General features: G+C 42.5%; 1 long non-coding RNA gene across 2 annotated transcripts; it reads right to left on the bottom strand.

The window, feature by feature from the left end:
• Positions 1 to 14151: 14151 nt before the first annotated feature.
• Positions 14152 to 36215, bottom strand: LOC118571385. Of its 2 annotated transcripts, none has more exons than XR_004943358.1 (3): positions 36079 to 36215; positions 32346 to 32488; positions 14152 to 14263 (listed from the first exon to the last, which is right to left on the bottom strand). It is a non-coding gene; the product is annotated as an uncharacterized LOC118571385 (long non-coding RNA). The 2 variants fall into 2 exon arrangements; XR_004943359.1 differs by lacking the exon at positions 14152 to 14263 and adding an exon at positions 25754 to 25891.
• Positions 36216 to 72089: the final 35874 nt, after the last annotated feature.

Genomic DNA, 72089 nt, shown 5'->3' with positions numbered 1-72089 from the left:
GCCTGGACTTCCTACTGTCACAATCTCTCTCTAAATATGAAGCTGGGCAGTGGTGGCGCACGCCTTTAATCCCAGCACTGGGGAGGCAGAGCCAGGCAGATCTCTGTGAGTTCGAGGCCAGCCTGGGCTACTAAGTGAGTTCCAGGAAAGGTGCAAAGCTACACAGGGAAACCCTGTCCTGAAAAACAAAAACAACAAAACAAAACAAAAAAAAGTGAAAATTACATTTTTAAACCAATTTATGATCATGAACATTAGTTAGCAAAAGGACATCCATCCCCTTGCTGCCGTAAAAATTCTCTTGCCCCTCCCCCCAACCACACTAGTCCGTGTGGAGCTCCAGAACATCTTGCTCCTCTGCTGCCCCGCATCAGTCAGGAAGGCCATACTCCTCCATATGGTCTTGGTTTCCCGGCACACATGTTTGTACATCAGTCAGGGCACTGTTCCTGTGTATCTGTAGTTCTACACATTTAAAGACCGCTCAGAAGGCCATTGAAGATGGATAAAAGCTTGGATACAGCTCTGCCCAGAGACCTTCTCTGGCATGCAGAGGACACTTAACGCTTCTCTAGGATGAGTCTGGAGGAGCCTGTACCCACTCAGCATCTTCATGAAGCCACCATGCTCTCCCTCTGCATGCATCAGCTGTAGGGCAGCCCGTGAAGCCTTTCATCCCACGCCTATGTTTGTCAAGCCACGTAATTTCCGTTGCGATCAGAAACGACGTTCGTAGTAATTTTCTTTAAAACAACGGTATCTGGACAAACCACTTTTAAGTTTCCCTTTCTTTTATGTAAAAAAAAAAAAAAATGAAATGAGAATTTCTTTTCCCTTGTAAAGAATTTTAAATCCATTGGAAATTGACTCCCCGCTTTCATTTAAAAGTGACTGTAAGTGCTAGCACGGGGGAGCCTGACAAGTGAGAGAGCATCTGTTCAGGAGGTGGTCACTCACCCCCACCCCGCCACTCCTCCACCCCACCCTCCCACCCCATGTCGTGGGGACAGACCCCAGGTTGTCTGTAAGCAGCTGTGCAGAGGCTGCAGGCTCCCTCAGATTCAATCACACAGCATTTTTTTTTTTTTTAGGAGCAGTTGCTGACCCTTGACCCTCCCTGCAGGGGGCCTGACCGGATTAGGAGGACTGTGCTCATTTCACTCCAGCTACCGTAAACCAACAAGAGAGGACACACTTTTTAATTATCTAAACATGTTCATCTGCTCAACTGAGTCCTCAGTCAGGACAGAGGGACATAACAAGTTATCGAGAATGGTTGTTCATGAATGTTCTCGCTCTCTTCTCCCTTCCCTTCCTCTTGCTCACTTCATCGGAGGGTAAGTAGGTATGAGTCAGGTTGCCTGCATTTCATTTCATTTTAGTTATGTGTACTGTGTTTCTGCATTCCCGCATAGCTGGCAGGTACTATTTGAATAGTCTAACGGGTTTTAGGTGATGCCTAAAATATTCAGTTCTGGAATCCTCTTCTATGACAAGACAATGAATCTCCAGCTTACAGAAAACAAAGACCGGCAAAGTCAAACTATAGAGATACAGACATGGAAGGCAATGGGATTGTCACACGCACCTGTCCTGGGAGGGTCCTTCCACAGAATGATCTAATGAAGCAAATCCCCACCATGAGGACGACTTGCTAAGTTATACTAGGTTGCCAGTGGACTGAGCCCACATGGGGGCCAACAATATTTTGCCTTCTGAATACGGTCATTTATCAGATTCAGACCACTCTCTCACTCCTCCCTTTCACAACAGTGTGTTTCAGCCTACCGATGGAAAGACAGGCGAATGTGGACACATGACATGGAGCCATGTGTTCTCCAGGGGGAGGCAAGACACTCACACATAGACAGACACACAGACAGACAGTTAGACAGACAGGCTTCTCCTATAACTCTCTTGGCCTTGTTGACAGAGATGAGCAAAGTCCCTCAGGGTACAGCGTGGTGTGATGATTTCCCATATCTCTTTGTAACTATTTTCAAATTTCTTTTTATTGTGAGCCTGCTGATAGAAGAGCCAGGCAGAGGAGATGTAGGCCTAAATTCTTTCCGGAGTTTAGCAGGAGGCTGCATGGCTGGTGTTCTCCAGTTGCTTTTTGTCTTTTCTGTCTTCTGTATTTTTTGAGTCAGTTTCTCTCCCCTCCAGTGGTGCCCTGCTAACATTGTTTAGAGCTGCAGGCATTTGGTTTCCTGCTGAAAGGCAAATGTGCTGTTTAGTCCATTAGCACCTTTGTTCAAAATAAATAGCGCTCAGAAGTATGTGTCTGGGGGTCATTTTTGAAATCTTAAGCCAGAAAGTGACTTATCTGGAATTTCCTGTTTAGTAACAGAATGGAGAGATCCTGTGCAGGTGGAACCGGAGTCAAAGGGGTTTGTTTCCCTTCCAAGCTTAAAGCAGGTCCTCGGCCTGGCTACCATGCAGGCCATGCACTGTGTGTCTTGTGAGTTTGGGAGATGATTCTGTAACCAGGCAGGGATCGAAGGCGTGCAGCTCTCCTGACTTGAGGATCTCAGAGGACGCCTAGCTGGAAGCACTGTGCTACGGATTGCACACCGCACTCTACAAACTGTTACAGATGAGAGTGCCCAGGACAGAAACTAACTCTCCCCATGGGGTTAGGGTAGCCTCACAGAAGACTTTCTATTTGCACTACCCCTTGAAAAGCAAACAGACTCCAGGCAGGCAGAGACACTTGTGTCTAAAGGGTGGCAGGGCATTTCATACAGGCTCTTAGAATGACGGCAAGCCTGTGTGGACAGGGATCAGGGTACAGCAGGGTGCAGAAGGAAGAAATGTTGAGGCTACTGCAGATAACAAATGAGCACCTGCTTCACGGATGCTTCTTCTCTCTAAACACTGATGCCCTGTGAGCAATGGAAATGTTCCCTGATGCAAAGCACATAAACTAACAAATAAACAAGTAGCGGAGAAGCCAATGGGGGTTGCATAAGGAGGCTCTGTGGCTGTCTCAGGCTGTCCCTGGGTACCAGGGATGGGAGGCTACCTTTGACTGGCTTTGGTGTTTGAAGGATAATTTTGAAGGTGTCCCCTGCTACTCTCAGGCACAGGGAGTTAAGACTGAAGTTCAGCTCTCCAGTGGTGAAACCAGGTAAGGACGCATGCCTCCCAGTAACCTGCAGCAGGAAGGGTACACTGTGTAGTCGGCATTGCTACTCCAAAATAAACCTCTTCCATCATGACAGGGAGAGGGAAGGCAAAGTCAGATTGTGTATGACTCTATAAATAGTTTGCCTGCACTCTTCAGCTGGTGAAACCAAGTTGAGGTCTCTTGACCGGGTAACAGAATTACCCCGTTATTACTCTAGTTCTGCTATCTAAGCAGTACGTGCGACAAAGAACGCTTTATGTTTTACAGAGTCACGTGATTGGAACAAGGCTTTATAGATAAAAAAAAAAGTGTTCTCTGAAACTTACCTTTAAAAGGCTCATGAGGTGTGTGTGCGTGTGTGCGTGTGTGTGTGTGTGTGTGTGTGTGTGTGTGTGTGTGGTGTGAAGAAAGACAGAGACAAACAGATGGAGTGATGTTAAAACAACAGAGCAAAGGTTGGACAACCATTGTTAAATAATATCTAGCAACTCTTTTTTCTGCAAACATTTTTAAGGCCCCAAACAAAGCCACAGTAACATGGAAAAAGAAAAACAAGGGGCAGGTGAGATGACTGGGTAGGTAAAATGCCTGCCATGCACGCAGGACTCCAGATCCCTAGCACTCACATAAAAGCCAGGTGAGGTGGCAGGCGTCTGTAATCCTAGTACTGGGGGAGGGTGGTAGAGGCACAAGAATCCCCTGGCATGCCAGCCTAGACAATTGGCCAGTTAGTGAGCTCCAGGTTCACTGAGAGTTCGTCTCAAAAGATAAGGTGGAGAGTGATGGAGGAAAGAGACCTGGTGTTGACTTTTGGTCTCCAAATGTGCATGCGTATACATAAGCATGTAAGCACACACACACACACACACACACACACACACGCATACATACATATATATTAAACATAATTAAACACACACACACACACACACACACGCATACATACATATATATTAAACATAATTACACACACACACACACACACACACACACACACACGTGCACGAAATTATCTTAGTTAGGGTCACTATTGCTGTGATGAAACACCATGGCCAAATCAACTTAGGAAGGAAAGGGTTTATTTGGCTTACCCTTCCACAGCACTGTTCATCACCAAAAGAAGCCAGGGAAGGAACTCAAACAAGTCAGGAGCTAATGCAGAGGCCATGGCAGGGTGGGTGTTGAATACGGGCTTGTTCCTCATCCCTTCCGCAACCTGCTTTCTTATAGAGCCCAGAACCACCAGCCCCAGGATGGCACCACTCACAATGGGCTGGGCCCTTTCATATCAATCACTAATGAAGAGAATGCTCTACAGGCTTGCCTGCTGCCCAGTATTATGGAGGCATGTTCTCAGTTAAGGTTCCCTCCTCTCAATGACTACAGCTTGTGTCAAGTTGACAGAGAACTATTCAGCACAAAATTTAATGGTGGAAAAACAAAACAAAACAAACCTGCAAAGTCGGATTGAAGAGACAATGACCAGAGTGAAAGGTGGGGTCAGTTAATTAGAAATTAGGGTAAGAGCCAGGGGGTAAGAGAAAGAGCTCTAAGTGCATGCATGGCATGCATGGGTGGGTTCAGGGAAGGACAGATGAGAGACTGGGAAGTCACTGGACCTGAGGGAAACTTGGAAACCCCAGCTGCCTTTGTATCACATGTTCTGGGAGCCAGGACAACCCTGGGTCTACCCAGTAACAGGATGCTACAGCTACAGCATGAGGTGGGGCCAGGCCTCTGCACGGGAAGGCAGAGGAGCAGCCCTTTTAGAGAAGATCACATGCTGTCCTCCCTAGCCCAGTGCTTCCCGGGAAATAAGTGGCCCCTGAAGATTTCCTGCATCACTTGTCCTGCCTCCCTATCGCCTTTATGTAAGACAGATGCACTCTGGATGATTGGTTTTCTATCCAGAGGCAGCCCCTGTGCCCTCTGCTATCAACACACCACTAATGCCAGAGCCAGCGTGCTCATCCATGGTCGTGATGGGCACAACCCTCTTAGGAGTTCCAATGACTGTGAAGGAGGCCAGACACAAGACAGCAATTCCTGGCTATGGCCTCGGGAACCCTTCTGCAGACCCCCTCCTTCCCTAGAATATATGGCATGCCAACACCAGTGTGGCTGTTCGACTCTCAAGGGCTGGGCTGGTGATCAATATTTCTTTGTCTAGCAAGCATCATGTGTAAGACAGCAAGAGCAGGCAACAGCTTGAAGCTCCATCTGGCTAATGGAGAACACGCTCTTGGGGTGAATTTGGTACCTCACCCCAGTCTTCCTGGGCTGACAGCTGTGGTGAGATGCTCTGCACAGCCTGCTGAGAAACCAGCAATCTGGATGAGTTCTCTCTGACCTGAGGAGGCTGAATTCCCCACTGAGAGCTTCTGTGAGGTGCACCATTGTGACAGGAACCACATCTACCAGCAAAGGTCTGCTGGATCTTTCCCATCAAGGAGTAAAATCTCCCATTTCAGGAAAAAGAGAGCAAGCCCCCCATTACCAGGACACTCTAGGAGGAATGGATATGTGACTCCAGGAACCATTTCCCCATAGGCTCAAGTACCATAGACTGGGAAGTACTTAGCAGATGACTGGAAGTTTCCCTCTCTGGTATATAGAGAAACAGTGTAAGGCAGCAAACTGAGCTCTGTCTGATGGCTTTGGCTGAGTCACTGGGCTACTTATCTGAGCTAACAACTTCACTTTATGGCTGGGGAAATAGTTCAGTGGGTAAAGTGTTGGCCCTACAAACACCAAGACCTGAGTTCGATCCCCAGAGCAGATGTTTGAAATCTCAGCTCTGAAGAGATGGAGTCAGGCAGATTGCTATCTGGGGCTCACGGGCCAGTTAGCCTAGCCTACTTGGTGAGAACCAGGCCAGAGAGAGACTCTACTTAAAAAAATAAATAAATAATAAAGAGGTCAACAAACTTAAACTCTGAGCAGTAAGACCCAAGGTTGTCTTCTATCTTTCACAGACATGGATATAGTGCACAAGAATCCCCCCAACCAACACACATGCACAGATACACACATGTCCCTACCAAACACACACACACACACACACACACACACACACACACACACACACACACACACACACACTGTGTCTCAGTGCTTATAAAATCCAGCCTAAGCTTCCCAGTCTAGAGAATTCAGACACCCTGAGTATGTGGTCCAGGCATCTATGTTGATGGCTTTTCCATCCACAAAGGGAACTTTCCACAGAAATTGAGGATATATCTGCATACAAATCCAAATACTAACCCTTGTTAGGGAAATCATGACAGAATTTGTATTTAAACCACACACACACCCCCAAGCTTTATTTCCTGTAAAATGTTACTTGTTTCTTAGGATGTTTTATGAAAAAAAGTGTTCAGTTAGCATGTACACATATTGTCTGGCACAACACTTGGCCCAGAAACAGCTCAAGGACAGAGTTTCATGCTTCTCTCACCATGAAGGGTCTTGAAGACTGTCTACCTGCCAACCTTACCTAAACACCCATGCCATAGACCTGCCCCTTGAGATTCAGCAGCCAGCTCTCTAGAACATTCTCCCAGGTTTCTCATGGACACATGCCTGATGGTGATCTCAGCAGAACACTCAACAATTCATTCTCATTCTGCTTCAACAGACTTTATTTCATGACTAAAATTTCCCATATCAAAGTTTGAAGCAGGAGCTCCATGTGGACTGTGATCTAAATAACTCATGCTCCTAGTACAGAAGGGCACAGTCCTTTCAGTTTCTGATAAATGTGCAAATGTACCAATTTAAAGTCATTAATAGAGTGTGCCGGCTAATCCTATGTCAACTTGACACACAAGCTGGAGTTTTCTGGAAAGAAACTTAATTGAGAAAATGCCTCCCTCCATAAGATCCAGTTGTAAGGCATTAAAAAAAAAAATTACTTATTGATGGGGGAGGACCCAGACCATTATGAGTGGTTCTGTCCCCAGGCTGCTTTTCCTGGGTTCTATAAGAAAGCAGGCTGAGCAATCTGTGGGGAGCCCCATGGCCTCTGCATCAGCCCCTCCCTCCAGGTTCCTGCCCTGCTTGAGTCCCTGTCCTGACTTCCTTCAGTGATGAACAGCAATGCTGAAGTGTAAGCCAAATAAACCCTTTCTTCCCAACTTGCTCTTCGGTCATGACGTTTTGTCACAGCAATAGAAACCCTAAGTAAGATACAGCGTGCCCCCCATACAGTAGGCCATCAGTAACATTGTTAATGTACCAGTGAGGAGAGATGGACAGTTTCCATAGTCCACTGATCTCCTGTTTTTTCTCTCTTTCAATTACGATGGATACCAACATGCCCAGACTCTCAAATGGAAACAATGCCATAGCTTTTACACCTTACCCCATCCAAGGACAGCCTTGTATCCCTGAGCATGTGTATTTGGTTCTAAAGGTACAGAAACCAAGCACTCACCATCATCTTTATTTATTTATCTATGTACATGCTTGAGTTGGACAAGGTGGTGTTTTGAAACAGAGAGAAATCACTAGGACAAGAAAGCATCGGGGCTGCCTGTACTATCCCTTAGTCTCCTGTTGGGCCTTCATGTCACAGTAAGGCACAAGTTTTGGTGCTGTCATCAGCCACAGTTCATATACTAGAAGCTGTCGCTCTAGATCGGGCCATCTGATACAATGGCATCCTCCTGTCTTCTCCAGCTCCCAGCCCTGTAGCCGCCATGCTCTCCATGGTAACATATTCAGTGATGGATGTGGCTATTCCACATGTATCTTGAGCTAGTCTTTTTCATTTTTGTGTGGCTCATTGCACTTAATAAAAAAAAAATTCTCTGTGCCGATCCACATTGCTGCAGATGGCAGATTTTCCATTTTCTTAAATGGTGACTAATACTTAACCGCATGGATTCACTCCATGACCTTGCCACTCCTCCTGGATGGGAGTTGTTTTCATATATTAGCTGTTATGAGCAGTTTTCAGCATTGTGAATAAAGGTGAAATAATACTTTGTATTTATTAAAGCCCATATTTCTCCATAATTCCTCCTCCAACTACTTTTCCTAAATAATATTTTCCTTAAGCCACATTCTTCTACCCAATTGAACCTGGACAAGACTTCAATATTTGCAAATATCTTTCCAATTTTGTTTTCAATTATGAAATTCTGTTAGGGGAATGGCTATCCCTAGCAATCCATTAGTTCAACACATATTAACCCCTATTCCATGCAGGCTTGGGGTGTTGAGCCTGAGTCTTTATAAAGCTATTGTGGAAGACACACACAGCAGATGGTGGCACAGTGAGAAGTTGGGAAGGACTCAGAACAAAGGGGATTCATGCTAGTGGCCTTCTTTTTCCTTTGTTTCTCTTCAAGAAAGTTCTAAGAATATGAGTTACCCTGGGTATTTGTATAAATGCAAAACAAGCATTATGAGGGCCTACTCAAAAAAGTTGTGTTTTTATACTTTCATAGCAAAAAGCTGTACGATACCGACCACAGTGTTCTCAGATGTTCATGCACGATTCAGTGGTTTTTCTGAAGATATGCCATCTCCCTGTCTCTGCCTTTTGTTCTCACCTATTTCCATTTAGAGGATGAAGACCCATTCTGTCTGCCCCCAAGGTTCCTCCTTCAGCTGTCCTATTTATACCTTTGAGCCAATTGCAATGGAAGACAGGGTAGAGGGTATTTTTTCCACCTGTTCCAGGAACATGTGTTTGCAGAACATTTTTTTTTTCCCTCATTAAATCACTTTGGCAATTTCCCAGGAATTCTTATTTTAATATCAACTAAGGAAGTACATGGTTTCTATCTGAACATAATGAATTCAATAAGGTTTTCAAATACTTTTAATTTTATTATTTAAAATTACATATATTGGAAATTTAGTTTGCACAGCACTGTGAAACATGACTCAGTCTAGAGTGTTTCATCTCCGCATGTAGCTCACCGACATAGGCACACTCCATATGCTGGAAACTCTCAGAGCAGACCTCTCCTCCCATGGCTTGTCCAAAACTCCCATTTGTCTCTTAGTTTTGGCCCCTCCTGGAAGAGGTGTGATGCAGGGTATGACTCCAGTGAAGGATTCACTTTCAGGCAATCCCAGGAGACGTCAGCAAAGGAGGAAGGGCTGTGGAATAGAGAAAGAACAAGTCCATCGGCCCGGAGGACACGAGCCCTTGGGGAAGTGTGGTGAAATATCCAGGGCCGCCTTGGTCTCCACTACCCTCCCTTCTTATTTCAGGGAGGCATTTGATCTTTGTGGAGCCTGTAGCCCAGGCCTCTCCAGAAGGAGTGAAAGTCTCCAGCCGAGGGTTTGGGTAACACCTTCTGAGTGTGAGGAATTCTGTTCGCAAAGACACAGAGGTGGACTAGAGCCCACAGGACAGTGTGGCACAGTCCTGGGCCCCTGAGCCTTCCCGTACAGTTATGGGAACGTATGGGAGAGGCTCCAAGGAAGGGTGTGCTGTCCCAGGAGAGTGGGCATACTGATCTAGACGTGTGGAATGGAGCTCAGGACGACGGAGTAGGAGATGGAGTAAGTGATGATACGTGCAATAGTTGGGTCTCAGTTGTCACCTGAACAAGTCAGAGAGCTGCTCAGCCAGGAGGGCTCATCCCTTCTCTGAGTCTTCCCCGGAGTTTTCATAATCCTCCCAAGGAAAGTGTTTGTTAAAGGAACAGCAGAATCTAGTGGAAGAGAGAGCCCTGGACTCAGCACCATGAAACCATGGGGATACAGGCAGAGACAAGAGGAGAGTGTGAAATAAGTAAGTTCAGAAACTGGCAGAGGAAAAGAGCAAGCAGAAGCCATGGGTCAGAACCACACACCGGTGCCATTCTGAGACACACTGCCACTCCCAGGGCAGCTGCAGATCCATCACAGAGCTTCATTCTTTTGACTAAGATACTGTTGTCCTTAGAGGACCAACAAGCTGTTATCCTAGATGATGATGACTTTCATAATCATTGATTTATCTTCACTAGAATATCTTTTGACCTGAGAAATTCTTATATAGATGCAGTGTCCCAAACTGATACTGAGATTTGGAGTTAATAGAGTTCTGAGAGAAAAATCAGCAAGGGGTAGTAGAGAAACTGTGAAGAGTCAGGGAAGGGAAGGGGGTGCATGGCCTGTAATTGGCCGGTGTTCGAGGCTCCCTCAGGCTCAGTGTCCTTCTGTTGTATCTGGGCGATCCCCGAGGTCTACCCTGATGAACCCCTGGAGGTTGACGTTAAAGTGGGGTTGGTGGGACCCTGCTGAGGCCATAGCTAAGACAAAATTTTGGTTGTGGTGAGGAGCCAATGTGTATGCACCACCATCACTGACCCAGGAGAGAGGCAAAGAACCCTTGGGAGAAGATAGCTCATTGATGGTGGCATTTGAAGAGGGTCCCTGATGATGGGTGGCTCAGATCTTGCTCCTCGAGGTGTGTGCCTATATATTCTGCTCAATGCAGCTCCCTCTTCGCTGTCTGTCTCTCAGTGTCCTCTCATCAGTATGTCATAAGTGAGACAGCAAGTGGTTGGTAGCATTAGCCATCAGTGGCCCAATACAGCTTACTGCAGAGAAGTCTCTGAGACCTTGTGCACATGAGGTGATGGAGAAGGCTTTTGAAAGAGGCATCAATACAACGAACCCATGGCAAAGACACAAGCCCCTCCCAGCCCTCCAGTGTCACCCTCTTCCCTTTCCATAAGGAACATCTTCAGAGACGAAAAAGAGGATACCAAGTGGCTGAGTAGAAGTCTGAGCCTCTTGGACACTTCGGAATCACACATCTCCATGTTATAGTGCCTCTCGTCACCCACCTCTTCTCATCCTTCCCACAGTTCCACAGTTGGGTCATCCAGCCCAAGAAAGGCTGTAAAGTCAGTTGCTGAAAAGGCTGTTGGAAGTCTACAGGTTCCATGTGTCGGCACTGGGGAGTATCACAGGAGTGTGATAGTCTTGGTGATACCCACAGACTTATGACACACATTTAAACAAGTTGTGCTCCAAGAAGATGTTTGAAGTATGTGTCTGTGTTGTCTTAGTCTGTTTTTATTGTTGTAAGAGGAAAAAAATGAATGAAAGCATCTTGGGAAGAAAGGTTTGCTAATGACTTTTAGTTTCGGGTAGGAGAGGCAAATCGAGGCAGCTGACCAAGTCGCATTCACGTTCTAGAAGCCGAGAGAGGGGGATGCTGGTACTCTTTCTCCCTTTTGTTTTGTCCTGGATCCCAGCCCAGGGGATGATGTTTACATGGATTGGGATGTTCAACCCCCACTCACCCATCCTAGAAATTCAACCAGCACGTATGTATTTGGAAATTCACACAAAAAGAATTATTTTAAATATTAAGTCAAATTCTTCAAGGCGTCCTGGAACGGTTTTCCAGGTGACTACTTTTGGAATGTGGACTGTGTAGCAAAGAAAACAAGCAAACAAAAATCACAAACAACTTCATAGATCCAGAGTCCCCAAACCCAGTTTTCTGACAGATAACTACACATGGCTTGGCTGTGATTGGGAAAAAGTATAAGCACTTCAGATCTCTGTTAAGTGTGGGGACCTTCCTGTCTTCGGTTGTCCCAGGAGACTGATAAAAGTATATACATGTGAGTCTGTGTGGACTTATGTCCTTAATATTTGATCTATTCTAGAGATACAAACAAGTAGTTAAGATATTCCAGATCTTTCTGTTAGACTTGTCACTTCGAGTGCGGTTTGAGGTATGCATGTTGGTCCCGGGAAGGATATTAAATGGAGTCTCTGCAAGTATGCATTCCCTGCAAGCACATGGCTGCTCTGTCTGCTCTTGAGTTTAGAGACATAATTCCCAGATCTTTGCTGCTTCATTCCAAGAAATCTAATCAAATCCAGTACCAGGAAGAACCAATATGGTTAGGGTCTGCTAAGAAAGAATATATATTCAGAATTTTGCCTCCAGGACCAAATAAATAGATTTCCTTATTATTGCTACAATCTGATCTCCAACGTATAAAATGAGGATAAAATAATAAAAATAAAAGACATAAAGTACAAAACGGCAGAGTAAAAACATGAAACAATCCAGAGGGGCTGCAGTGCCTCGGTGACATCTCCTCAGAAAATAATAAGGAAAAGTGGTCCAATGTTTACCCAGCTCAGCATCCTGCCAGCTTCCCCGGGGAATGAAATCTCTCTCTCCCCCAGTGGTACTTACTCTCCTGCATATGTATTGACATGAAATTGCCTACAGAGGGATCACAGCTTGGGGCAAGCTTTGTGGAGGATGAAGGTGAGTAAGAATTTCTCTGTGCTAAACTGTATTTTTTTTCTAGCCAAGTTCCTGATTCAAAATGTGTTCTGACCAGCCAGGCAAGTCAAGTAAAAACAACCCCCACCCTCCCTTCAGCTTTGATTTCTAGTTTCCATTTCTCATTGGGCAACATTCACCCAGCTCTCTCCTTGCCGAACAGTTTAATGCAAAAACAAGATTTTAGTCTGCGCCTATTTCCTCCCAAGGAGAGTCAAGATGTGTGCTTACACCAGAAGGAGACATGAAGATGTGGGGAACTGAGGTTCATTAAATATGTCTCTCTACAGGAGGCAGGAATCACATGCAAATGCATTTTTCTTCTTTCAGGAAGTCTGAAAGCAGAGAGAGGTAATGGTTTGATGGTGTACTCCCAAAGGTGATGTGCTGTAATCACGCCTCAAAATCAAATGTTCATGTTTTTTAGAGAGGGGCCAAATATGGGAGGAAATATGGATTAGATGAGGTCTTGGGGATGGGGATCTTGACAGCATCTGTGGCTTTTAAGAAGAGCAGAGGAGTTGTGGGTGTGGCTCAGTTGGTAGAGTATTCACTTACCATGTAGGAAACCCCAAATTTGAGCCCCAGTTAACCCATAATCCCAGAACCCAGGAAAAGAGAGCAGGAAGGATTAAAAAAAAAAAAGCAGTCCTTGGCTACATAGACCAACTTAGGATGCAGGAGACCCTGTTTCAAAATAAAAGTAGTATGGCTAAGGAGACCTCTATGCTATGCTCTTAAACTTCTTAAACTCCAGATTTATGAGGTAAGTCCCCCTCATTATAAATTGCCTACACCCAGGTATACAAATATAATAACAGAAAAGTGGACTCAGACTGGTACCTATTAAATAGGAGCCTTCTGAAAAGGTCCAGCTAGGATGTTGAAGGGCTGAGATGTGTAAATAAAGGTAACAAAGGTAGGGGTGGTGGGGGATCCATGGCTGGAGCAAGGGGCTCTGGAAACAAAAGGAAGGGTAATCTGGACAGATGGCTTTACAAGTTCCTTGGTGGGTGTATGACCCACGGAAGGGAGCAAGCAGAAAAATGCTGTCATTGGAGCTGTACTCCTAGGGGCCAGGAGTACAGCTCTGCCTCTTGATTGGTTGACTCTCTTCCCAACACCAGTACAGGTGCGTAATCTCTTTGAAGAACCAAACCAGAGACTTTGATTATGTTCCAAAGACTGAAAACTGACACTCCATAAAGGTAGGATTAGAATTCAGGTCTTTCCCCTCCTCCCTTCCCCTCTTCTCTTCTCCTTTCTCCCCTTCACCTTCTCTTCTCTTCTTCCTTCCTTCCTTCATTTCTAGACAGAGTTCTGTGTAACCCAGCCTAGCCTCGAACTTGCTATACATCAGGGATGACCTTTAACTCCTGATACGCCTGCTCCCACCTCTTCAGCACTGGGATCACAGGTGTGTACCACAATATCCAGTCTATGTATGCTAGGAAAGGAACCCAGGGCAGTGCACATGCTAGGCAGGAAGTCTACCAACTGAGCTACAGACAGCCCACCTGCCTGCCAGCCTTCCTTCCTTTCTTGACACTATGGTATCAACTCCAAAGAGTAATCTAATAACATTTAAGATGTTGAGCACAAGTATGGTCCTTGGTAAGCATCCAGGAGAAACAACATGAAAACAGAAAAGCAGAAACTAGGCTGTTAAAATGCTTTACTCACTTCGTTGTATAAATAACAGCTAATCATGAGCATGCTGATGTCAATTCAGTGTATACATCCATACATTTATTCCTTCCTCCTCAGACTGCTTTCCCAGTTTTCTTCTTTCTGTCTTTTCGTCATCCTCCTTACTATGAAGTGGAGGCTGGCCCGGAATTTGAGGTCTTCCTGATTCCTTCTGCTTCCTGAGGACAAGGACCACAGGGGAACATCATATCAGGCGTGAATTATCAAAAGAAAGTTTTGTGAAATTCACTACTGTGTGATTTCCATTTTACAGAGGAAGCAAAGCTTAAAGAGAGGGCCTGGGACACTTGCTGACCTCCACACAGTGAGTGATAAAGGCTAATCTGCTTCTTTGGAAAAGTAGACTGGCTTTACTCCAAACACCAGGCTTAGATGCCCGTTAAGATCCTTGAAAGTGAGGGTGGACACACCCTGCCTGAAGGTCTAAAGTGGAGATTTTCAAGGTACTGCTTAAGACTCCAAATTAACCCCAGTCCTGGGTTCTACTTCAGTGTCCTTCCTACCTCCCAGGATCCTTTTTTTCCTTCATCGGAGGGCTGTATGTTTGGACAGCAGAAAATGCAGTAGATGCCCTCACATCCCTGCTGTGGGCAGATCAGCCAGTAAGCATCTCTGTGGCTTAAAGTAACAGCACTACTATCCGTAAACATGGAGTGCTGTGGATGTAAGTAAGGGATGGACAGTGGGCATCCTTCTGGAAGGGGCGTTGGGGAAATATACTTCTAAGCAGAAGACATCTATACAGAGGCTTGGGGAAGTTAAAACAGGGGCCTACATGGCTTAAGAATTGTTACATGTCAGTGCAGCTGGAGCGAAGTGGAAGTGAAGTCCATCAGGGAGGAGGCTAGCGGGATTAGCAGGCAGTCAAAGGCATCACGTGGCAGGCTAAGCGGCTTTGTCTTAACGCGGTGCCCTGGTAGCCCTTCATTGAGGACTGGAGGTTCTCTGACAATTGGTACTTAGTATCAGTGACATATATTTCAATAAGAGAGCTATAAGACTAATTAAAAGCATTTATCAGGGCTCTGGCCAACAGGAAGAGTCAAAGCACTACTTCCCTAAGCTATAAGCCACTTTATGGTTTTGTTCCCCAGGGGCTAATTAATACCTTGTGAAGAAAGGAACCAAGAAGCAATCATGTGTACCTTTGGAAAGTGTCAACATTTCTGCCAAGAGCAAAGTTCTGCAGTGGTGACATCTTTTTGCTGTGAACAGACATGTATGCTGCCAAAAGGCATGCCCAGGTATATGATTGCTATCCAAAGGCATGCACAGGTCTATATGATTGTTATCCAAAGGCATGCCTAGTTCTGTATGGTTGCTATCCAAAGGCATGCCAAGGTCTATATGGTTGCTATCCAAAAGCATACACAGATCTATATGACTGCTGCCCAAAGGCACGCCCAGGTCCATATGATTGCTATCCAAAAACATACACAGGTCTATATGCATGTTATCTAAAAGCATGCACAGGTCTGTAATGATTGCTACTCAAAGACATTCCCAGGTGTGTATGATTGTTATCCAAAGGCATGTACATACATGGGTCTACATTCACACTATATAAAGGCATGTAAGAGTCTACATGTGTGGTATATAAAGGCACACAGAGGTCTATATGCTTGCTACACAAAGGCATGTGTGAATCTATATATGTGCTATAAAAAGGTATCCACAGGTCTATATGCATGCTATATAAAGACATATAGGGGTCCATATGTGTGTGTATAATAGCTGAAGAGATATAAAGTGTCCTGTGATATTTCACCAGTGCTGGTGGCTACAGCACACAACTCTGGCTTGCCAATGATTCAAGCAAGACTCATGCCTAGCTAGATTACATACAACTCATAACCCAGTGCCACCTGAATACCCACTTAGATTCTTTCTAGCCTATTCCCTGCTTGTCCTGGGACAGGTGTCCTGTGTTTCAAAGCTCTGAGATTGTTGTGGGCTCCCCAATGGTCCCTCTGTTCATTTACCCCTGTGAAAGTGCTAATGTGGAAGGCACTGGAGGCTTGACTGTGTAGATTAGAAGGGGCCTTTAGTTGATTTGGTCTTTCAAAATATCTTCTGGAATGTGTTAATGTGAGATACAGGACCTTCTCCCTGTTGCCCATTCTCATGTTCTTTCAAACACCTCTATCCGGAGTACTCTGTTCCCAATCTCCAATCAGATAGTTAATGAGGGGACAGATTATTATGTTCAACTTAAATCCTTAGTGTTCATGGGATTGGGTATGCTTGCATTCAAGCCATTTTAAGAATCACTGAGGGCTGGAGAGATGGCTCAGAGGTTAAGAGCACTGACTGCTCTTCCAGAGGCCCTGAGTTCAATTCCCAGCAACCACATGGTGGCTCACAACCATCTGTAGTGAGATCTGGCGCCCTCTTCTGGCCTGCAGGGACACATGCAGGCAGAATACTGTATACATAATAAATAAATTGAAAAAAAAAAAAAGAAGAATCACTGAAGGTAGGCTGACATAATTTAATGAGTAGAGTGCTTGCCCTGGTTCATTCTCCTGCACTGCAGACACTAGGCAGCTGTCACCTATCACCCCAGCACTTGTAAGAAGCTGGAGCACCAGAAGTTGTTGTTTGAAGCTAGCCTGAGCTACAGGAGACCCGTCTCAAAAAATAAAGGCTACTCAATATCCTTTCTGTATGTTTGTAAGAGTCAGTTTTACGTATCAGCCTAGGTAATGGCTGTCTAGATCTCTGAATGTTACTCTGGATGTGTTATTCCTGGAAGAGATTAGTGCTTCAATCTGTAAGCCTAGTAAAGTGCACACAAACGTTATCCGAGATGCTGAGGGCCAACAGAAGGGGGCAGAGAAAGGGATGATCAGGCCTCTGTCTCATGGCTGGAGCTGAGATACTGGTCAGCCTTGAGTACTGCTGTTTCTCAGGCCTTCAGAGTAGCACTGCAGTCCTCGACATCAGCCTTGACAATCCAAGGCCTCAGAGGAACCCTCCACTGTTACGGCCTCCAGTCTCCAGAGCCAAGGGATCATCGGTCTCCACCATCCAGTGAGTGAACCTGTCTCTCCTGCTGATTGCCTCACTATAGATTTCTTGCTAGTTCCACAGAAAAGCGGGTAGAAATCATCACAAGGCCGTTTTTCTCTTACTCCGTTTAGTCTGTCCTTACAAACCAGCTTTCCTCCTTGGGTTTACCTGTTTTCTGTACATCTTCCTAAGTCTACCCTAAGAGAAGGGGAAAAAATCACAAACTTTTGGGTGATATGCGTAAGGTGAAGACATGAGTGGCAGGTTTCAACATGGAGGGAAGATTTTCTATGATTTCAGTTGACAAAAAATAATTCAGAACTTGTATGAGAAATTCTACAAACCAGTAAGAACACTATAAGCTCAACAGAAGAAGATGCAAAGACCTGGTAGAGCGGAAAGGGAGCTATTGAACAAGTCTCCAGTGGTCAAGAAGCCTAAGTCAAGAATCATGGAGACCTCATGCCCCTTCTTCTGTGATTAAAGGGATTGTACAAGGATATTGGCACCAGAACTCTAACAAAGCAAAAATTTTGAAAGAATTCTTTTTTGTCTTCCTGGAGACTGAGCTCTCTACCACCAAGCTATATTCTAGCAACAAGACAAGTAACTCACTATACATTTTGTACCACTAGAAATGAGTTAATATCACAGAGACACAGAGATGGGGCTCAACCTCAGTAATATAATTTTTGAATACAGTAATCCTGGAAAGCTGTGTATGACACATATTGTGAAGTTAAGGGCACTAAGATAAAAACACACGGAAGTATTTATGCATTAAAACCATGCCAGCAAGTCTGCCCAAGACTAGTGAGCTTGAGTGTCACCTCCCGTGGGGGTCTCAAAAGCATGGGATACAAGAGACAGAATGGTGAGACCCAGGTTGTGTTCCAGGTCCTGACATCTGTTTTTCGTGACAGTCTTATGCATACTTATGAGAAGACACTAAATAAGTAATTTGGAAAAAAAACAAAAAAACAAAAAAACGATGTGGTCTGTGTATGGACTCCTGTGTTCTTGGGAACCTCAATGATTAATCTACAATTTAGTTACATGCACTTGACATCCAGAAAAGAAGCAAGAACAGGAGGAAGGAGGGAGGCAAGGAGGCAAGAAAATTATTTTAGTGCTCTGAGCAGGAAACTCCAGCTCTCTAAGAGTGGTGAAATTAGTCTTGCCTCACGTTTGTTCCTAGCAACGCGCCTGGATGCCAGCAGTCTGCTGATGGAGTCATTTCTACTCATTTTTTTAGAGGAAGAAAGAGTGAGCCAGGAATACTACATGCCCAAATGGGGAATGAGGGGGATGGCCTTACTGTAAAAAAACAAAACAAAACAACAAAAAAAAACCTGTTTAATAAAAATAACTAACTTCTCCAAAAAGACAGTGGCCCACTGAACACCCATGAGCACTGTGAGAACAATGTATATTTTCTCTGAGATTCTGGGGGAAAGAGACCCAGTCTTCTCCCCTAGACCAAGTGTGGCATCCACGTGTGAGAGCACCATATGGGTAAGGAATGTCCACACAGAATAAAGATGGAAATCAACAACAAAATTGCTGGAATGAGGCGCTTTGGGGGAAAAAAAGGAACTGAATGTAACTTTGATGGAGGGCAAACTAAATATAACTTCAACCTCAGGCATCAAGGAAGGGGAGTGCTAATGCCATTTCCTTCATTAGGTTCACCACATGGGAAACCCACCCTGTGTAAAATTGAGACAAACAAAGGATTTAAATTGAAATGTGAGGGTGGCAACTGCTGGCTGTCCTACATAATCACGTTCAGAACATTGAAAGTCTGTTCTGTAGGCACATATTAGAGCAAAAACTGCAAGAGAGTAGCCCATGCCATGAATTGCCTTTGGGCTGTTAGTTATAGATCGAATTTAATCATTTTTATAAAAATAATGTACTGTGATCCTATTTTTAGAAAAATACCTTAGCCTGCCTGTTTATCCACTCTTCGGTCATTATAGATAATCAGTCTGCTTGCATAATGCAAATAGAGATGAAAATGTTAAAATGGTATGCATTGGTACAGATGTAGACAAGGACCTGTGGCCTCAGTGGGCTTGTCCACACCCATCTGCAGAGGTATGTTTGGGGATGTGCCACACTGAACAGTGCTTTTTTTCCCCACGTAAGTATTAAGGAAAGTAGAGATGGCTGGGTGAGTAAAGAGCTTGCTTTGCAATCATCTTGTAATCCTTAGAAAACATGTTAAAAGAAAAAGGAAACCCAGATGTGCTATTGCTCACATATCATCCCAGAACTGAGGAAGTGAAAACAGATATATTCTTGTGGATCATTCATTGGCCTGCCAGTCATTAAAACCTGTGAGTTTCAGGCTACTGAGAGACTCTGTCTTAAAAGAAAATAGAACAGAGCCTGAGGATTGATACTGAAAGTTGTCCTCTAGCCTTTGTAGTCATACTCACCCCCGTGGGCTTGTGTATCCTGTCCTCAACTACTAGAAATTTGTGCATGGAGCTGGTGTGATTTATTTGAAAACTGAAACAGCAATGTACAGGTAATCAGTGTGCATAATCAATTAGGCAGAAAGGCTTGTAACATGTTTGTTTACATGGTGGCTGGTATGCAAAATGACTGATAATAAAGTGTTTTCCACAACAGTTGTGGCACCATTTTATCTGAAGCAGATTCTATAACCAATATGTCAGATGCCAATATTTACAAAATAAGTAATACACGCACCTAATTATGTCTCAGAACATTAGGAAAACAAGGGTATGTGGAGTGTTTCAAACAACTTGGGAGAATATGGGATTTTCTTCTCTGATGGCGACCTGTCCCAGTTAGACCCATTGTCTGGGAGCTGTTCAATAAATTTTCAGGAAACATTCATGACAACACATATCTGCTGGCACTGGCAGATTCTAAAAGCCAATGCAAGCCTACATAAGAAATTCCTGCAAAATAAAATTGGTATTGTTCATCATCTTTTTACTTTTAGGAGTCAACCTATTCAGCTCTCAGACTAGGGTGGAGGTCTTTTCATCCATTTATAGAACAGGCTTTGGATTCCATCATATCCCTATCTTCCCCAGCTTCCAAAGCAATCTTTGTTATGGGTAAAAAAGCTATTCTGTTCCCCTAAAAGCCACAGGTTCCTACACCAGTGAGTCTTCATTTGCTGCCCACTCCAACAGAGTCTCTTGTCTTCCTGGTTTTTCTAAAATTACTAAATCTATTTTCAATTCCAAGGCAAACTCACTGTCATCTCCTTGAAAGACCCTTTGCCATCCCTCTGGGGGACCAACCAAATACCCATCAGTGAATCTCTAAGGTGTTCTGTGGTACATGTACTGAGAAGCTCCAGGTGATGTCACCACTCCCTGCTTCCTGTCTGATCCCTGATGTGCTGATACAGTCAGTGGATGAATGCCTTATGTGCATGCTGGGCTAAAGCACACTGTGCTACAAAGAAATCATCATCATGTTTACAGTCAGGTACAGTGGACATTTTAGAAAGAAATGGCCTAAGAAAAAGTCCTAATGATTCTCACAGAAGTACACTGGTATCCCATTGGCTGGGGGACAATCCATACAAACATCCTGTGTCTCCAAGGGGGTTTTACTTCCTTGAGTCATTGCTGTGTGGGCAAGTGGTGATTTTCTTAAGGAGCACAAATATTTTTTTTTTCTTCGAGACAGGGTTTCTCTGTGTAGCTTTGCTCCTTTCCTGGATCTCGCTCTGTAGACCAGGCTGGCCTTGAACTCACAAAGATCCCCCTGCCTCTGCCTCCCGAGTGCTGGGATTAAAGGCATGCACCACCACCGCCTGGCCAGGAGCATGAATATTAACAGGCCACTGACTTCACTTCATATTTGTGGCAGGACTGAATGGCATCATGAAAGTCTCAGAGCTGCTAAAACACACACTCTGACTCTGACGTGGTCTCTTGGAAATTGCATGAGCCTTATTGTCAAAGCAAGCCCTAACATTCCCTGTCTCTGATGCACCACTGAACCTGACAGTGTTATCAAAAGCAGACACATGTGGCTGGAGCCTGAGTGCTGAGCACCAGGCTGGAATGAGGCCAAAGGGGAGGAATCCATGAAGCGCTAGATGAGAGAACGCTGTATAGCTCCACTATAGCCAACCCCCCATAAGCAGTAGTTGGCAGTGTGGTTGCCGAGAGCTTCAGTCTCAGCGGGCACCAGATCTCTCCAATCCATGGAGCCAGGTAGCTGCCTGGGAATCTGTAGTGGAGATCATGACAATGAGAAAGGCCTGCTTCTTCTGTCCTTGTGTAGCCATTTCTGAGCTAATTCCTACATTCTACCTAACTCCTACCCCTGCACACCCCAGAAGGCAAACCCAAAAAGGACTGTAACTCTTCAGTTAGGTGTTAACTAAATCTTCTGGAGGTTAAGACAGTGGGACTGCAGTTAAGTATGAGACTGGTCTCCATGTCAGAGTAACCCCCACCATACGTGCCCCCCTCCATCACAAACAAATATAATTGGGAGGGAACCTCCTTTATTAACTCCTCATGAGCAATTCTTCACAGCTTCTATACAAGTAAGGAACAAAACACGAAGAAATGCTTATTTCAGAGTCTTTCTGTAAATTCCCCGTTCAAAGGATTTGACATTGAGTGTTACTTGTGTGGTAATACTTATGAAGGACACGTAGAAAAGCATTCCTATGGACCTGAAACTACAGTCTTACTGAGAGATAGGCACCAGACATGAGAACAGCAGTGTGTACTCCCATGAGACACAAACTACAGAGCTTTGGAAGGTCAGGGCAGTGCTGAGGGATGTGGCTAGTTAGTTTACATAAACTAGGCAGAATCTTGCTTCCCAACCTAGGGCCTTGAATTCCGTGTAACCCAACCAGCTTATGGCAAAGGGCTGCCTGCTTCATTCAGAAGAGTCTTAATCTGAAAATGTTTAGAGTCCAACTTTTGTGTCTACCTCTACGAAAAACAATAGCAGTGATGACAAGAATATTGATAATTGATTAATGGATGAATCTGTTTCCAAGAAGGGAGGAGACATCAGGTCAATTATAGACACCTCCGTTTTATACACAAGAATCAAAGTCAAGTCAATGATTCAAGCACACACACACACACACACACACACACACACACACACACACACACACACAGCTGTGTTGTCTCATAGCATGGCCTCAAGATGAGCAGGAGTGTGTGTGTGTGTGTGTGTGTGTGTGTGTGTGTGTGTGTGTGTGTGTGTATGTATGTAGAAGACACAAAATACCAGGTATAGACTCTCGTCCTGACAATCCACATTTGATAACTCATCCAGTCCAGCAAGAATGAGGACTCATTGGCTTCCTCGAGATTGAACTGACTTTCTGAGAGCACCATTAACTCCATTGCGACACTGAAACGCTCAGGACTCTTGAGCTTTTCAACATTCTCCCACCTTCTCACCCCATTCAAGTGAGTTTCCAAGGCCACGGTCACATCTGACGCATAGTAAGTATGTCCAGAAGATGTCCAGCACAGACCGGCTGAAAAACTGACCACTGCTCACTTTAGTTCTATTTTACACCGATTTCTTCTATTGTATCATCCTGCTAGCTTTTATTTTATAGGAGTGAGGGCTTCTTTCTCCTCTGAGCCTTTGACAAGCCTCCAGCTGGCAACCTCTGCCTATTCTTCTGCCAAGGTGCCTTTGCCTAAGAAGGATGGAGTTTCCCTCATGGATCTCGGTGAGGACCTAGAGGGATGAGGTACATGGTCAGGTGTAGGGGTGGTTGTCTGTGCTTTACCCCTGAAGCACTGGTAGGCAGCAGGTAACTGTTCTAGGTACCTGTCCCTCCCATGGGACATGGCCGAGGGGGGACCCCTTAAGACCTGAAATGTGTACATGCTCACGCTCTTGACTACCTCGTGGTCTTGGGTGCTGGATGCTGGTACGGCAGATCAAGGCAGAATTCTCCAGAGAACCACGTTGGACTGCACCTCACATCCCTTTTGCTTGTTGTAAGTTAAATCAAAATAAACCCCTTTGACTATCAGACAGACTTTGTGGAATTGTCCCGAATTGCCACTTTAGTCAGGCCTCAGTACAAAGGGCAACATGTGTGCACACATGCATGTATGAATGCTTGTGTGTGTGTGTGTGTGTGTGTGTGTGTGTGTGTGTGTGTGTGTGTTGCTTGTGTCTGTGTCTGTGTAGATCAGAAGACAGCTTGCAGAACTTGGGTGTCTCCTATTTTGTGAGTCCCTAGTATAGAACTCACGTCATCAGGCTTGACAGCTAGTGTTTTTACCCTACTGGGCCACCTTCATAGATGTCTCTAACAATTCCATGCGCTCCTGATTTTGCAAGCTCATACTTGCTGTGTGTTATTTCTTTGTGGTCAGGCATCAGGATTGTGAACAGGTATGACCCCTGCAGGACCAACGCCCCTTGTGCTGGGGCTCAGCGTCTGATTCACTTTGACCAAGAGAACATTAGAAAATATGATGCAGGTGATTAAGAAGTTCTTGTTTCTGGCTCTTGCCTGATTTTGCTACATTTGGATCCTAAAAAGGACCTTGGGAAGATGTTCAGTCTAGTATAAGAAGGCTAGAGATGGCATGGAACAGTCCTTTCTCCCCATGAAACTGTTTTCAGATAAGCACACTGATGGAGCCTTCTAAAACTACTTTGCTGGTGTTAGAGGTGGGCTTCTACAGGTCCAGGTGGAACATTCTTCCCATAGTCTCTAGAGCATCTAGAAAGGTGTTATCAACCTCTGAATGGAAAAGTCAGTCTTGTGACCCAGGTGGAACTGATCACATGAGAATGGGTGTCAGGAAGACTCAGGTTAGCTTTCAGAAACAACACTGTGGGCTGGTTAGGTAAAATCAGTCAGATACGAAAATTGACACATGGACCCTTTTCTCTAGCCTTCAGTTCTCATGATATGCCTGACCTCTGTTCAGACACATGGCGACCTCAAAGATGAAGGTGGTGCTGAGAATAGTTCCTGTTAAAGCCAAGAATCACATGGGTAGTCATTCCTGAAAGACCACCGTTCCCAGTTGGTCCCATTTGGCACTAATGCAATCCTAGGGGAAGCTGAAAACTAAACACTATTATTAGCAATGACAGAAAGCTTTTAGCCAGGCTCCCCAATGCAATGATGGATGCTGTTTATCATATTTTACCTGTTGCTTTTAAACTTTCCTTGTCAGAATGAATCATGGCTGAGGGAAAGGGGACCAGATTATAGACAATGCGATTTGTCTAATCAGTTGCCCCTCGTCAAGAGCCGTGAGCAAATGTAAGCAGAAGCAACCGCCAAGCTGGAAATCACTCTCCCTGCCAAACCTGTCAGGGGTGCACCTGGCTCTGTAAGAAAGCTCTGTGAAGGAGGCGGTTCCTTTCCTGCGCCAGGGGAGTGGTGGTGTAGGCTTGACTCCTGCTATCTGATTGGTTGATAATGAAGATTAATTTATTTATTCCTTATCTATGTAAATTAGAGCACAGAGAAGATGTCTTACAGCTGTGTGGAGCCTGCCCCTAGAGATGCCTCCCTGCACTCCCTTGTCAGCCTTGAAGTGTGTGGAAACCCATCATGATGGACTCCCGAGTGCCTTCTTCCAGCATTGTTGGTTCCCTGATAATTCCACAAGAGCAACAAACACATACAGAGCTGCTTAGTAGCAATCTCAATGTTTATCCTACTCCCTTCCCGCTTCTATTGTATATTCAACTTGTTTCCTATTCCTGGAAGGAATACAATAGTTAGAGGGTCACAAAAATCAATACTTTCACAAACTCTGAACTTGCAAATTTTGAAACTGAGCTCAAGATTGATTTCATAAAACAAATAATACCCCAAAATATAAGGCAGTTGCTTGTATCTCACAGAAGTAACTTTGGCCAAGAACAGTGTATAAGGAAATAGTGTATACAGTCGGTGACAAGTGTGGTAGTGTGATTTCAACAGAGAAATGTGTGAGGAATACATAGCCTACCTATGTCTCCAGTTGCTTCACTTCTATCAACCTTTTTTTGATAACACAGGTGTTTAGTTACAGTCCTGACATGTAACCAGTGTCCCCATGGTTCTTCTGGGCAGTTGTGTAACTCATTTGTAAGAATGAGCTCCAGATGGGACTCAGAAACAAGTCCTCCCAATCCCAGACTACATGGTTGCTGAGGTTGGGTGGGGGATCCATGAAATAACGTATGCACATCAGGCAGGGAATGTAGCTTAGTTAGTAGAGTGTTTGCCCACCATTTGTCAAACTCTACATTCAAATCCAGTGCTGTACCAACCAGGCATAGTGGTGCATGCCCATAATCCCAACACTTGAGAGGTAGAAGCAGGAGGATCAGAAATACAAGGTCATCCATCCTGATACATGGTACTTAAACAAACAAACAAACAAACAAAACAAAAACTACCAAAACCAAAATCAAAACCAGACATACTTAACATAGCATCTACTGTGATGTAGCTCTTAATAGGTGCTAGCTCTTGTATGTACAGTTGTTATAAATAAATTACAGTTTTATCAGATCATTTCTTAAACTAGTTTTGATTGAGAAGTAAAGAAAGATAGGAGATGGATAGGGTTATTATTGTCATTGTTGTTTATTGAGTTCATATGTCACAGGGCACATGGGTTAGTCAAAGGACAAGTTTGTGGGGTCAGTGTTCTCCTCCCACTTTGACTTGGGTTCTGGGGATCAAGCATAGGTGGCCAGGCTTGAAGGACAAGTCTCTTTATTTTCTGAGCCAGCTCTCGACCCCAAGGTACTTTTAAAATCTGAGAGATGGGAAGGAATCAGAAGAGAATCAGTTAGCTGCAAAATGAAGAGTGAATAGAGAGGAGCGAGATACAAGTGGGATTCCAGAGGCTAACCATGAGCAGAGTGGAAAACAGGAGGGACAGCCACAGGAAACAGTGGGTATAGGAGCTGTAGTGTGAGCACGGAGATGGCAGTGGGCAGATGCCAGGTGCAAAAAGGCCCTGCTCTAAGGTGAACTGGTTCAGCATTTCCATTTGAGTGACAGGCACATGACACATGAACCTTTGCCCTGTGTCTCACCCAGATCCATGGACCAGTATGGTCTCCCAGGCTCTTCCACTCTTTCCTTGTTACACTCTGAAAGAAGTAGGAAGTTCTCTTGTCTTCATTAGTGAGAATTACTCATACAATTAAAGCATCGGGTGGGTGTAGCCTCTTTTTTGCCTTCTCTCTCAGAAAATGAATCTTCAACTATATCTGTCTCCAGATACAAACCTGCCATTGGAGAATCCTTCAGAGGCAACTCTGAGATCTGAGTCTGACTACTGGGGTATTGGTTCTGGTGGCTAGCAAGCCCATGTGGTGACAAGTAAGTGAATCTTCACATCTGGGTCTCACCTGTAATAAATTCCCTGCAGTCCAATTCCCAGGTCTCTTTTTCTGTTTGTTTTCAAATTGGGTTTGAAATTGGGAGTGTGGGAGCCTACAGATCCCACATAAAATCCAGGAGAGAGCATGGACAATGGAGCAGTGTCCTGCATGTGAGCCAAGCTCTCAGATGGACTTCACATTGACCGTCTGGTTTTACTTTCACAATGGACCTATTTATTCTGGGGAGAATCTGAGACTCTAAGTTCAACTACATCACAGAGCTTGTGAGCAGCGAAGGCAGGTTTGAGTTTAGAAGTCTTTGAGCTGAGGTCTATGTCTTGCTAATACTTCACTGCTGATTTTCAATTATGCATATTAAATTCAATTTTTCTTTTTCTGTTCCTTCCTTTTTTCCTTCCCTTCCTTTCCTCTTTCTCATCTTCTTCCTCTTTTTTTTGTGTGTGTATGAGTCTCACATTCCCACGTAGAGCTGAAACTACTCAACATGAGCAAAAGAAAACAACAGCCATTCTTTTCCTTGGAAAGCGGATTTGCTGCAGGCTCAGAGTCCCCTGGCAGATGCTTATCGTTTAATACATTTATGTGTCGTGAATTGTTACTTTACATGTGTTTTGGGGATTTGGTGAAATCACACTTTAAGAACCCCAGCATTACTGAGTGTCAGAAAGGGAAGTGAAGGGTGAGCTGGAAATTTCAGAATTGAATTTGTGCCAGGAACATGAATAGGATTCAGATCCATCGCACGGTGGTTCTACAGACACTACTTCCTAAAGCCCACCCATCCTGGAAAGACATGGAAGTGATAAAAATGACCTAGTACAAGTATTAAGTTAGAGCAGCAGGCACAATGTAGATTCTTCGCTAGCCGACTTTGCAAGGCTGTTTTGAAAATTATTTGAATTTAGTGTTTCCCTGTCTTTTCTTCATCCCCAGGTAGCTGTCACAACACATGGGAGATGGGGACAATAAGTGGGATCATCTGTGCCTGTGTGAACCCTTTTGGACATATGGGTGACATTTAGAAGTAATTGTTGAGTTTAAAGAGATTTTAAGATTGCCCTACTAGGTATAGAATGCCTTCCTGTATGTTTTATGCATGGACACAAACAGCCCAGCTCTGCATTGCAGCCTCAGTGATCTTTATGAGACTGATTCTCTGGCCTCTTTAAACAGGTGTGGCAGTGTGCATGGATGTGCATAAAATGTTTACTGTGCCTATGCCTCCTCAAAATGCCAAACTTCACAAACCCAAGATTCTACCTGGGCCATCACTCTAAATAAATGTACATAGGATTAACATGTTGTTCCTCCCCCACCCCTTAAAACTTTGAAGAGATTTATCCTCATTTTTATTTTATTTACACGTATGGCAACTGAACTGCCATCCTCTGGAAGAGCAATACATGCTCTTAACTGCTGAGCCATCTCTCCAGCAATGTTCCCTTCTTTTTACTAGTGAGTATAAATGCTCCCATCACAGGTTCAATAGCATTCCTGAAGCTAGTTTCTCTTTTCTCCCCATGTTATTGTGTTCTGAGGCATCATGATTTGGGGAGCAGCAGTATTTCTATGCTACTGAGTTAACTTCATGGTAACCACACTTTGGCTTGAGAAGCGCCCTGTGTCTCTGTGTAGCCAATGTGAGCTTGCTTTGGCTCAACACACAACCTCAAGTCTAGCTCACACAAAGAGTAACACACACCTGCCACAGAACCAGAGTCCTCACAAAGCTGCAGCAAAACTGTAGGTGTATTCTAGCCAAGAGAACAAACGGAAAATGGCAGGGAGCTGGAGCAATGACTGTTAGTGCACTCACTGGCTACTCTTCCAGAGGACCTGGGATCAATTTCCAGTACCTACATGGTGGCCCGAACTGTACCTTCAGCTCCAGGGGGTCAGATGCTCATTTCTGTGGTCACAAGGCACACACATGGTATGCAGACGTGTGCACAGGCAAAACTCTCACACACATAAAATGAACAAATAAAGCCATTAAAAAAAGAAAGTGTGGCTACAGAAAATGTTTCTAAGATCAAAGGACATGCTCTCCTTCTTGCATGAGTCTTTTTTTTTTTTTTTTTTTTTGTCCAGTGTTTCCTTTCCTGTGGTGGAAAAGCTTGATGGATTGGAAAGACATTGGCTGCTACTTCTGCACGATGATGATTTCTCACTCTTTCTAGTCGGGTGCTCAGAAATTGGAGGGTGTCGATGATCAATGTGGCCCTCAGAGCTGCTTAAAAGGGCCAAGGCATTCTCCCCCATGAATCTTATCTTTCGTACACAAAACTTCATTTAACTTCCCTGCCTTTTCATCCTTTCCCCTTCTTCCTGCTGACTCCAGATTCCTAGAATCTCCAGACTCTGAAATTCCTCCTTAATCTCAGGACATTCTTCTAAGTCTTGCCATTTCCTTTAGTGTTGATTTCTAGTTTTATCTCATGTGATCATCTAGAATAAAAAAATATTAGACCAGTTTTCTTGTTCCTGTTAAGACTTGTCCTCTAAAACAGTGCCTCTGTCCTCTAGAACAGTGAAGGCAAGACACTATTTTATTAATTTGGATTTTATCTTTTTCTTTTGGTTAGTTTGTTTGAGGTTTATCAATCACGTTTATTTTCCTTATTTCCTTGATTCTTTATGTTTATTTGTTTCATTTCCTTTTGCTCTGCTTTGATCTGTATTATTTATTTTCCTCTCCTGGTTTGGGGTTTGGCTTCTTCTTTCTCTAAGATTTTGAGGTGTACCTTCTGTGAGTTTTCTCTGATATGTTAATTAAAAATTCATAGCAAGAAGCTTTCTTTGTAGAACCACTTTTCTTCTACCCACAGACCCACAGACTCTAATATATGGGATTTGAATTTTAATTTGACTCTAGGACTTTTAGAAAACCCACTCTTAATTTATGCAGTGACTACTCACCATTTAGAAGCATGCCCTTAATCTCAGGATGGTCTTATATTTTCCACAGTTTCCTTTACTGCTGATTTCTAGTTTTATCCCATTTTGATCATATAAAATCAAACATATTAGATCAATGTTCTTCCTGTTAAGACTTGTTCTGTTTCCTAAGTGTATCCCAGAGACTTTCATAGATGACCAAGAAGAATGTGCTCAACTCTTCTTGGGTAGATGGATAGTCTGTAAATGTCTCTTGAGTCCTTTTGACCTAGAATGCCATTTAATATTTCTTTGTTGATTTTTTTCCCTAGGTGGATCTGGATGGCCTATCTATTGGTGCAAAAGGTCTATTGAAGTCATCCACTATTATTGCATGTATCAACCTGTGGTTTTATATCCAATAGTGTTTGTTTTATAAAAATTAGGTGCACCTGAAACTGGAAAGAGGGATCAGTGCTTAAGATCTTTGTTTTCTCTTACTGAAGACCCAGACTCTATTCTTATCACTGACATGTTGACTCATTACCATCTGTTACTCAAGTTTAATGGATCCAACACCCTCTCCTGGCCTTTGTAGGTACCAGACATACACATGGCTCATGACATACATACAGGCAAACCATCCATACACATAAAATTAATTAAAAATTAATTTAAAAACTGAGTGCACCAATGCACAGTGTATATATGTTAGGAATTACAATGCCCTCTTGATGGATTCTTCCTTTAACCAGTCTGAAGAACTTCAGGTAGTCAATAGCTACTGGGGGGGGGGTGTCCTACGTTAGGTGGGCCAGTTTCAAGTACTCTGAATACATGTATATAAGCACTATCAGTAATTAGAGATAATGGAAGGAGAGAGGAGACATGGGGATAGTATTACAGAAGAGAAAAGATGGGAGTGATGTAGTATGCATGTACAAAATTCTCAAAAAAATTAATAAAAAATAAAATGAAAATGAAAACCCTTAATTTTGGAGATTGCTTTAAGTAAACAAAGGCTCTATGCCTGATGGATTATTGTACAACTGAGAGATGTCATGATTGTTAAGAATGGAAAGGTTTAGAACAACTTGAGAAGTACTTGTTATAAAGGAAATAAAATTATAGTATTGGAAAGGCAGGATGGTCAAACCCCGGGGACAAAGTATTTCACTGGAAAAAAACTATTTATTCCCTCCCGGAGTAAGAAAAAGTGAATTCCATGTACTGCATGTGGTTAGGGTACTCTCTCATCAAACACCAAATCTCACTGGCATTTTCTAGAAATGGAAAAATATTCCTAAAGTCCTGACCTTCAGGGAACAGTGCCAGTTGCAAGGGTGATCCTGAGCAAAAGCAGCAGCCTGAGGGGGCAGGAAGGATCCCCATTCCTGATTTTGAAATATACAACACAGCCATTGTGACAAATGCTGTGATAAAAACAGACACACAGGTTAATGCCATAAAGCAGAACAAAGAAATAATCCCACACAGCTATAGCCACCAGACTTTTTACACGTTGCTAAAATCATGCAATGGAAAAAGACACACTTTTTAATAGGTGGTCTCAGGAAACCTAGCTATCCACCTGTAGATGACTGAAACTAGATCACTACCTCTCACTTGTAAAAAAAAAAAAAAATGAAAGTAATAATTCAGAATGGACCAAAGCACTTAATATAAGACCTAAAACTTAGAAACAACCAGAAACAAAGGTAGGGACTTTCCAATTTTAGGTCTGTCAATGGTTTACTGAATAGGAATCCAGTTTTCCAGACAACAAAGCTAAGAATTGACGAAGAGGATTAGTTTAAATTAAAAAGCTCTGAACAGCAAAAGACTCAATCAACAGAGCAAAGTGATAACTTATGAAATTGGAGAGAGTCTTTGCTAGTTATTCACAAAGGATAGCTATAACATGAAGAAGGCAAAGAGTTAAACATCATCAATATATAAAACATTTCAGATGATTAATGGGCCAATGTTCTGAATGGACACATTTTAAATGAAGATGATCAAACAGGCAATGAACACATGAAAATATGTTCTGCATCCTTAATTATCAGGGAGTACAAACCAAAAAACTGTACAATGAGGTTCCTTCTCAGACTATGCAAAGTGGTAACTGTCAAGTCAAGAAACAACTCTAAACAAATGGTAGCAAGGTTATAAAGGAACAGAAAGCTTCATAAACTGCTTCTGGGAATGTAAATTAGTCCAGTCACTGTGGAAATCACAATACAGGTGACCCGATTACAAATAGAACTACCATATGATCAACTGCTACCACTGTTAGGTTCATACCCCAAAGAACCAAAGACAGCTTACCATCAGATATCTACATGCCCATACTATCTCCACACTACTCGTGATAGCCAAGTTCTAGAATTAGATGCCCAGCAGTGGATGGATAAAGAAACCAATGTATATATACATAATGTGGTTGTTTGTTTGTTTGTTTTGTAATCAGCTACTGGTAAGAATGACATGCTTATGTTGTTTGTTGGATATAACTGGAGACTATGTTGATTGAAATTACCTAGGCACACAAAGACACATACCACATTTTTTTTGTCTTGCCTGTAGAAAATGAGGAAAGAAAAAAGGCATGGAATTAAAAAAGTGCACCATTAAGAATGTGGAAGAAGAGAGTGGGGGGAGGAGAAAGGATAAGAAACAGGAGAGTGGATATGATCAAATGTTATGCACATGTATGGAAATGTCACAATGAAACACATTACTCTGTAGAAATAATATACACTAATAAAGTCATTAAAGTATAGATAGTGGTGGTAGATAACTAGGAGAAGACTGGCTCATGGACACAGAACAGCAGTTAAGCAAAGGATGAACTCTGGCCGTCCTTTCTTGTGTTGGGTGCCCTTAACACAGTGAATTACACACTGGGCTGTAAAAGAGTAGACTTAAGGTCTGTACACACAAAAAGCAAGCATGTGAGGAATACGAGTGGGTTCTCACCATGGTGTTGCTGTGATAAAACTCCATGATGAAAAGCAATTTAGAGGGGAAAGGATTTGTTTCGGCTCACAGTCCCAGGCTACAGCCCTTCACTGTAGAGAAGTCACCACATGAAAATCTTCAGAGAGATGGTCACACCACACCTGCAGTCAAGAGCAGAGTGAATGAATGCATGCCCCCTTGCGTTCAGCTTGACTTCTCCACTCTTACAAAGGACAGGATTCCCTGCCTAGAGCATGGCACCACCCACAGTAGGTTGGGTCTTCTCACATCAGTTAACTTAATTAACGCAATTTCCCATAGACACATTTACAAGCCAACCCACTGTAAAAAATCCTTCATTGAGATTCTCTCCCCAGATTATGACAAGGTCACAATGAAAGCTAACCATTCCATTTTGTGTCAGTTAGCCTGATTTAACCATTTTACAGTATGTGCATACAAATATCAAAATATCTTGTACATCAAACTTCCAAATCTCACTTGCCTCATTACAGACACAATAGCAGATACAACCATATTGGAGAAGACACAGTCTCCCATAGATGGAAGTACATGTCAGGAAAAGTACAGCAGAACGGATTTGCTATCTCATGTGTAAAGCTGAAAATATTATCATTTCTTGAGATATGCATGTGATTACAGTTATCTGAAGAAAATTTAAAGAGAAATCTGAGGAAAATTGTAAGACAAATTGCTAAATGCTCTTACTAATAAAAAACCTAGAGCCAGATATTTGGGGTGAAAACCCAGAGATCAGAGGAATAGGAGAAGCCACAGACAACCTCACCTCATCAATTCCTCGGCTTCCAAAGAGACCTACTTCCTGTATATGCACGCTATATGCCTTTCTGTTCTGCCATCTCATTTCCTCTCTCCACCTAGCTACACCACTTCCTCTTTCTGCCCAACTCTGTCCCTTCCTGTCTGTACAGACCTTCAGACCTTTATGGTTAACTAGTGTTGGAATTTAAGGCATGTGCCACCATGCCTGGCTCTGTTTCCAGTGTGGCCTTGAACTCACAGAGATCCGGATAGATTTCTGCCTCCCGAATGCTAGGATTAAAGGCACATGCTACATTGCCTGACCTCTGTGTTTACTGTAGGGGCTGTCTTTTCCCTCTGATATGCAAATAAACTTTATTGGGGTACACAAAGAAAATATCACCACAGAAAATGGTTTAAAAATTATCTTCGCCGGGCAGTGGTGGCGCACGCCTTTAATCCCAGCACTTGGGAGGCAGAGCCAGGCAGATCTCTGTGAGTTCGAGGCCAGGAAAGGCGCAAAGCTACACAGGGAAACCCTGTCTCGAAAAAATAAATAAATAAATAAATAAAATAAAAAAAAATTATCTTCAAAGGGTAGAATAGTCTCAGACAATGACATGCATTGAAAACACATAAGTTAGGAATTCTTCATAAAATAATACTACAAGAAAAAAAAAAGCATGATACAAACTATTCCATGTGACCCAGATTATATGATTTATTTTAGTATGGGGAGAGGGGGAAAAGACTAGATGTAACTGTACCAAAATGTTAGCTATGGTTTTTAAACAAACAAACAAATGAAATGATCATCTCTGACTTTGTTCCTTGTGTAATTTCTACTCTATAATTCCTATTCTTTATTTTATAATAAGGATATTGAACTTATTTTTACAATGACAAAATATAAGCCTACTAAAATATATTGTTTTTTTTTTTTGTATTTACTGGATTAACATATGCTTCTGAGCCTCACTGTATTTAACCTTGGTTTTCCTTTCTTGCCTTTGTGGTCCCATGTTGCCTGTGAGAGTCCAGACCCTGGCTCTGGGAACATTGCCCAGCCAGCTACAGATTGTGATCTGTGTCAATAAATGTGGTGATTAGGTGGCTTCCTGATTTTATTACCTGCTGCTCAGACCTGAGCTTATTTCCCACAGGGGTTACCATGGATAAGGGATGTTGGCTGTCTTGTTCCAAGCCTGCCTTGGACGGCCCCACAGGAGCCTCGAGGGTCCTTTGCAGCATACAACCCCCATGCTTCATCTTCCTCTGGGCTGCCTCCCCATTTCATCTGAGGCTGGACTGGACAGGCCATCAGGCTCCAGGAAGGGGGATAAGGAGACGGCTGTTCTGGACAGTGATCTTTGTGGGGTGACAGGAGGCTTCCCATTTCTCCTGCTGTTGAGAGGTGCTCTGCCAGGGAGACACACCTTGCTGTGTATCGTGACTCCAGGGAATTGTAATGGAAGAGTGTTGTGTTTATTTTAAACAGCTATGGTGGCAGCAAACACCGCTGTCTATTTCTGTGACTGTAAAACAGACACAGACAGACAGACAGACAGACAGACACACACACACACACACACACACACACACACACACACACGCTCATGCACATCCATAGAGATCCATCCAAACAATTTAAATATGAGCCACCAAGGGTTTGAAGGAAGCACAGATTGGAGAACTTTCATCCAAAGACATCATTTCAGCTAGCCAATAGGAATAATTTTTAAGATCCATTATATAGCATGGAGCCCACACTGAGTTAGTGAAAAATTTCTAAAAGACTCTAGGTTTATATTAGAAATACACAAAATGTTGTTTGTGAAGTTATTTATATGTTTATGAGCTTAATTTGACTGTTGTTCTGTGTGGCATATATGTATAAAAACATCATTGTACATCATAAAATTTTTTTAAAATGTAATTACACAACTAAGAAATGAGTAAGACAATTGAATTCTTTTTCAGAAAATATAGCAAAGCTGTGGTAGAGACACACTATTCCTGAATGCATAAGGCTTTAGCCACGAACATGTCTAATTCCAGAAATAACATTCCTTTGTGGTTAGGGGCAGAAAGAGCAGAGGAAAACAAACCCACCGACCCACAGACAATCCTGCAATATTCTTAAAACCTCTTTAGAAGAGCAGGAACTCAAGGATAAAAAGAGGATAAAAAACCCTGTCAGGCTGAGAGATTGTCTCATTTTCAGCATGCTTAATGGACCACTCAGGTGCCTTTTGAAAGGTATCAGTGCAACGGGGCACGTGACCAGAGGAGGCGCTGGCCTCTTTCTGCCGCCTGAGAGCCAGAATCTTCCATGGCCAACCATTATTGTTGGCTCTCCCAGCCATGGAGCATTCTGGGTCTCTTTCAATTGTATGTCTTATTAAATACGCATAGCATACATAAGCCCCTGGACCACTGCGACAGGGGAATGCCTGAAAGAAACAAAGGGGACAAATATTAGAACTCTTTCTAAATAGTAAAACTATTAATTTAATGCATTATGTGGGGGAATAATCAATAAAGCAGAATGTATCAAAAATTGCAAGCCAGAAAGGAACCCAGGGCCCCTCCATGTTCGGCAGAGATGAGCAGGATGCTTCTGCAGAGGGTCCCCTTTGTGTGTTCCTGTGTCACATTTAAAACTGCCGGAGCTAGGGGAAGATGTGTGCCAGCTTCCTACCTGTATCGATTTTTTTTTATTCTTTCTGAATTGAATGTGAATTATAATAAAGCCTGACCTTCATGTGAAGCCAGCCACCAAAAGCTTCCTTTGTTGGAGCGTGCTGTCACTAGGCTCCTTTGCCAGAAGCTCTGGTGTGAGGGAGGTGTTTAAAAAGCCCAACATCTTCTGTTAGCAATTCAGAAGGATCTTTCATTTTTTTTTCCCCTCTTTAAATATGAACTCCATATAACGTCTGTCAAAAGGGAAGAAAAGCCCAGTGGGTACCTGAGTGATCCCGGGTTTCCTGGTGGAGAATACGAATGCGCATGCGTAAGTGTTCCTCTCTGCCGGCTGGTCTTGGGGGATAGAGAAGGAAGGAAAGGATAGAGAGTGTCCGAAGGGCTAAGGGGTGGGAAGGGAGAGGATGGCAGAGTAAAACAGAACCTTGTTCTGATCACTTCTAGGCCAGAACTATGCTATTTATAATTTATTTGTATTCTCTCTCTCACTCTCTCTCTCTCTCTCTCTCTCTCTCTCTCTCTCTCTCTCTCTCTCTCTCTCTCTCTCTCTCTCTCGGCATACAGAAGATGGATTGGACGTTAGCTTGGAGATGAAGCCCCCATGTAGACTGAAAAGAGAAAGAGAACGAGGGAAGGATTAAATAAAGAGGGAGGAGAAAAGGGCGGTGCTGGGGTGGGGAATGGGGCAAGACAGGAAAGGGGGAGAGAAGTTCTGAACACTGGGGCCAGAAAAGCAGAGAAGGCTGATGTTTAAGCTGGCGTCTTGCAGAATCCCTCACCTGTTCCAACACAAGCACCGTGCTGGTTTGATCAGGTCTCAAGAAGTCAGATCTGAGTGTTAGAAACATCTTCCTGGTTTTATGAACCTTGCAGTTTTGATTCAAAGTTTTCAGGAAAATCCGTCTTGTATGTGAAATCCAAAGCAAAATCTCCCTGAAAGCAGTTTAGCCGGTGCCCAGATAGAAGGCATCTGAAGCCAGCAGCCTCTGTGTAACCTGGGGCTCTGTACTCTCAGGTCTGCAGAAGTTGGTGAGGGGTTCACATCAGAAACAAAACAGACCAGTAAAGCCCGGTGCATTGGCCCACAGCTGTAATCCCAGGGCTTGGAGGTGTGAGTCCCAAGAATAGCTGTTAAGTACCAGGGCAGACAGGGATAAAGAACAAGACTAGATCCAAACACCACCACAACAAAATGGGCCAATAATGGTTAAATGAAAAGACTGAGTGCGGAGGTAGCATTGAGAGGAGAGCATTCTCCCAGCCAACGCCTGGTCAGGTCTGGCTGCTATTAGTTTCACGGCTAAGAAAAACAAACAAACAAACAATCAAAAAACCCAAATTGGGTGAATCCTTATGAGCTCAGAAGGAACCTGAAGGAACTCCTGGGTGAGAGGGCAGTCTAAGCTGAAGAAGTTTGCAACTGCACATGCATGAGAGTGCTCTGCATGATGGTGCTTTGTTCGGCCACTGGCCATATGCACAGTGACAGCTCTAAGATGTCATTGCCCCCAATGACTCAGTAGCTTGTGTAATGGCAGTCTTTGTATGCTCATGCATGATGAAATCGTCTGGTGGAGCATTTGGCCTGACACATCCACTCTGGTATTAATATGCATGGTTACCTATACCTAGGATGTTCAATTAAACTTTATAACCTGACAAATAATAAAGCGGGCAAATGTCTAATTAGTAAGCTAATTTAAAAATTAATGAACATTTAAAAACAAGGCACACAAATGAGTCTATATCAGCTACCTTTCCTGTCACTGTGATAAAATACCCTGACCAAAGCAATTTAAGGGAGAAGGGGCTTGAATCTGCTCACCGTTCAAGGCAGGAAATGATTGGCCATGAGGAAGTCAAGGTCCCAGGCCACAAGGTGCTTGAGGCAGCTGGTCACCTTGCATCCTCAGTCAGGAAGCAAGGAGCAATGGAGCCTGGACTCAGCTCACTTTCTCCTTTTCCTATAGTTCAGAATCCCAGCCCAGGGAATGGTGCTGCTCACATTAATATCCTACAGGCCATCTCCCAAGTGATTTAACCATCACAGAGTGGACCTAGTTTCTTTTTTTTTCTTTCAAAAATATTTTTCAAACTATTAGTGGTTTTTCTAAGAATAATAAATTTGGCTTGCACATATACTGAGAATAGTTCATACAGCTAGTCTAAATAATTCAGGTCCCCAAAACTAATTCTCTTCTCTTCTCTTCTCTTCTCTTCTCTTCTCTTCTCTTCTCTTCTCTTCTCTTCTCTTCCCTTCCCTTCCCTTCCCTTCCCTTCCCTTCCCTTCCCTTCCCCCTCTCTCTCCTCTTCTCTCCTCTCCTCTCCTCTCCTCTCCTCTCCTCTCCTCTCTCTCTCTCTCCTTCTTGAATTAGTTTGTGGTCAAGTGATGTGCAATTCTAGCTTCAGGACTTATGAACAACAGATGAAGACAAGGAAGTAAGCAGAGTCTCAGGAGCTTTGGAAACTGCTTAAGGTTAACCATTTGAAAAGAGAAGTTGAATTTAAGTCTTCTGTTCCCTGAGCACATCAAAAGTCCTTCACCCTCCTCCCTTCTGCTCCTTTCTCGTTCTCCTTCCCTTTGTGCATTTCTTATTCACTGCTTGCACCCTCTCTAAACTAATAATCTGTTTGAAAGTCTGAGAGTAACTGGGGGCAGTACAATAGACTGCTCAGGGGAAGGGAATCCTGAACTGGGACATTTTTGTTTTTATAATTTAAGGTGCATCCTGAAAAGCCCAGGTTTTAGAATGGCCTCTAAGATGGAACATACCTCTTTGGTTCTACCTGATATATTCAGTAATATCATAGTGTTAATATTAAAATGTTGCCGGTGTGGGGGCAAACCAACATCAAAACATTAGCATCCACACCTTACTGTCACAGAATGCCATTATCTTCCAAAATGTGGAGAGAGACTCCTTCATCTCCTCCCCATCAGAACTAACTTTATTATGAGGCCAACACCAGTTGCCCAACCCACTCTTGTCTCATGAAGCTGCGGGATGGTTACACTATGGTTTTCTGATGTGCTTCCAGTTTCTGGTGGGCCAACAGCAAGAAAGACAAGTAGCTGGCAATAGGTCACATCATAGTACTGCCTTTGTTTAAAACCTGTGGTTTTATAGAAAAAGCATGTTTGGATAGAACAAAAAAAATCATGGATGATCTATTGAATATGAATATAATATCTGAACATATGTGTTTCATGTTATGTTTCTAATCAAGATGGAGTACCAGGGATGAGATTCATTGCCTATATAGAATAACAAAAACATGGCACTCCATGATTGCAAGGTGTGTGCATTAGCTGCTGAAGGGCCATAGTCTCTGAGCGATAGAGACAAGCTTAATGTGCTTTAGAGTACTTGCCTACTGCCTTGAGTATCCTTAAAGGCAAGCATGATGGGGAGAACCTAGCTGGAAGGCGTCAGGGTCTCCCTCTCACAGGCAGGAGTCTGGAGAGTCCTGTTCCCAGGGATAAGTTTCAGACAGAAGACAGCTGCAAAGAAAAGGACCCCTGACAGACTATGGGAGGTCCCTTTTCATGGTGAGCTAATCACAGACCAGCCATGTACATGAAGTCAGGGAGTAAAGCACAGGGGATATGACATTGAGAGAGATCCTGGAAGGTGTCTTCTCCCACCAGCCAACCAGAAGTCCTCAGAATCCTGTGGTGGTATTGTATTCCCTGAAATATTGTGCACCCTAATAAACTTATCTGGGGTCAGAGACAGAACAGCCACAATATTAAGCATAGAGGATAGGCAATGGTAGCACATGCCTTTAATCCTAGCATTCCAGAGGCAGAAATCCATCTGTTCAAGGATACTGCCAAGCATGGTGAATCATGCCTTTAATCCCAGGGAGTGACAGCAGAAAGAGAAAGATATAAAAGGCGTGAGGACCAGGAACTAGCAGCATTTGGCTGGTTAAGGTTTTAAGCTTTTGAGCAACACAGTTCAGCTGAGACCCATTCTGGATGAGGCCTGAGAGGCTTCCAGTCTGAGGAAACAGGATCATCTGAGGAACAGGAGGTGAGGTAGTTGTGGCTTGTTCTGCTTCTCTGATCTTCCAGTGGTCACCCCAATAACTGGTGTCAAGTTTGATTATATTATTAAGACCTGTTAAGATTCCTGCTACAGATCCACTCCAAACTTGGCCAAGTCCACAGAAGTTCTTGCTGCTTTAGTGGAAAATAATTGCTGCAATAACCACAGTGTTGTTATAAATGATAAAATGCAAACTCTCCAAACAGTTGGAATTTTAAAGGGAAAGGAGCCACCATTTGGACCACACCAGATCTAAGTCTTACAAAGCAGCTCAACACACACAAAAAAATATTTTCACTGCACATATTTATGTCCTTGTTAGTTTATCATAATGTTATTTACTGTTTATTTTCAAGTTCATGGAGAGATATTGACCTCTAGATCAACAGAAAAGAATAGGGAACACAGAAATCAATGTTCATGTACACAACTTATTTTTGACAAAGTGGGGAAGTCAATGTAATGAAGAGTGGGCTGCCTTTCCAACAAGAAAGGCCAAGGAGGTGGGCATGTGCTCATGTGATCTGTCCATAAATACCAGTGAACTCAAAACAGATTATAGTTTTAAAGGTGTGCCCCAGTGCTGAAATGATTCTTGAAGTAAACATTAACCTTTGTGGAACAAAGTTTTCACAGACATGATGTAAAAAGGATGGAATATAAAACACTCAAACAGACAGGTGATCCAGAACTCCTTCACTAAAACTCTTTCCTTGTGATTCTGAATTGTGCCAAGTGGACTATACAAGTAACTACTACAGAGGAATGTTTCAGTGCTCATCTTTACATTGTACAATGTACATTATTGTACATTGATATGCTATCTTTAGAAAAATTTCTGTTTATGTAAGGAAAGAATAATATAAATTGACTTTAAATGGTGATGAGAGAGGTGTTTCCTCCCATATTGGAGACAATATAAAGCCAGAGTATATTTATGTTAAAATATATCTAGATTGGAAAATAAACTAGATGTTTGAAAACTGAAAAAGAAAGCTTTCACTCTGAAATACGTAGTCAAAATAATATAAAGACTGAAGTAAAGTAGGGAAAAAAAGACTTATTCAAACATTTATCTAAATAATGTGTAGAGATGACAAGTAGGCATGACGAAAAGCACTAGCCTCAGACACAAGACAAAAATTACACTGAAAATTCCCAATTTTAGGACAACAATCGTATATTTGTTTCACTTTTAGTTTCTCACAATGGTAGTTAGTGTATATTGTCAAATTCATTGAAAAAAATATGTTAAAATTTAGCCCAAAATATCTTACAATTTTTGTAATAATATTTTTTGGTTGGCACTTCTCTATCAAAGTCATACAAATTGTGAAGCTTGGAGTAATGTTGACAAAGTGCTGGTTCTTCAAGCTTGAGCTTCATATCTCAGGTGAGCATCGTGAGAAACCCAACCACACAACTTTAAGGTAATTTTATGTCATGTCTCCTCCACAAATTTACTGACTTGCATTTGGATTTAAAGCATGCAGTTTGGAAAGCCTTTGCTCCATATATATGTCTGTAAATCAACCAGTGCCATCAAAATACTGAACTTAGAACACAGAGGCTGTGTTGGCATCTGGTAGCAGGCGGGAGGATCTGGGTTTGACCCAAAGCACTACAACAAATAACAATAAAATATGACATTGAACTTTCTCAAATACAATTGGCATTTTCCAAGTCCATGCTCAGGAAGCCACTGTATCCTTCCCACCCCCCTTTCTAGTGATAATTTAAAAAGGCAGGGGGCTGGAGGGATGGATTCGATTTTGAATCCTCAGTGCTCATGTAAATGTCAGATGGACATGGCAGTCCCCTGCAATCCCATGATCTGGAGTCAGAGAGTTTGGATGTCTAGAGTAAGTGGCTAGGTGGATTAGTCAAATAGGTGAGTTTCAGGGGCAAGTGACACACTATCTCAATAAATAAGGTGGAAAAATCATCAAGAAGACATCCAATGTCAACCTCAAAACACACACGTAGCCATGTGCATGACTACACACATGTGAACATATATATATATATATATATAAACATACACACAAAACCCATACATACACATGTTACAGAATAGAAAATCAGATAATAGTGTGTTTTGACTTAGTTCTATGGTGAATCATTAATTTATTTTAAGTGGTATTAAACACATTGTGCAGAGTGCTTCCTACAACAATGATACATTATTGTCTAACTGTGCACATCTCTCTTCTTCCGGTGTTTGGTCATGCAGACAAAGCTGTGTGCACATCTGTGTATAGTCTGTATGGAGACAGATGTTTTCAATTCTTCTGGAGAGTGACTCGGTTATACATCAGGAGTCATGTTTAACATTATGAGAGTTGAGAAAACTCTTGTCCTAACTGAATATTGATGCTTTCAGACCATAATTTTAAAAATGATGTCAATTTTTAGTAGGACTGGCTGAAATACAACATGTCAATTCAGTAGAATGATATTCCTTATAGACAATCCATAATTCAGAAGATCTTATGGTAATTGTGTCTTCCTAGATGCCCTAATGTTTCATTACAGTGAAGATGTATATCTTATTGTATCCATCCCTTTTTATGAATATGTGCTCTTAGCTCTGAAATGGGTATCATTAAAACAATGATCTGTTTTTCAATGCATATTCCTTTGTTTCACTCAACTGATATCTTCCAGTATTCTGACTAGATCTAATTTGGCTCTTCCCATTTAGTTCCAAAGTCATTTAGTCTGAGGTCTTTTGCTTTCTTCTCACGTCAGCACTTTCTGCTTTTGATCTCAATGTCTGCATGTCTGCCTTCCCGTTTTCTAATTCTCTTTGCAGCTGAGTCTAATTTGCTATGTTTACACTTCCCATTAAATAGATAATGCTGGTTTTCAAATGTGTTATTTTCAGATCCTACTTGCTCCCCGCTCTTGGGGAAAGGTTTCAGTAAGTTGTGATAGCTCCCTAAGTTGTCATCACTTTTAACATCTATTTCCCAAAAGAAGTTAGATGCAGCTGTTCTGGACACGATGATTCTTACATTTGCTTTTCTTAATAAACGTACTGTCTGCCCCTTCCGACAGTCCTCTCTTTCTGCATAGACATTTTCAACCATGAATTGGTGTTCTTTGAAGTTTTGTCTGTGTCCTGTGTTTCTGGAGAGATGTGTTTGCTCTGTCAGGTGATGTGTTCCTTACTTCTCTCCTCCCTGTGACACAGTACCAGAGAGGAACGAACAATGGAAGGCAGGGTTGACTTCAGCTTACAGCTTTAGAGTACAATCCAGCATGGCAAGGGAAAAAATGACACTTGAAGCGTTGGCCTCCTCGCATGAAGAATCAGGGAGAGAATGATGACCGCCCTGTGGAAGTGTTGAAGCTCTGAAGGGAAAAGTATCCTGGCATTCAGGAGCCAAGAAATACCACGAAATCACACGGCACAACAAACCTCACGCAGAGATTTATTGGGATGGAAAATCTCAGGAGGGTGGCTGCCTTGGCTACTGAGCAGACGACAAGGTTTATACAGGGTTTCTTGCGGGGGTGGAGCTTTCTGGGGTGGAGTTTTCCAGGGTCGGGATTGGTGAGTTTTCAAGTGCAGAGCTTGGCCCACTGCATCTGCAGAGGATGGGTCCTGTTGTTAGAGTGTTGGGTGGGTAGAGCCTGGCAGTTGGAGGTCCTCAAGGGTGGGGCCTGGCCACTCCATGCCTGAAGGGGCTTACACCCATGCTCATCTTACCGTCTTTTTATGCAGTTCAGGATCTCATCACATGGAATGATACTGCCCAAATTTGTATACATTTTCCCACCTCAATATCATAATCTAGACTATCCCCTACAGGCATGCCCAGATGCTTGTCTTCTGGATGATTCTAGATTTGTCAAGTTGACAATGAACGTTAACCCTCACAGCTGATGCAAGACCCTGTATCACTCCATTCGACCTCTCCTTCATCAGAAAGTGCAGAAACAACAAAAAGCTCTGTGGTTTTTGTCAGAATGTGGGTCATGCAAAGCTTCTGTGTCCTTCCATATAGTGCTCTGTCCTCTCCATTTGTAGCTAGCATAGTCCTGAGTAACGTGCAGATATTAGCATTTCTATGTAGAAGCATCTCTATGACCATATAATCCATTATGTAACTGGAGAAGAAAATCCACATTGGTGAAGTCGCTAAGTATTGGAAAAGCCCCTTTTATGGGTTACCCCAGATGCCAATTTCCCTTCTGATTCTCAGATTCTTCAATGTTAAGTGTTGAATAAGCTTTTATTTTGGGGGGAGGGGTTCTCCCTTCTTCTGAATTTCACAGTGTTCTAAGAGAAAGAGTCTTACTTAATATACTTGTATGTACATTTATATAGCATTTATAATTCCCATGTTAGTTGCCTTAGCCACAGTCAATACTTACAAAAACACTCTTGTGGTTTAGCAAAATTCCATGATTTATATATAGTTTCCCCACAAAGTCTCATGTGTTGGAAGCCTGGTCCTCAGTGCGGCCATATTGAAGTAGTGGTCCTAACAGAAAATGATTATGAACCTGGGAATACTACTAAGAAGCTAAGGTACTTCTCAGGAGGTTCTGGTCCGTTACCAAGAGATCAAATTCTTTATAAAGAGTAAGTCTCTGCTGTGACCTCTCTTTTTGCAGTCCTTCTTGACATGGTCCTACATGCTATGAGATGGACCCTGGAATCCCTCACCAGAACGCAGGGGATACTGATGCCAGGTTCCTGGGTCTTTAGAGTGTGGGGTGAATTATCATATTTTCTATCTATATTACTCAGCTTTAGGTAATTTATTATAGCTAAAGAAAATAGACTAATGGCTGGAAAGGTGATGCACTTATTGCTCTTGAAGATGACCTAGGATTCACATGCTTGCTCAGAATGATCAGTAATTCAAGTCTCAGAGGATCCTATGCCCTATTCTGGCCTCCACAGCCACTTCATGCATGTGGTACACATACATATATGTATATATACCAAAAATAAAAAATAGATATTAAAAAAAAGCAGACTAAAACCCACAATGAGAGTTTGTGTGGCTAAGTAATTTTCAGGCTAGAGACTTAGCCAGGACTCAGCTGTGTGGTTCTTCTGGTCTTGGCAAGGCTCCAGCATCTTCTGGTAGCTTTCCAGTGTCTGCTGATGTCTGCTGGCTGCAGCCAGGATGAGTGAGCAGCTTGCCTCTCTAGCTGGTGAGGCCAGATTTCGTTCACAAGAGCAGACATCTGAGAGATGAGAGTCTTGGTGTTTACAGTGCTGGCTTCCAACTATTGACTTCACATTTGTACTGCACGTGCCTTATCTATTGAGCCATCTCCCCAGCCCAACTTTGCTTCTCTCCTTGTAGTCTAGACTACACCATCACTTCCTCCTCAGGCAGGCCCCACAGGTCTCACAGTTGACAAGGCACATTCTTAGGCTCCTCTACTTTCTGTGAGTAGAAGAAACAGAGCAGAGATTCAGCTTTATCTAAGAAAAGCTGTGGACCCACTAGCTCTGTCTAACTCACACATAGATACATTCACATACATGAATACACATGCATATACATCCACAACACACACAAATACACACACAGGCATTCCTTCCCACAAATGTACACACAAACACATGCACAAGCACAAATACCACAAATATATACATACAAACACACACATAAGCATGCCTCCCACAAACACACATACATGTACACACACAAACACAGAAACACATACATAAATGTGCACACATGAATACACACACATATACATCCACAATACACATACATATACATACTCAACACACACACACACAACACACACACACACCTTCCAAAAAAACTGCTTCTTGCCACACACTCACAGCAATGAGAAAAGAGACCTAGTGTTAAGTTTCCATTTTCTCTTAATGTTTTCTTCTTCCTCACACTGTCCATGTAGGAGACAAGTGTGCAGAAAGCCAGGTTACTTTACACAGGTGATATTACCCACACTGGTCCTTCAATCAAATATCCGAATTTCCCCCATTAAGGCATTAGCGCCTGACTCTGGAAGGACTGTGACCTTTCTGTGGAAAAACATATAATTTATTTTTCCCCTGCCTAAGGGATTAGATGATTATAAAAATGTGCGGAAGAAGTCAGGGCTGTCAATTCTTCATCCTAACTATTTGTGTTTTCAAGAGACCCTAGGATGTCTTAATTGCCAAAAGATATTGTGGATTCCCACAGGCAGCTGGGGAAGCCACTCTGCTGCCTGAAGGTACTGTAGAACAGCCAGTGCCTGTGAGTTGCAAAGGACCTGGGAACAGGGTGAGAAGAGTGAGCATATTATCTACTTTTCTGTTGTTCAATAGAATACCATGACAAGAAGCAACTTAGAGGAGAAAGGGTGTCTCGGATCTGACACGTCCAGAGGGATGCGGTCCTTCATGGTTGGGAAGGCCAAGTGGCAAGAGGTCAGGAAAGGAGGCAGAAAGTGGAAGCCAGGAACTGTGGCCTAGGAATTTACACCCAGCATGTTGGGAGCAGAGACAGGTAGATATCTGTGAGTTTGAGGCTAGCCTAGCCTACATAGTGGGTTCTAGACCAGCCAAGACCGCATAGAGAGACTCTGTCTGATTTTAAAAAATGGCATGGCTAGGCTAGGTTAAAATCCCTAAGAGCTGGCTCCAGTGACATACTGCTTGAATAGAGGTTATACCTCCTAAGAGTTCCATAGCCCCCAAAGAGGGCCACCAGCTGTGGATCAAGAGTTCAAACACATAATTATATGGGGGGGTATTCAAACTTCAATATTAAGAATGATTGTTAACTTGTAATATTTAAAAAGGAATGCCCATGAGCAAAGCCAGTGATGGAGAGAGCTGCCACCATTACCACTACCACTGGCTGAGGCGTTCCTACAAGGAAGATCGGAAGGAGGTGAGATCTACAGGCAAAAGCCCATGTCCATGTGTGGCACCTCTTGGGTTAAACCCAGGAAGAGTGGGAACTGGTCCTATATCTTACACTCACACTGGAGCCCTAGAACCAAGCAAGACCCAGGCCTACCTAACAGAAGCAACATACCCACTCTCTTGAATTATGAAAGTTTTTTAGATGACTTTTCATAGCCTGATCCAGCTTCTTTCTTTTTCCCTGCGATATCCCCATGGGCTTACAAAAACTCACAGGTTAGTAGAAGGTGAGAGAATAACAAGCTGAGTGTGTACAGATGTGCCTGGGAAGTGTCCTGGTGAGGAGTGCGGAATGAGAAGATGCTTCTGAGGATGGGTGTCTTTGAGCTCAGTGTTGAAAGTGAGAAGGAGTTAAAAGGACTTTAGGCTGAGGAAAACAGCAAAAATGATTGTGTGATTCCAGGAAGTGAGAAGACATTTGAGGGGCCCAGCACATTCCAATATGGCTGCATACAGGGCATGCATGTGAGGAGTGAGATGGGCTGGGAGATGGAGAAGAGGAAGAGGGGCATCCACCTCCTGTTAAGGCTGTGGAAAATACAGTCTGTTAGAAGACCATGGAAACAACCAGAGAACTGAATGATAGTATTACAAGAATCAGCTTCAAGGACTCAGTAGGATATTTTCCTTCCTCAGGATATTAACCAAGTCCTCAGGAGTCTAGCTGAGAATACCTCACCAACTACTGTGGTTATAATCCCACCTGTAAGCCAAAAGCCCTAGATGTGTGACTGTAGGAAAGGGAATGCCATCCAACACTCCCTGCAGTTCAGAAAAGATCTCTCCATGGAAGTGCTTAGGTCAAACACAGAAGTGGCTGTTTCCAATGACCTGGTTTATCATAGGACAGCAGCATCCCTTACAGATGACTCCTATGTGGATTGCCCTGGTCTCCTCTCCCTTTCATCTATCAGGTGGACATCTGTCATGTGATATGTAAGAAATGAGACCCTGTATATGCACAGGTTAAACAGGTTAAATTAGACTCATTTCTTGCAAAAAGAAGAAAGTCTTTAGTTTGTTTTTTTTTAATAGTTTTTAATTGGTTTATAGATCAGATAGATTACATCATCCATGTTCAACTGAACATGTCCCATAGATAGGTCAATCATTTTAGAAAATTTCTACAGAGAAATAATAGAATTACCCGAGTTCAAGCACAAGTGAACAGGAAGAAAATGGCAGAGCTGACGCTTGGCTGGTGCCAACAGCTCTGCATGAGTAGCTCTACAAAGGATGCCAGTCACGACCCAGTATACGCCTCCCAGCAGGACCACACTGAAGCTAGCGTCCTTGGTCTCCACACTGGAGATGACATTTTAACGACACATGCAGAAACAATTGTTGTTTTATAAGAAACCACTGCTATTTGCTGAAAATATCACAGAAACAGGTGTTCAGAAATATTTCTGTAACTGTAATTTTATCACCCAAATCAATATTCACCTGTTTAAATAAAATAGCAACAGGAAATCTTGTCAGTTGTGCAGTTTATAAAAAAAAATCTAGAAAACAATTTCTGATTTTGAAACAATTGAATTATGGAGTTTTAGTGTAATTATACCCCATTTGTTAATGTAAATACAGTGTGTTGTTGGATGGATATAATAAAATACATGGTATAAATGTATGAAACTTTCAAAGAATGAATAAAAAGTCAGACGACTGACATAATAAAGAACAACCACAGGACTAGTTTATAGATCAAATGTTAAGCAATTTGGCTTCTGGATTTTATCACTGACTATCATTATTGTCTAGGAACAGAACCCAAATCTTCTTGAGTACCACTTGGAGATATTTTCACCCATTAAAAACAATGAAACAGGCCTGGAGTGATGGCTCTGCAGGTAAGAATGTGTACTGCTCTTCTGGAGAGCCTGAGTGTGGTTCTAGCACTCACCTCAGGAAGCTCAAAACCAGCAGCTCCATCTCCAGGGACACTCCCACTCCAATGTCTTACCTCCATGGGCACCTGCATACACGTACACACGTACAGAGAGACAAATAAAGGTAAGTCTTAAAAAACAATGGAATAAACTGATTTTAGATACACACATTAAAATCTTTGCAATGATATTCAACTTGATCTTCAAATTTAATAAAATAACCCATAATTCATCAGCTTCTTTCAGGAATAATTGCCCATTTTATTTTTTACAGCATCTTTTGGGTTCAGGTTTGGGGGATATTTCAATAAATTGGATATTAACAACTTACTACTAAAGATCAATACATAAATGTTCCCACTTTGAGACTTAAAAAGACTTCTTTGAGAGCAGTGTGGAAAAGGAAAGTCATACAAATTCTTTCAAGGTGTGAGAAATAGCATTCCAAGCAACAAAAGCAACTGTTATAATTAACCTTGGTTGTCAACTTGACTGAATCTAGAATCAACAGAGACAGTTTTCTGGGTATATATAGAGGTTTTTTTCCCTGAAAATATTAAGTGTTGGCCTTTCCCAGAGTGTCTAGAACCTTCTAGTAGCAGCCCAGATACAAAAAGGTCAGAGGGCAAAGCTGTTGCTTTTTGACTACCTGACCTAGCCTCTCGTTGATAGGTGCATCTCATCTGTTGCTACCAATGCTGCTGTGGCCATCTCTGTCTAACTTCAGAATCCAGATTTCCAACATGAACTGAAGACTAGAGGTGCCCCTCTGGGAATCCTCCAGGCTTTCAAGAAACTAGACTGGTGAGGCATCAGGGTTCTCTTTCTCTCCATTGTGCAGGCAGCTGTAGTTGGACTACCTAGACTACATCATGTAATCCACTCCTCTTTAAATATGCATTCATCCTATTTGTTATGTCCCTTTGGAGAACCCTGATCATTGCAGAAGGAAAGGCCAATTCTCTCCTTGACCTCTATGCACTGCCTATGGCTGCTTTCTACAGCAGGGTTTAGTGGTGTGAGGACAGACCTTACACCTTGCTTAGCTGAAATCACTCACCATATGGTCCTTTATGAGAAGTTCTGCATCCCCTGATTAAAACAATTAAAGTAATCATAGGCAGCTCATTCTGTACAAAGAACCTCAAAGAAGATTTTATTTCTAGGATAGTAATGGGAGGATGTAGTATAGGACATGTCTCTATGTAGTGGTTTGGCTATGTATTGTCCCTTCTAAAGGCTTGAGGTCGTTGGATCATGGGGGTGCTGACTTCAACAATTGGCAAAAGGGAGGTGGGGTTTGTTGGAGAAAGTTTGTTATTGGAGTTTTATGTTGAAGATCCTTTCAAGTGTCTTTCCTTCCTTGTGGCCATGAACCAAAGCTCTGCACCAACACATCTTTCCATCATGGTGCATTTTCTCACCATAGACCCTCACACTGTGGACAGAAACTTCTCGAATTGCAAGCCAACTATGTCTTTCCTCTTTTTAAATTACTTCCTTTTAATGTTTGTATCAACAATGAGAAGCATGGGTATCGCACTGGTGATGATTTATATTGATTTTTAAACTTCATGGAATCTAGAGTCACCTTGGAGAAAAGCCTTTGGCCTTGTCTGTGAGGGGTTTCCTAGATTTGGGTAACTGAGGCGAGAAGATGCATCTTAAATATAGATGGCGCCATTCCACCAGCTGGGGTCCCTGACTGCACAACTGGGGGAAAGCTAAGCTAAGCTGAGCTCCAGCTTTTGCTTTCTCTCTCTCTCTCTCTCTCTCTCTCTCTCTCTCTCTCTCTCTCTCTCTCTCTCTCTCTCCCTCTCTCTCTCTCTCTCCCTCTCTCACCTATCCATCCATCCATCCATCCATCTCTATCTCTCTATCTACCTACCTATCTATCTATCTATCTATCTATCTATCTATCCATCCATCCATCCATCCATCCATCCATCCAACTAATCTATCTGTCTGTCTATCTATCTATCATCTATCCATCTAACTAATCTATCTATCTATCTACTGTCTATCTATCTATCTATCTATCTATCTATCTATCTATCTATCTGCTGCCTGACTGTCAATGCAACATGACTGCTCCCACTGCCTCCAGCTGCCTCCTGCACCTTCCTCCATCACTCCTCCACTGCTGCCATACCTTCTCAGCGATGGTGGAATGTGGCTCAACCTGTCAGATATTTATCCACAACAATGAGGAGTTTAATAAAAACAGCTCCATATTTGCAGGGACAAGCACATACATTTGGAGAGAGAACAAAACCCAATCTTCATTTGTTTCTAGGGCTTCGGCTTTTCAGTTTCCCTCTCTCAATAAAATCTTCAATTCCACAGACTATCCCTCTAAGAGATTGCCTGTGGCTGCCATTTATCCTGCCAGGTTAGCATTTCTGATGTTTACTTGAACAAAGCTTATGCAGGGAGCAATTTTTTGAAAGGATTAATTTTCATTGAGTATGCAAATCTACTTCAAATATAACAAAACCCCATGATTCTAGAGCACTGACCACTGGTGTGGGAGCTGACTTTCTTGGTTATTTAAATAGCAAAAGCACTGCCCAGCATGAGAGATGATGCTCCAGGGCCAGAAGACTTGATGAACTATCCTGGCAGAATAGAAACCTGGCAGAAAGCAAGAGCCTTTGGAAGCAGCCTGTGAATGGGTGGCTGTGCTTATTTGGAGATTTCCACACAGCTGAATATTGAACTCTTTAAGAAGCACACATAAGTTGTGAGAGAAAGGATAAGGAAAATTCTGGTTAATCAAATTGTGGAAGTCTATTTCCCAGACCTGTGCACCTTATCATTGTCTCTCCCTGACAGATGGGCCACACCACCATTAGCATTTCTCAGGAGAAACTCCAAAATCTAGATATTCCCACACTTACTGTATTGAAATAGAACAAATTAGGATTTTCATATGTCATCCACCCATCCATCTGAGAAGCATGCAGGTCTATTTTCAAGTCAGAGATCCTGCAAACCTCATTATTTTCATTTATTGTACCTTATTATAAATATCAACTATTGAGTCATAACTCAAAAAAAAGGACATTGGTTTGTTTATTTCCCACAAATTGACTTCTATTTCACAAGTACGTACCTTTCTAAGTAAGACTGTTAAATCTCTATTTTAGGCTCACATTTGCAGAGTAAAAAGAAAGGAGAAACAACATTTTTTGAGGTCTTCCTCAACACCTGATTTTATGTTCTTTGAGTAAGCTTTTGCCATTTATAATCTCATGGAGACCTCGGCTAATATACCAAGAAGGGAAGGGCTTGCTTGGAGTCACCAGCTAAAAATCAAAGGTGTAGAGGAGACCCAAACTATCCCCTTCTTTAACTGCTTCCTCTCTGTGTCAGACGAGCTGCCAACACACTCAGATGTTAGCTCTGAGTCTCCTAATTTCCAGGTAAGTCAATGTTCATTTGATCCCATTGTATTATCCCAATGCCCCTGCCGTGTATTTTCTGGGAACTATCATCTTTTAGTTATTCTTCATTTTCCTCCTCTTCACTCTCCTTTCTTCCTCACAATTTAATTGTTAATTTAAGCAAATGTGAGCTAAGTTACTCCTCCCTGGGCTTCATTGTCTCCAACCTGGGATCCAGTCTAGCTCAGTAGCCAGGGTTTGTCTTTTGCTCACTCTTTGAACTCAGCATTCTACTGTGGCTGTTCTGTCTTTGAGATAGGCAGTGGTAGCACACACCTTTAATCTTGGCATTCCAGAGGTATAAATCCATCTGTTCAAGGATACAGCCAAGCATGGTGACTCACACCTTTAATCCCAGGGAATGATGGCAGAAAGTAGAAAGGTATATAAGACGTGAAGACCAGAAACTAGAAGCATTTGGCTGGTTAAGCATTCAGGGTTTTGAGCAGCACAGTTTAGCTGAGAGCCATCCAGTCTGAGGAAACAGAATCAGCTGAGGAACTGTCGACGTGAGAAAGCTGTGGCTTGTTCTGCTTCTCTGATCTTCCAGTATTCACCCCAATACCTGGCGCAGGTTTGATTTTATTAATAAGAACTGTTAAGATTCATGCTACATTCTACCTTCTCAGCTAAGTTTGCTTTGAGCCTTTGTCTTTAGAGACCATCATCCCTGGTCCACGCTCTGGTGTCTTGGCCTATGTGCCTGAGATTCTTTGAGTCTCTGGTTTCTCTATCAACCACACTCGTTCTTCCTCACCATGGCCTCCTCTGATGTTCACAACATCCCTCTCCTACCATTCTGCGCTTCTTCTCATCTCTCTTTAACTCCCCAAAGTCTGGTTGCTGCTCTGTGAGAGACAAAGATTCTGATGAGAATGCAAATCATGTCATGATCTGCATAATATTCTTTATCCTAAAGGGGGTAGGGGACTGTCTGACCCCTATTGTGGTGCAGCTTAACACAGCCATCCTTTGTGCATTCCCAACAAACACAACTATGCACCCTGCTCAGGGATTATAAATCTCTAATTCAATGTGTTAGCCTCACTTTAAAATCGTTTTGATGGATGTATGTAACTAGCCTACACACGCCTTGCTTTGTCTAAGACTAACCATTGTCAGAATCCATGGAATAATGACAGTTATTTCTGGTTGAAATTTAGAGATGTTATAGATCAAATTACACCCCCTAAAAATTCCTAAGTCCTATGTTTCACAATGTGTCATTATTTGGAAATATGACATTATAGATGCAGTTAATTAAAAGTTGGTCCTCTAGGCAAAACCCTACCTAGTCCAGTGTTGTGTCCTTATGAAAAGATGAAAAACTGGAGCTAAAGACAGATCTACAGAGGATGAATACCATGTTGAGATGAAGGGAAAGACTAGAATAATACTTCTACAAACCAAGAAATACCAAAGATGACCAGCAGCTGGAGAGAGACCCAGAGAGATTTCCCACAGCCTCAGAGAGAATTAGTCTGTAGACACCTTCACTTTAACCCTCTGGCTGTCAGAACTGTGCTTAGAGTAACATGCCACCTGCTGTTCTGAGCCAATCAGGCTATCACAGAAGTATAGAACCTACAAATGAAAGCAGGCAGCATGGAACAGCAGGGTGAATGGGAGACAAGCACATTTAGATCTTAAATATCAAGCATCATCATGGAAAAATTAAATGCTGTGGGAGGCAAAAAAGAAAGAATAGCATATTATATTTACTACAAACTGTTACATGGTTTCTAATTTGTATTTAAGCAAATGTTTCTAATAGTGTGGAATACCATGTGTTTTGAAGGCTATGAAGGTGAGACATAGCCAGGAGATCTTTTGGTTTTCTCTTTGGTCACATACTTTGCTTTTGATTCCAAATGCTTATTTTTCAGGCTGTGTTAATCCACAAGCATTCTTTGTGATATAGGGAGAAAGTACAAAGCCATGGCTTGAGCTTCATTTATGCTGAGGAGAGACTTAATCCCAATTATCCAAATGGCTTTGGCCCTAAGCCTCTATTTGATATTTTTAGCTAAAAAATTAGCCTCAGGGTTTACTGGAAAATTCAGAGTTCCAAATTATCTGCAATTCTCTCTCTCTCTCTCTCTCTCTCTCTCTCTCTCTCTCTCTCTCTCTCTCTCTCTCTCCTTCATTAGAACAAAGTGCTTCCTCATTCAAGCCCTTGACAATCTCTGGTCTCAAGTCTGAACAAGTCCCCAGCACATCAGTAGCCTACACCAACGGCAGCCATCAAAGTCCTTGAAGTTTCCATCTGTCTTTCTTTACAAATTCCTCACAGTTCTTTCTCTACCCCTCTGCTTCACAAATCCTGCTTGTCCTTGTAAGCCACTGTCTTCACCTCAGTGAAGGTTTTCTTTGTGTATGTTTTTTGGTGTGAGTGTGCTGATGTGTGTGTACATGTGTGTGCATGTGAGTGTGAAAACCAAACCCAGGCACCTTGTTTTGTGAGATAGAGTCTTGCAGATTCTCTAGACTGGCTAGCTGACCTTCCCAAGGGACTGGCTTGTATATATCTTTATTAGTCTCCCATGTCAGGTTTCCAGGACCCAGTTGAGATGGCCTCAGCATCCCCAACCATAGACAGAGGAGCTGAGACAGAAGTTAAAGACTTTACTGAAGGTCATCCCTCTGATGTTATGCAGTGGTGTCCAGGTATGCACTTAACCATTACACTACAGAGATTCTAAGGGTTAGCCAAATGACTCAGAAAATGATCCCCACCTTAAAGCCAAGTGAATAGATGAAGACACAAGACCCCTTGCTGCCTGCTCCCTTTGTTTCTGGTATCTTCTACCTCAGTCATTTTCTGTGCTTGCCAAGACCCCTCTGCCTGACCCCAGTAGGCCTTCTCCTGAAGAAGCCTCCTGTTTAATCCTTGGTGTTTCTTGCTAGTTCAGGCTTCTGCCAGGCTGCTTGCTCACCTGTCTCCCAATAACAGTGCCATTTCTTCAGACTCCTTTTCCCACTGGTCAGACAGCTTCTTGGGGTCTGGACCTTTCTGCCTTCATTTTAATGAGGAGGAGCTGCAATGATTTTCTTTCATCCAAATGGTGTTGACAAACATTTTTGGGAAGGAAGCAATGGGTTACACACCATAAGAAGGCTGTTCAAAGACCATAGGACAAATCAATCAAAATGATTCTATTTCTATTTTAGTAGAGTTCTGTTTTCATGAAGAGACACCATGACCAAGGCAGCCCTCATAAAGGGAAGCGTTTAATTGGGGGCTTGCTTACACTTTCAGAGATTTAGTCCATCATCATCATGGCAGGAATCATGATGGCCTTCAGGCAGATATGACTCTGAAGAAGTAGCTAAAAGTTCTACATCCTGATTTGTAAGTATCAAGATTATAGATGAAAGAGAGAGAGAGAGAGAGAGAGAGAGAGAGAGAGAGAGAGAGACAGACAGGCAGGCAGACAGAAGCAGACACTGGGCTTGGCATAGACTTTTGAAACCTCCTATCCTTCCAACCCTTTCAAACAGTTCCACTCCCTGGTAACTACATCTTCAAATATATGACCCCATGGGGCTGTTCTCATTTAAGCCATCACAGCATGTTTCATAGATAAATGCAGCAGAATGTAAATGCAACACCCAACAACGAAACACAGATTAATATGTGTGCTAAAGGGCACATCACACCCACATACGGTAACCATTCTCCAGGATGATGGAGTAAGTTTGATACCCTTTCCAAACACCAGGACCATAAAGGTCAAACTGTGTTTAAGATGAATCCAATCAGTTACACTGTTAATTAAATTGTAAGGTGAGACAAACTTGCTATTTGCTTGGAAATTTTTACCCATAAATGTTCACATGACTTGGGTGTCATTGTTGGTTTGAGTCTGTATGTGTGTGTGTGTGTGTGTGTGTGTGTGTGTGTGTGTGTGTGTACAGGCACATGCGCACTGCACTCTATGTATGAATGCTGTTATGTGGGTGTGTGTATGTGTGCTTTATGTATGAATGTCTTTCTCTCTCTGTGTGTATATATATGAAAGAAGATAAAGAGCTACCTAATGCTGCACATCCTGAACCGTCTTCCCTGTGCTCTTCTCAAGAAGAATTCCATGACATTCCCATTTTCTTTGAATGCCCAGCACACAAGCCTCCTGTAATGTGGCCATGCAAGTTTGCCCATCTTTAAAGGTGCAGAGAGGGGGCCCTGAATCTGCTTCTCCCTCCACAGAATCAGGGGGAAAAATAGGACTGAATATGCTTGTATGCAGAGAGACCTCAAAGGCTTGAAAAGGAACTAAGAGGAAATGGGAGTGGTAAGTTGGAAATCTGTTTGTAGACAGCCAGAATCTTCTAGTCATGCATTTCCTATTGAAAAACAATCAAAACTAATGGGTAGCCATAATGCCTCGCTTTTCTTTTCTTTCAAGGAATATTTCAGATGCAGTGATGTTTCTCCAAATTGATGCCCCATAGAACACTAGGGAGTAAATGGGTGAGTTATCAGCTCCAAGGTGGGATTTTGCTGTGTGGTCAATGGAGATGGGACCGATGCTTCAGGAGCTGTTTCCTCCCTGGGTTCTTTCACATTCTTCATATCTCACATTCTTATACCCATTCATAAATATTTACTTTATACCTATTGAATTGAAAGGGCCCTGGGGCTTTCTACTTGGGATGCTAAACTTAAGAATTCCTCCCCTTTTCCTTGGACACAAATGCACATTTTGGATCATAGAAATGCAGATTCTGGGAGTTCTCAGGGAGTGTATTTCCATTAGCCTCCCAGAAGTATCAGTGCTGTTCATCTGTGGAGCTTTCCTTAAGTTCTAAGGTTGATGGCTCATGTTTGCATACTTTTTTAAAGTGTTCGTCTTTTAATGGCCCCACCCACTGACACTTTGATTCTATTGGTCAGAGTAAAAATCGTATTTCTGTTAACACCCCTTGGTGGATTGGCTTGAGCCCATGTTCCCTAACTGATGAGGCCCTTGAGCTCCTAATGAAAACTCACGAATTCACTGTGCTTATGAGACAGCAAGGGGAAGGAGATGCAGAGGTTATGACAAGGGATGGAAATGAGTGAGTGAGGTGATCTGCATAGGACACCCTGGCTTAAAAGCCTGTGTTGGGACCAGGCTCTCTTGCTTTAAGACACCTTACCAGGTATTCTGGTGGTTTTGCTTCCTGTGCTTTGGCCCAAGAAAATCCATTTTACCAGTATCTTTGTCCCAATTTTTAGGATAGGAGATGACACTGCACCTGTGGTACACATGAACAGCAGCATCTACACTATACCACCAGCATAGACTGATAAGGACCTTATTCCTGGGCATAGAAAGGGAGTTGCTTTATAAGTGTACTGGGGATGAGTTGGGACTATAGAAGCACATGAGTGTTTTAAAACCATTCCAGGAAAACCAAGTCCAAGAATATACTGAGCACACCAGACCTAGGAAAGGATATGGCTTGCATACATGGACCCCAGAAAAAGGAGTACACTCAACACTGTGATGACAATATCTTGCTCCTTAACCTCTATGTAGCTATTCAATACTGCATATATATTACATATGTTGTAAATATAAAAACCCATGATGGATATGGATATGTATGTAGATTTATAGTGTGAGGTGTACCATGTGATCTAAAAGTTAATGTAAATGATTAAGATCTGGGGGAAAAAGAAACATATTTCCTTGTCCACAGCTATCAAGGGAAGTAGAGCTGTCTAGTGAACTGCTGCCAATTAAACCTCTGTACCTTGTGAATGTATTGCCATTCAATAAATTCTGACATGAATAAGACACTGAGATGTTCTTCTGTTTCTGACTTAACATGATCATAACCCAGTGATCAGAGTCCTAAAAGAGAGAGCCCATTTATATCCCTATGGAGTGCCTTAGGGTTTCATGGGACTCCCTTTTATCTATATGACTCTTGGTCTATCAGCTAAGGCCCAACTGGTAGAATTGTCCCTTCTCTGTCTGTGAAGAGATTTGCAAGGGGCACTGCAGGAGGGGCGAGAAGTGAGAACTCTTATGCACACCTTCTCCAAGTTGGCCTTTGCTATTTGAGCTGATGAGGACAAGAACAGTGATGGGCTGCTACTATTGTTTCATTTGCACCTTACACACTTATGTTCTCTGAGTGAAGGATGAACAAATACTCCTACCTCTGGAATGAGGATCTTATGCTATAATTGCTGCAGACACCCAAAATGAGGACAAGCAACAAGGGCAGCCGTGGTAGGGCGGCCATGGTAGAGCTTATGACCCCAGTCATGACTAAGGATCACTTTCCGGTTGAAGTTGGAGGTTGAAGGGCTCTGTGTCAGCTCATTCACTCCCTGACCCTTCCTTAACACCTTTAGTGTTTTCCTGTGTTCTTCTGAGGGTAATAGTTATATATTCCCATCCTCATGGATCATCAGCAGTGAGGCTCTCCAGCGAACACCAGACAAAAGGCCATAGTCCTGTCTGCAAATACTTGCTGTTAGGTCTTAAGAAAAAAAGTGAGTGTGAATGCAAGCTTGATTGAGAGGGTCACTTCAGGGAACACCTTGCCTACAAGAAGAATGTGTTCACAACACACTGAGGAGATCTTCAGAGGGTGGGGTTGACTTTGCATTCCCTCTTCCTGCAACATGTCCCACCCCCAGTGCCCAGCACTGACATTGGCTCTGCAAAAGGAGCTCAGAAAACCCTAGAAAAACTTAGTTCTTTCTTTCTTCTTTCTTTTTTTTTTAAATGATTTATTTATTTATTATGTATACAGAAGAGGGTGTGAGATCTCCTTACAGATGGTTGTGAGCCACCATGTGGTTCCTGGGAATTGAACTCAGGACCTCTGGAAGAGCAGTTGGTGCTCTTAATCTCTGAGTCATCTCTCCAGCCCGAAAAACTTATTTCTAAAGAACCCAAACCAACAGAACAGAAGTCATCTAATGTCATTACACTAATCTCACAATAGTAGAACTCTACAGGAGATGGATCAAGTGGAGCCACTCAGGATGCCGAGGCTTAACCTTTTCCTGAAGCTTCTCTTGGTCTCCAGTGTCCTCCCCATCCTTTAGCTAATGTTTCATGTTCTCTCTCCTCTCTATGACTCAGATCTCCATTTCAAATCACTTTGATCTGCTCATGACTAGCAAGGCTTTTAACCTCACAGGTTACATTAAGAGAAAAGTGATATCATTATGTAAATTATGTTTCATCTTCCTGTCTTCTTTTGTCCTTCTGTGCTGTTTAAGAGGGAACCATCTGATTCAGCAAGTGGTTGAGTGTACATTGCATCTTCTCATCTTTATCTATCTCTTTGAGGAAACACAGGAGCCTAAGACTCTGTAGGACCACACCCAGGAACAAGAGGAAGAAAAGGAAGGCAAGGTCCCCAAGTAGAAAGCTCAGTCTGTGTCCTGCTAGGCTGATCCACTGGGAATCTCAGAGCTTAGAGCCAGGGTATTCCTGTGAGGGTGGTGGTGTGTCATTGCTGACAAGTCTCCTTTTAGTGCAAGACTTTCTATCTCTGTGGTGTAGAAGAAAATATTTATCCATTGTTTGTATGGACAATATACAGTGACTCTGTGTCCATACCAAACATGTGTAGCACGTTCAAAGGCTGGAATAAAGCTGAAAGTGAACAGGCACACTGGGGATCTATAAGATGATCAATAGCATGGGAAAGTCTTCATGGCTCCTGCGACTCAATATAGACAGATGATATCAAAATTCTTAAATAGAGGTTTTAAAGTGAAAAGAATAACCTACTATGATTTCTATCTATACTACTAGTAAATTAGAAGTTGGAGGTATAGGAATTGAACACTGACAAATATAGAAATATTTTCATGAAAATATCCTGATACATCAACATTTACAGTTTCATTTATTTTTTTTCCTTTGGCAAAAAAGCAATTTTGGGGTAACTCTTTGAAGTAATGTATATATATATATATATATATATATATATATATATATTTCTAGGATTTTTAAAATTTCCCCTGGGTTCTGGCAGCTATCATACCACTACATCATTATATACAGTTTTTTTTAAAGATTGTGTTTAATTTCTCTTATGTAGAACTTAGTTCAAAAGTTTTATTGCTGAAATTGTAGATTATTAATGAGCATGCGATTATGACACCACCATCAACAAACACATCTGAGCACTGACGAGCAAGCTCTCTACTGGAGATTGTGCCTATATGTGAAGTCAACCAACTCCTGCTCCTTCACCCACGCCCTCCTGCACAGTGGGACATGGGCACACACAGGCGTCAGGATGGGAACAATGAACCTGGCCTTGGGAGAAGAGAAATGTTGAATTAATGTGCCTATTAGTAACCTTTCTGTTAGTAACTGTGATACAATACCCCAATACAAAGCAATTTAGGAAAGAAAGGGTTTATTTTGGCTTACAGTTCCAGGAGGATAGGGCCTGTCTTGGCAAGGAAGTCATAGCAACAGGCAAGAAAAGCATGATGGAAAGAACAGGAAGCAAGCTGATCACATTTTCATCCACACACAAGAATCAGAAAGAGAACAGGAAGTGAGACCAGACAGTAAAAACTCAAAGCCTATCTCCCAGTGACATACTTCCTCCAACAAGGCTCCATCTGTCACTCTCTCTCTTTTAATAAAAATCAACTTGGTACAAGCTAAGTTCATCTGAGAAGAGGGAACCTCAATTGAGGAAATGCTGTCACATAACACTGACCTGTGGGCAATCTTGTGGAACATTTTCCTCACAGATGATTGATATGGAAAGGTCCAGCTCACTGTAGTTGGTGCTGCCCTTAGGTGGGTTATCCTGGATTATACTAAGAGAGAAGGATGAGCAAGTCAGAAGGAACAAACCAATAAGCAGAATTGCTCCATGGTCTCTGCTTCAGTTCCTACCTTGAGCTCCTGCCCTGAATTCCCTTTATGATTAATTATAATTATAGGCTGAAACAAGGTCTTTTCTCTCCAAGTTGTTTTTGATCATGGTCTTTATCACAGAAATAGAAAACTAACTAAGATGACCTCCTAAAAGTTCCAAGAAGACCCCTTTTACTGAGGACCCAGAGTTCAAATATAGGAGACTGTGAGGGCTATTTTTCATTCAAACCACCACTGTATGTCAGAAGCAAGAGAGTCACATTCACTCCACTATGGTTTCCTCCCAATATCCTTCCCCAGGGGATATATGATCAACCAATTTCCACTTAATGGACAAGAGACACTGTTAACCATCCCCAGTAAAACATATGGCTGAAGGCCCTGCCAACACAATAAAATGTGAATTATTTTATTAATGAGGTTGACATACACATGTATATAAAATCCTGTATCCAGCGAATAGCTCTCCTATTTTGCATATTTATGATACACTCTCCTATTGTCATGTTAGGTCCCATATGATGCATTTTGGAAACAGGAAAATGTCTAGGTCGTATTTACACCAACACAATAAAATCAAAACACAAACATCAGTTTTCAGTATTGGCAAACCCTTGGCAATCTAGAAGCAAGTGAACCATAACACAAAGGAAACTAAAAATTTGCTGATCAGAATTTATCAAATGTGCCTTCTCTGCAAAACCACAAAAAGGGGAACCCAAAGGCTACCAACTGAGAATTTTCACTAAATAAGGTGGCTATTTGAAAAACAAAGTGTTTTAAAAATCAGGCTGAAGAGAGGACTCAGACATTAAGAGCCTGTACTGTTCTTGAAGAGAATTCAAGTTCTGTCTCTAGAAGCCATGATGGGAGGTTCACACCACCTCCAGCTATAGAGAACCCAATGCCCTCTTGTGACCCCCATGGGCATGTGTACACATGTGCTTGCATACACATGGGCACACATGGGCACACTTGGATACACACACACATACACACACACACACACACACACACACACACACAGGGCATTAAGGCTAGAGAAATGTCTCAAAGGTTAGGGAAGTAATGCTGTTTTTTTGCAGAGAACTCCAGTTCAATTTCTAGGACTCACATCAAGCAATTCACAATCCCCTGTAACTCTAGCTCCAGGGTATCTGGTGGGCACTGCACACATGTGGACATACCCATGCATACACACACACACACACACACACACACACACACACACACACACACACTACATAATTAAAATTAAACTAATCTGATAAAAACTCTGATTTTTTTAATATTAAATTATAATATCCATTAGATAAAATCATGCAATCCAGCAAGATACACAGAGTGACCTAATTCCTTGTGGTATGACACGCATGTTGTAGCCCACTAGGTTTCCTAGTGGCTGTTTCCAGCAGGACTGCAAAAGAAGTTGATTGGACCATGGGCCTGAGTATCAGGTGTTTGTAAGGGTCTGCGCTTGACTGTAACTAGCAAGGGGGAGGTCTTTTGCTCCACACCTCAGCATTGTTATAAAGAGACCTTTGGGATGAAGTTCTGGGTCCCTTTGGATAAGGATCCAGATCCACACGAGTCTATCCCGTGCTTTTCCTCTATTTCTGACTAAGTCTCCTATCCCTCATTCTTCAAGAGTCCCTGGGGTAAACAAAGGTGGGGGCTTGTACCCCCCCCACACACACACACATGGGTTGACTCAAATGAATATATTTAGATGAGTTAAAAACCTGAAAATAAATTAGTAATGGTTATTACTGTACATTATAAAATGGACTAAAATACACTGTCCCCATTAAGTGGGACTTAATCACACTGTGAGAGTGAGGGATTAGAATCCTTACCTGAGTGAGAGATCTAGAGGAGGATCTGGCTCTTAAGAGGAGATTAGGAATAGATAAGCTCACCCACCCACCCACTCACTCAAGGCCCCAAGACCCTTGTCCTTCTAGGAAGTGTATGTAAAGGAAGCCCAAGGGCATGCTTGCTTGTGGATGCATGCTCCTGTGCTTGTCATAGGATGCCCTGCTCTGTCTTGGTCACTGTTAGTGATAAAATCAGACTAAATCTTCCCTTTTCTTTGTAATTTACTCAGTTTGTGGTGTTTTGCTGTTGCAACAGGGAACAGAGTAATGTGCCCATAAATAAACACAATTATAGCTTGTCAACATTCAACTTCTTATAGAGATGGCATGGTTGTCAAGAATGGGGTTCTCTTTTCAAAATCTGGGTCAAAATTCACCTGGATTTATGACTTACGAAGTAAAGCCAAACCCTGCTGACAGTCTTTCTGATGTATAGGCAACTGTACATCTTGAGTGACTTGGGAAAAGGGCTGTTTCAAGTCACTTGCATACAAAGTTAGGAATGTGTCCACTTGTTGAAAAAGGTGATTTTTGTTTAGGTAGACTGAGAGATAAAGCAGCAGGTAAGAACAAGCAGCTCTGACAGAGAGCCCGAGTTCAGTTACCAGCACCCAAATTGGATGAAATCACAGCTGCCTGTATCTTTGGCTCCAGGGGATTTGATGCCTTCTTTTGGCCTTCAAGGGTATTGAACTCACACACACACACACACACACACACACACACACACACACACACACTTTAAAATATTTTTTAAAAGAAAATATTTTAAAAAGGAAGTAAAAACCAACAAATGGTGGTAAGAATGCATGGAAAACAGAGCTCTCATACATCAGTCTCATCACTATGCAAAACAATATGGAGGTCCCTCAAAACACAAAATCTTATAGCTGCTGGATGAACATCTAACTCCTGGGTGTATACTAGAAAGACTGTAAATAAACACACCACAGAGATACTTTCACATCTGTTGCACAAACATTCACAATAGCCAAGCTATGGAAAGGTGTCTGTTAACCAATGAGTGGACATATAAATATATATACACACACAAGTAGTTAGATTTTTTCCTGCCTGGCCCACAGTCAGGACAAATTTCTCTTACCCACCAGTCCCACAGTCAGTTCCACAGTTGCTCAGACCCAACCAAGAAAGCACACAGAGACTTATATTGTTTACAAACTCTATGGCCATGGTAGGTTTCTTGTTATCTACTTCTTCTATCTTAAATTAACCCATTTCTATAAATCTGTATTTTGCCATGTGGCTCGTGGCTTACCAGTACCTTACATCTTGTCATGGCTGCGGCTGGCAGTGTCTCTCTCCTCAGCCTTCCTGTTCTCAGCCTTCTCCTCTTCCTTCTCCCGCCTACCCTATCCTTCCTGCCTGGCTATTGGCCAATTAGCACTTTATTTATTTTAACCAATCGGAGCAACACATTTGACATACAGATCATCCCACAGCACTCCCCCTTTTCTTTCTTTTTTTTTAAAGCAAGGTTTTAACTTTTATATAGTAAAATTTCAGATAATAAAACAATTATCAAGCAAGAATTACAGTTACAATATTAAAAAGGATATCCTATCTATCTTATATTTGTGAGTCTAAGGTTTTATATCTAACTTACCTTTTATCATAATTAAGAAAATTATAACTATTGAAGACTAGCAGTTATAGTTACAACTTAGTATATATACATATACAATATCTTAGATAGAATATACTAAGTATTAGACTCAGGTTCTTTAGGATAAGACACCTTTTGGAATGATCTTTGTAACATGCCACCTACCCATGCTCTAGGCTTCCCTGGATTTTAGTATGTGCTTTTTGCTTGATATTGTTTGCATATATTGTAATTCCAACTTATCTAGGTCATTATCCTTCATTACTTCTGGACAATATTTGATAACCATTTCTTTGTATATAGTCTTGTATTGGGTTAGAACCTTCTTATTTAGACAAAAGGGGGAGGTGTAGTGGGTAGCCATCCCAGCCTTGGCCTGGAAGTTCCAAGCCCCTTGAGGCTTCAGTAATGGTCACACCCACAAGGCAGGGCTGAGGGAGGAAGCTGAAGACCCAGAATTGAGAGGAGAGGTCTTTTTTGGTTCTAGGACCCTTGACGCTGGAGGTAGACCAAGCAGAGTTCTCCAGAGAACATCGCCGGACTGAGCCATACCTTTGCCAGACCCTACAACCTATCCCTTCATTTGTAAGTTACCCCACAAAATAAACCTCCCTTTTAACTATGTGGAGTGGCCTTAATAATTTCACCAATACACACATATATGTATATATATGAAATTTTGATCATAAGAAGAACAAGAACCAAATTATGTCATTTTCAGGAAAACGTACATAACCAGAGTTTATCACATTAAGCAAAAATAAGTCAAACATTGGAAAGCAAACTTTCTGCTATTTGTAGATCCTGGATTTTGCATAAATACACAAAATCACATACATATTTAACCCATGAACACTGACTGAGGGCTGTAGGGAGAATTGCAAACAGGGGGGCAAGGACAGGAGGAAAGGGAAGGATGGTGAGGACGGCAAATTACACTGTGTAATTGTAAGAAAACCACTTTATGAAACTCATCACCCCAAAATTTAGCATCTAAAAAATAAGAAAAAAAGCCATCTAGACTCTAATACCCTTCTTTCTACAACCTTAAACAACAGCTTTCACTTTCAAGATTTCTTCTTCTTCTTTTTTTATGTCTGTGTGTCTGTCATGTGTGCAGATGCCCGCAAGGAACAGAAGAGGGTGTCACATGTCTTGGAGCTGGAATTACAAATAGTTCAGGGCTGCCCAACATGGGAACTACTTGGGTCCTCTGGAGGCATAGGACTCTTAATGAATCAGCCACTCCCAATACTCTGAGAAAACCGTTTTTAAATCATTACAACCAAATCTGTATCATCAGGAACCTGTGATGACTCATATCGACTGTCATCTTGACAGGGCCTGGGAACATCTATGAGACATGTCACTGAGCATGTCTATGAGAGGTTATCTATACTGGATTGAGGTGAGGAGATATACACTAAATGTAGGGTGTCCCCATCGCATAGACTGAAGTGTCCTGACTTAATAAAAAGGAGAAAATAAGCTGAACAGCAGCATTTACTTCCCCATTTCCTGACTTTGTATGTGATGTGACCAGTGGCCTTATGTTTCTGGTGTCATTACTTCTCTGTCATCATAGGCTTTCCCCTCAAACTGTAAGCTGAACCAAGTACTTCCTTCCTTGGGTTGATTTGGTCAGGTATTTCATTAAAGAAATGAGTTAAGTAACTGACATGGGTTCTTCTCCATGTTCTCATCTCCAGGGCTGAGCCTAAATCCCTCTTAGAACAGATCTTCTTAGGGTGCATCTAGGGAAAGTCCTTCATCAATGGCACCAGCTTTGTGTGAACTAAGAGTTTTTGAGCACAGCTCTGATGTTCCCTGGGCTGATGTCCCTCTTTCTCCCCTGCCAGAGCTTAATGCTCATCAAGATGTTCAGAAACTCCAGATGGACCCTCTCTCCATCCCTCATGATAGAAGTATTAGTATTGATTTTTATTGATTTTCAAAGAGACATAGTAAGGTAAAAGTGCAATTCTGAAGAGCTTCCACTGATCTAGGGCCTTTACTATCTTGCAGCTTGTTAATTTATGCTCAGTCCTAATTATTCCTTACTTCACACAGCTCTAAATTTGTGACGTGAGATTTTAGACTCACTTTATAGCTGGTCTGTACATTACCACCCAAGATCGAAAAAGACAAAGGAAGCACAGTTACCTATTCTGATTATCAAGGATTTTAAGTTACCCCATCCTACAAACCACAGAGAAGAGCCCAGCTGCAAAGCAAATGTTTCATCATTCTTGTGCCCTTCAGGGTCCATGTGCCAGACCCACTGACGCCAGTAACCAATCTCAGAAGACCATCATTGAGCACGGCAATGGTTGGTTTTCATTGTCAACTTGACACAGTCTAGAATCACTGGGGAAGAGAGTTTAAGTGAAACATTGTCTAGATAAATTGGCCCTGTAGGGGATGATCTTGATTATGTTAGTGGAGATGGGAAGAATCATTCTGGTCTTGAACTGTGTAAGAGTAGAGAAAGCTAGCTGAACACAAGCATGTGTGTGTTAACCAATTCCTTCTTCTCCGCTCTTGATTGTGGATGTGGCTAGCTGCTTCAAGTTCCTGACATCTTGACCTCCTGGCAATGATGGGCTGTAACCTAGAATTGTGAGCTAAAATAAAACCTTTCTGCTCTAAGTGGCTTTTGTTGGGTATTTTATTATAACAACAGAAATGTAACCAGACAGGCCCACCCCTGATTTGATCATGGGGCCCAATGACCACCTCTTCTTAGGTTGTATACAGCTTATTATTTCTTTACTAACATGTCTCACAGCTCTCCTGAGACATCTAACATTCCAATATTGATGGAATCCTGGCCAGGACAGAGGACCAGGGATACTGAAGGAATTAATCCAGTTTTGCCTTTAAGGAACCCTGTTTGGGCTATGTATGCTATGACTTCACATTCTTGGTGCGATGGTGCACTGTTGGAGCACAAACAAGATCAGATGGCTGGGAGGACTTCCTGGAAGAGGAGTTTCCTGGAAGTATAGCCCACTAAAGAGAGTGGGAAGAGCACTTAGGAAGCATGAGCATCAGGGAGTCACAGAATGAAATTACCTGGAAAAAGAAACCTGTGTGGATGTGACAGCGCATGTGTGGGTCCACCAGTGTGTATACCTGAGTTAGAGGCCAACTTGTGTGGGGAGTGATGAGTAAGAGGATATGCAGATGTGGTTCTGTATAGGCACAAACTGTACACACCCCTGGGGCACACAATAAGAAGTGTTAAGGGACTGGAAAGACCAGCATGACCTGACAGCTACTTCCTCTATCCCCTTGCTTAGCCCTGATGGCCATCAGACCTCTACACTTACAGAAAACTGCACAGTAAGTATACTGGTTACTTTCCTCATGGTGTGACAAAATAACATATGAAAGCAAAGTGAAGAAACATTTGGTTGGGCTCACAGCTTGAGGGTACAGTCTACCATAGTAAAGAAGGTAGAAGAACGATGAGGCTGATCACACCATGTCCACGGCCAGAAAGCAGAGAAAGATGCTTGCTGGTGCTCAGCTCTCTTTCCCCCTTTTATTCAGCCTGGAGTCCCAGGTCATGGAAATGGTGCCACCCAATTTAGAGTGGGTCTTCCATCTCAATTAATCCAGTCTAGAAACTCTTATGCAGACAAGCCAAGCGAAGTGTGTCTTAGGGTATTCTAAATCCTGTCAGGTTGTCAATCAAGATTAGTTACCATGGTAACATGGATATTAAATACATCACCAAATACATCAGACCTCAACTCAATACATTTGCTAATGTTCCCTTCTTTGTGACCATGTGTGTGCTTACCCTGTTTAAGTACAAAAGAAAGGATATCATGCTAGAGCATCAATTTTTAAACAAGCATACTAGTATATCCAGAAAGCATAAAGCTATATATTTATGAGTTGTTGAAGTCCTTCAGCTAAATAGCAGCACCTACACAGAAATTCTTCCCCAGATTCAGGAAGCCTGGAAGAATGACTTAAACACCAACCTCTGTCTTCACCAATAGTGAGTCCTTTGAAAGCAAGAACAATGGAGGAAGGGAGCCCTTAGGAATAATATTTTTTAATTTTAAAATTATTTTACAATTCTATAACTTTATTCAATGTATTTTTATCATATTCATCATTTCCCCCTTTTTAAATAGCTCACTGAATCTAATTAGTGCTGCCCATATGCACATGGATATAGGGTTATTCACTGAGCATGGGCAAACTACTACAGGCCACACTGCTGAAGAAAAGATTCTCTTGGTCCCAGACGCCATCAACGGCTGCTCGATTCTCAGCGAGGGGTGGGGCCTTAGGAGCCCCCCTTTCCTCAGTGCTGGAATGTTGACTATTTTGATCTTGTGCAGGTTTATAAGGCAACCGTGGCTGTGATGAATTCATGAGTACAGTGGCCTCGCCATGTCCGGAAGAGACAATTTCACTCCAGTCCTCCACAGCCCCAGACTCTAGAGATTATTCCTTCTCTCTTTTGCCCCTTTCTCTGAGCCTCAGGGCAAAGAGGTAAGATTACAGATGTTTAGTTTACAGTTGAGCGCTCCAGTATCCCTTTTTCTATGTACTTTGACCACTTGTGAGTTTTATTAACTGCCATACATTGCAAAAAGAATCTTCCTTGATGAGGGCTGAGAGCTGCGCTAATCTATTGGTATAATGCTAAGTATTTAGAATTCACTTTGACACTATGTCTGTTGACTAAAATAATAGTAGTAAGTTATTCTCTGGTGCCTATGACATCTTCAGCCATGAGTTCTTAGCCAGGTTATGGTACCAGACATGAGTTCTGTCCTGTGGAGGGGGCCTTAAAATCCAATCCGGAATTATAAAACATTCATGCCGTTATGGCACCAGTGGGCATATCTTGCCAAGCCAATTTGTATTGTAACTCCCAGGGTTTGAAACTAAGACATGGTGATGTTGCTTCTCCAATTTCCTGTATAAAACCCTGAAGCACTGTGAAAGCTATTCAACAGGGAGGAAGCTTCCAAATTTAATAATCATTGCCAATGTTCATTTGCATTGTTCCGTGAGACAACAGCCTGGCAGTCTTGGCCTTTGAAAAACCTTTCTTTTTGATGTTTCTCAGGTGTTAAGTGTGATTTGTTACTGATACACACATATTCACCCAAATTTGAGTGAAAAATTTGTCAACATTGCATAAGCTAATCTCGCAGTTTCTCAATTAGAGCAAGTAACCAGTTCAGGGTCACCATATACAAGGCCCTATTGTAGCCAATACTTGTGTCCCTGCTTTTCTGTAGCTTTTTCCTTCCCTCCACACATCCCCATCCTTCCATCTTCCCATTATTTTCCTGACGTTTCGTTTAGTCTAAGGGCCATATAGCAGTCATAAGTTTTTCTTAGTTGGCCCACGGGGTCATTTTGTGAGCAGCTCATACCATCACTATATTCCTGAGAGCATTCACCTGTCTTTGTCCCCCTAGAAATCTTACCAAGGGCCAAACACATTTTCAATCACTTCTTTCAGAGAAGCTTCAGCTGCTCTATGTGGGAGCATATAAGGGCAGGTATTCTTCAAGGAGCAAGGGATGAGTTATTGAGCAAATTAAGCATAGCTGGGCACCACCAAGTATTTCCTATGAATCTTTGAGAGAAAAGCAGGCCTTACCATCTCCTTCTTCAGTGTTCTCCTCCCTCCCCCACTCTCTCTGGGTGTGCATACATGTGAGTACACATGTACAATTATGCATGCAGAAGCCAGAGATAAACCTCAAGTGCTATTCCTCAGGGAGACATCAATCTCATTTTTTCAGACAAGGTCCCTCACTGGGACTTGAACTTCACCCAGCAGTCTAGGCTATCTCATCAGCAAGCCCTAGAAATCCACTTGTCTCACCTCCTCATTGCCGGGACTACACCTGTGTGTCCGTCCTATGCCCAGAATTGGTATATGGTTTCTAGGGGGCCAAACTTGGGTCTTCATTCTTTTCCAGTGAGCATGTCACCACTGCATGGTCTTCCCAGGCATCACTGTTCCCAGCTATCACTGTTCTCAGCCAACACCCATTATTATCTAGCTCTTTTTGAAGTGACTGGACTTGTACCATTCTGTGTCAAAGGGTCCTGCCCTAGGCTCCCCCAGGTTCTGATTTGAGACGAGGCTGTCCATTTGCCTCTCATTTGGCAGGAGGCCATGGGATTAGTCTCAGAGAGCCACCCTCAGGCACACTCAAAAGCAAGCTTTACAGAAGAACTAAAAGCTGCTCTTTGAACTACAGAGCAGAGGCCTCTGGAAGCCCGAGGGTTGGCAGACCACAAGTCCAGGAGAGAGTTTAAAGCTTGGAGCCTTATACCCAATTAAATCCAATCAGTTTGGCCAACGTCCTGAAAATATTTTTTACAGGAAGGAATAAAATATGCTTTGCCAAAGTCTCTTCTTGTGACCAGCATGAACTTAATTACACTTTCTGGCACTGCCAAAAGCCCTGGACCAGAAAATTCACTTAATTAGAAACAAAAACAAACCACAATGTCCCACAAAAATGAGTTAAGATGCTAGAGAGAGAGAAAGCATGAAAAACAAAATTTGTAAAGAACATCCATAGGCCAGCCTAGCTCCAGGTTCAATAGGAGGACTTTTAAGACAGAAATAAATTGGGGAGCAATAGAGCAGGGTACTGATGGACCCTGCACTTACACAATTGCCAGCTCCCCCATACATACGTACAGCACACATGCAAACAGACACGCAAAAATAAACTCACGAAATAAAACAAACCCCCTCCAGGTTGGATGGTCAGCAAATTGGGGAAGGAAAAGGAAAATTGAGCCTTTAATAGCTGTCCAGTGTCACATGTTTCTGAGTCCCTGGTTAGATGGTGCATATTAAGTGGTTGTGTTTATGTTGGGCATGAATATCATGATCAGATTGATCATTTATTAGTATGTCTATAAATGGTTTGTATAACTGTGTTTCCTTAAGTAAAGCACAGAGCACATGCTCCATAGCAATGTGAAGATGTACTTTTTTTTAGCACAGATATTAATGTGCTTACCTACTATCTTTTATGCTGTAGTGGTTATCTGGACTAGTTTAAAAAGTTTGAAATGGATCTCTCTTTCTTCCTTTTTAAGTAACAGATGAAGCCCAGTTGGCTCCATATGCACCCCATTCCATGCTGATCATTTCCAATCAGCTCACAAACCTCCTCATGTCCTTTAGCAAAGTGTCTGGCTTCTTGTTTTAAACCTCTGTGTTGGCCACATGCGACTCTTTTTGCATAAAGAGGTCTTTCTTACCCTTTACAGCCCAGGTTTACAACCCAGGGGCACCAGCTTCTATGCCCTCCCCCCTCCCACGTGTAGCCCAGCTCTGCAGTAGGTCTCTCCTCCCGGAGTCTGTGGTACCTTCTGCGTGTCTGTCAGCATTGTCAAGTAGGTTTGTTATTGCTGGTGACTTTTCTGAATCTATGACTGAGTAATCAGCCTTTCTGGCACCAAGCTGTCTGTGTTTTACTTCTGTGTCCTTCACCATCAGGGTGACATTTGATGTGTAGTGGGTGTATAATAACTTGGAGATGGAGCTGGGTGTGTGGCTTAGCATAAATAATGTCCTCTATTCAAGCCCCATCG

Source organism: Onychomys torridus, chromosome 21, assembly GCF_903995425.1.
Source record: "Onychomys torridus chromosome 21, mOncTor1.1, whole genome shotgun sequence".
NCBI classification, from domain to species: domain Eukaryota; kingdom Metazoa; phylum Chordata; class Mammalia; order Rodentia; family Cricetidae; genus Onychomys; species Onychomys torridus.
Note: the sequence above shows the minus strand (reverse complement) of the source record. Positions and strands in the feature narration are given on the sequence as shown.